Raw genomic sequence first — 65,652 nt, 5'->3', positions numbered from 1 at the left:
AGCATTTTTGTCAGGACTATTTTAAATAGTATAATAGAAAACTCAGATTTAAGATCTGTTTAAAGGTAGCAGCTCTGTTTACATGTGTAAGGTCCAGCGGTCCAGCAGTCTACTTGGTACATACCACTGGGTGGCACTGTTTCGCAGTGTCTCTCTCTCTTTCACACACACACACACACACACACACACACACACACACACAGGCCAGGGAAGAGGGCTTGTACAGTACAGTACAGTACAGTACAGTACAGTACAGTACAGTACAGTACCACTCAGTTCAGACGGGTCTGATTTGTATAAATAGCAGACACCTTGGATAAACTGTCTTAGATTTTTGGAGAATTATTTCAGTTCTTAACAAATGGCAATATAGCATACAGTACCCTCATACTTCCACTGTAGTAATGTTCTATCTGTGGTACTTGAAACCCTTGATGGAGGAACCTTTGAAGGTGGTGTCAGTGAATAATGGCTCTGCTGAAATGGCTACACCACAGAAAAATAAACTTGCCATCTTTGTTTTCCTTGTGTGGTCGACGGTAATTCATTGAATAAAGAGAAATAGTGGGGAATTCTTTTGAGGCGTTTGTTTGATAATTCATTACGTTCTCGCAATGGGGGAAAGTGGCTGCGGAAATTAAAATTTATTGAAATCTATTTGAGTGGTAAAGTTGGCTGTGTTTCTTGGATCTAACCCTCTTTGACTTGAACAGCATGTTTTGGTCAATGAGGAGGTGAACTCCTTTTGTGGGTTTGCTCAGAGGTTAAGATGGTTTAAGTTGGTGGTGGATGGAGCTGCAGCTGGAGTCATTAGTAGAAAAGGTGATGGATTACTATACATCTCCATCTCAATGAATTAGAAATAGAATATTGTGTAAAAGTTCATTTTCTTCCGTAATATAATTCAAAAAGTGAAACCTTCATATTCTCAATTCATTGTGCATAAAGTGAAGTATTTAAAACCTTTCTTTGTTTTAATCTTGATGATTATGGCGTACAGCTCATGAACATCTAAAAATCCTATCTCAAAATACTAGAATATTTTACGAGACCACTAAAAAAAGGATTCTTTTAAACAAGAAATGTCGACAATCTGAAAATATATGAATGTATGCAGTTAATACTTGGTCTGGGCTACTTTTGAACAAATAATTTCATCAATGGGGCGTGGCATGGAGGTGATCAGCCTGTGGCACTGTTGAGGTGTTATGGAAGCACAGACAATACAACCTAGATAGATTCTCTGTGGGGTTCAGGTCAGGCCAGTTGGCTGTTCAGTTAAGCACAGTAATACCATGGTCAGTACACCAGTTACTAGTAGTTGCCAAATCGAGCTGGAAAGGATAATTAGCATCTCCATGAATCTTGTCAACATACTGAAGCACAATGTACTCTAAAAACATGGCACTGTCAGTGGATCAACACCAGCAGATAACATGGCCTAAATCATCACTGTGTTTTGTCAAGTCCAGAGAGTCCAACCCCACAGAGAATCTAGGTTGCATTGTCAAGAGGAAGGTGTGAAACACAAGACTGAACAATGCAAATTAATTTACGGCTGTTATCAAAGGAAACCTTCGGTTCTCTTGCCAATGCTGTTCAACATCTACAGTACATAAATGATCTACCTGACACATCGTCCAGAAAGTATGGCTACGCAGACAACCTTAGAGAAAGGATCCAGAAGGAACTACGCACATCTCCAGAATTCCTGACGAAGACCCGTAAGGGTCGAAACGTTGTATTTAAAAAAAAATCCTGGGAGCAGAGAATCAGTGTGCGAACATCCCTTCCTTTTCATTGTACCCAGACGACCTTGCCATCATGTTGAGTCGTCCAACATGGAAGGCGATGTAAGGCCTGAATGAAGATATGGGCACCAATGCACCATGGTGGCATACCTTCGAAGATAACGTCTACAGCTCAGTGTCGGTAAGACAATCGCAGTGGCATACCACCTTAGCACCAGGGAAGCAAGGAGGGAACTTGAGGTGAGCTTCGACCGTAAACGCCTGGAGGTCCCGCAAGCCCCGAAGTACCTTGGCTTGCGTCTGGATCGGACACTGTCCTTCAGACAACACCTTGAAGAACGCAAGGCCAAGGTGACATCCAGGGTTGCGCTGATCCGCCGCCTCGCTGGAACAATCTGGGGAGCCTCTGCTAAGATACTGCGTGTATCCACCCAAGCCCAAAGTAGCCCAGACCAAGTATTGACTGCATACATTAATATACTTTTCAGATGGTCAACATTTCTCGTTTCAAAAATAATTTTTTTAGTGGTATAAAATATTCTAATATTTTGATATAGGATTTTAAATTTTTCATGAGCTGTACCCATAATCATCAAGCTGATTGAGGGTAGCTACTGGGATGTAAGTTGGGACTTGATCACCCTGGCTGGGTCGCCTGAGTGAGGGGTATGATGTCCGAGAGACCCGAAACCCTGATGTCCTTGGGATACATCACTGAGGATATGTCCCAGGTGCATCCATGCGATTTATTTTGTTATAGTTCTTCTATTTATAGTGACTCATAGAAATAGACTATGTGACATCCGGATGAGCAGTATGGGTTAGCGCCCCAGCAACGTGTCTCTCACGGATGACTGAACACCCTATCTGGGAGATGCAGGCCGCCCGTCTTGAGAAATCTTATTTTGGCCGCTTGTATCCGCAATCTTATTCTTTCAGCCATGCACACTTCATGACCATAGTATGTGAGAGTAGGAACATAATTGATCTTAAAGACACCTGTTGAGGTGTCTTTGTATTGTTTACGATAGTCAGTCAGGTCTGTTTCTGTCTTTTACTATTTTTGGCGGCAGTCACATTAGCGATTTCTCACAGTCAGTTGATTCTCCATATCCATGGAGAACTCTCCATATAGAGTAAAAAATATGAATATTTTTGGAACACAATTCTTATTTGACTCGACATAAGAAGAGTATGAGAATTCAGAATGCGGGGGAAAAACGTGACCCAGGTAGGATGTGTAAATTACGTCATACTTTGGTCGATAGTGACTTGACTTGAATTTATACTTGGTTTTATTACCTGCTATTAAACCTTTTCACTTCAAGTAGTCTTCCCACAGCATGATATGCATTTTTGTAAATTATGGTCCCATTAAAATGGTAAAGCAGGGTATGTTTTCAGGGATTGTGAATGGGTTCTACTGAGTGGTAGTCCCACTCATCTGTTCTCATTTTGGGTTGCCATCTTGTAAAGCGAGAGAAAATCTGAGCTAAAAAAAAAGGATGGCAAAGTTTTCAAATAATTGTAGTGAGTCAAATTGTACAATATTTGCATTAGGGTGTAATGGAGTGGAAGTATTTAGTATTGAAAAAAGTAAATAGGCCTACTCAAGTAAAGTAAAAGTACCTCAAATGTACAGCATTTGAGTAAATAGTAGTTACTTTCCACCACTGGCTGCACACCTGCAGTGTGGACGGCCTGATAGCCTGTTGAGATGAGGTATGACTTGACTGATTGAAAGACTTCCTCTACTTCGCCCCCTCTTGACTGGGCACATAGTGGGTGGATACGGTTTGCGGCAGTCATAACAAGCATTTTTCTAAATGAACTTCATTTGATGACAAGGTTGGACATATTGAATGCCCGTCAGTGTTTCTCAGTCCAAGCCTCAGATGTTGCAATCCAACAAAGACAAAAGTGCCAAATGGCAAGACATAGAAAAGATCGCTGCATGCGTCATCCTGAAACCAGTGTTGGGGTCTTCGTGGAGTCCCCGCTGGTCCGACCTACCGTTATTGGACATGGGAAAGTGCACATGCTTCAGCACACACAGCTTGCTTGAATTGCGTGCTTTAACAAAGATACTTATTGAACTCAAACCAGGCACTGGTCCAGTGTGAGCTATTAAGTTTTCTGTTGCATGAATTTTTTGTCTTAAGAAGGTCTTTTGACTGAAATGTCATGGCCTCTTAACTGAAATGTCACTCTTTTAATGTAAGATAATAAAAGTGTGACGTGCCTGTTTGCATGTGGATTTTAACCACTTAAACCATCTATGCTTAAACCCTATTCATTTAACGGAGTCCCCCCCAAGGGTCCATAGCCCTAGATAATTTTTTCCCTTTCCAAAATCTCCAGAATAGGGATGCTAGGGTGGTTATGGTAACACGTCCTTATGAGCTCAACGTTTTTGGAAGTCTAAAAACTGAAAGTCAGTAAGTGAATTAATTTCCGTTCATGCAGTAACAATGGTGATACTATAGTATATTGTTAAGATTCCTGAATACATGCAATGCATTGTGGCTACAGTGTTGTGAGCTTATGGGTCAATCTTCTGTTCGTTAGATAAACTTTTGGTTACCACTGCGCTCTGACTCCTCTGGTGAGATATCCCCTTTAATTAATAGGTTAGACGAATTATTAGGTTAGACAAAATTGATGGGTCGCACTCAGAATGACAAGATTGAGTTAACTTTTTAATTTCTTTTCCATGTCTTATCGTCAGTTTGCCGTATCGGCTATCCAGCCTTCGTCAATGTGCCGAAGGCTGCGTGACACCGGAGTGCAACTAAGTATAAACCTTTTGCTCTCAGCAGTAGCCTGTCCCACCCATCTGTTCTCATTTTGCCACCTGAGGGTTGCCATCTTGTAGAGCGAGAGAAAATAAGAGCTAAAAGGAAGGTGACAACAGTTTTCCCTTCTAGTTTACCTCCATGCACCACACTGAGTCTGACAAGCTGCTGAAAAATAGGACTGGGTCACATTTCACCCCTCAAAAGAATGTGCAGGGGCTGAGTAACCCTGTGGTCTGTGTTGGCATGTTTGAGCTGGCGCTTCATAATATGTAGTGTGTGCCATCGAAGACCCAGGGCATGAGCACCAAAGAGAACTACCCTAGGGCGTTTCTACTTTGGACTTGCACAAATCAAAGCCAAAACCTAATAGTAGCACCGTAATCAGTCTTCCTCTTCCCCCTAATATTAGCACCCTTTTTTCTCAAGGGTGGCGGTTGGAGCGTGTGGCTCAATATATCCTCTTTGACCTTAGATTCGGTTCTGTGGCTTCATGAAGGCACCTTTGTCATCATCATCAGTCAGCACACTAACACAATGCTTTATTGCCACTGACAGCATGAAAACTTTTCAGAAAATGGGAAAGTCTTCTAACTCTAGCATATCCAATGTATTTATTATTTATTCATAAGCTCTTGTTAATACGTAACAGTACATTGATTAAATATGTGTAAAAGCCACGGACAGACTTAACCACTTTCAAGCTAGGGCAGCCATTTGCATGGGCATATGATTTTCAAAACATTTTCAAACTTTTACAAAAGTGGTGAAAGTAGCCGATCTTCAAGCTCACTACAACATGGCTATTTTCACTACTTTTGTTCATTATTTGAAGAAAACAATAGCATTCGACATTTGTGCTCCTCTGAGTGCAGATCTCCACCAGGCCTGCTCGTTAATGCCCACCCAGGGCTGTGTCAATCATGGGGTGCCGCCGGCAGGACACAGGGAAGCTGCATACAGGGGGTTGTGTGGTCGGAAAACAAATCAATTCTTCCATGGCTTACTTGGGCCTCATTCACACGTATCAAACACCAATCAAGCATACGTTTTTTTGTTTTTTTAGGCCACCACAATGCTTTTCCAATGGGAGTATGAGGCCTTACTGCACGGGAGAGTGTGTTAAGTTTCACGCCAATCAGTACTGTGATTAGCTGTTCACATCTGCAGATGCTCACAACACGACACACGGACGGATGGAGAGACACAGGAGCGAAGACAATCTTCTCCACCTCCCAGCCGTTGCGTTCTAATTGCGAGATAATGAAATATGGAGATAGAAGGCTTCCCGACAGCGACGATCGGATGCATATAGGGCTAAAAGTGCATTTGGTCTGACAAGAATTAGATTGCATAAAACTACATCCTGACCTTATCTTCAGTATAGGCTACTTGCAACATATGGTGATGTCAGCATTGGTGATGTCAGGCCAAAGCAGACATTAAAATGTGGTACAGTCAAATAGAGAGATAAATTGTGTGCCCTATAAGTGCGAAAAGGAACTCTGTCACAATTTGGTCAAAGCACCTGAAATCTTGGGCTGTATTTAGTGTCACCACCACCGTTGTCCCCCTTTGATCTGTGTTTTCTTGATGCACCTGTGCTTAATTAAAGGGCAGAGTATGTCAATTAGACAATAGGTGATCTATGGTCAATCAAGCCACCCAGTAGGCCTATGCATTCACACTGCAAATTAATTAAAACTGATAGGCCAATATTTTTCTGCCACTATTTATGTCGGCGATTTATCATTGGAATATCCTCAGGTTTTTGTGTAGGTACTTTTGGACCTCGGGTCCAGTGGGTTTGATGCTTGGCCAGGGACAATATATTGCCCTTGCCAGCAGTCCAAGCTGTGAACGCTTGTCTGAGAGTTACCGTAAATCCTTCTGCTTGCACCGCTAAGAAGCTCAGAAAGCCGCAGCCCTGCTATTTGCCACCCCTGTGGTCCTTACAGGTAGCCACTGAGACTCCCCAAATTATGATCTCCATGTGTAGGGGAGCAATACGAGAACAGAGCTCAATGGATAAAGAACTACCTGTTGCCCCTTGTTTTCATCAATGGATAAAGACGGGTGCTGTCTGGTCACCCCCGTGCTGATTCATGTGTCCTCCGTGTATTGGATGTGTGGTGATTAATGGGATATTATTGTGGGTTGTTTTCTTCCCTCTGATAAAAAACATTCAGATTTCAAATATTTCCTGTATGAACTTTCCGTTTGTGGCTGTCATTCCAAAGCACAAAGCTTTAAATTCTTGAACTTGTGCATCCCTTGAATTTAAATTGATGTGCGAGTTTGCTTGGTTGATCTATTAAGCTGCAGAAAAGCTGCAACAAAATACTAAAACAGCCCCAATCCCTTAGGGGCACACTTGTAGTTGAGTAGTGCATTGATCACATTATTGTGCAATGTCCCAGGTTAAATTGTGACTGTGTGTGTGTGTGTGTGTGTGTGTGTGTGTGTGTGTGTGTGTGTGTGTGTGTGTGTGTGTGTGTGTGTGTGTGTGTGTGTGTGTGTGTGTGTGTGTGTGTGTGTGTGTGTGTGTGTGTGTGCGTGCGTGTGTGTGTGTGTGTGTGTGTGTTGTGTGTGTGTGCGTGCGTGCGTGCGTTTATACAAATATATACAGTATATAATCTTGATTTGTTTTCACCTCATCCAGAAATAAAATCCTTATCTTATCTTGCAAGGGGATACGTTAATCTTGTAGGGGCTGTTTTTAACAATCACTAGCGATTAACTCTAAGTGGATCACGTCAATGGTGAAGATCAATCCTGTTTAGTTTTCAGCCATGACCTTTCTGGATGCTCAACTCAAGCAATGGTGGGCCGCAAAGCAACAAGTTACTGTAAATTCAATAAACATGATTATGATCTTAATTTAGACATATTTTAGGTATGAAATATTATAAGTCTCAGCAGAGGCCCACCTGGGAGCTGAAGTCCAACACTGCCCCCACCAGGAGTTCCCAGCAGGATTCTGGGATCACACATCAAGGTTTGTCGCTGGCCCTCGACCCCTTCCCCAGGCCTCTGGGGTGGGTGGGGGGGGGGGGCGGAGAGGGTGCAGCGGGGCGGAGGAGACAACACACCGTAGCTGTGTGTGCAACTGCACAGTGAGTCCTTTTGCTCGTTGCCATGCTGTAGTTGACCGCAGGATTGCAGTGTTTACTTAAGAGCCGGTGCATAAGAGAAAGGCGGACCACCGGCAGTCGCCACCCGCCGGGTCCTGGGCAAGACCTGGGGCTCATCTTTGTTGAAAATGGCTCTGGAACCTGCAGCCGCCTCCCACTGGGCTGGCCTATATTTAGCAACAAACTTGAAAAACCTCTTCATTCTTAAAAAGCTGTTTAGGTTTCCATTGAGAAGGCGGTTCAGAGGAGGACGGGTCGTGACTCGTGATGCTGCAGTCCAGTGCCTGTATAGTGATGCTCCACTCAACTGGAGAAGATGCACACGACCCCTATGACGTCCCTGTTCTGTTCAGCAAAGAAATCGCAGATACAAGCTTGCAAGGTGCCATGCATTGTGAGCTTGTAGATCTACAATTTTCGGGCAAAGAGATTTGGTGTAGAGGAAAAAAAGGAGGGGACACAATAGACCCCTGTGGTGAGCAATACATAGTGGTTAACTGAATAGTAACAGCAATGCGGAAGACAGACAAATTGTCTCCCAAAGAGTGCCAGAAATGCTGTTTCTTATTCTTTTTTCTTTCTTTTTATAATGGAAACCTCTAGAAGGAATGCGATTGCTATTTTGATATTTTGGGTTATGAGTGAAATGTCCCTTGATGACACAAGTGTGGATTGTTGGACTTTTGTTGATGTCCTCATATAAATATATGGGGTGTTGTTTTTTGTTTCAAGGCTTAATTGTTTTCACAAGCTAAAGACATGGCCATGTTCCCTTTTGTTACCAACATAAATATGTTGTCCAACAAACCTTTTCAAATAAACACATGCTTTTGACTCCAAGTCATACATTTTTGGAATTACCTCTATAAAGATTAATATGACTAAAGAAAGGCACGTGGAACTTAAACCAAACATAACATCATTAAATTAGATGGAAACAGATTTAAACTTGTTGGTGAAATCTGTCTTTCATTTATGCTGAACAACAAAGCAACAAAGAGGCCAATTTATAAAATTGATAGCATCATGGTTAAAGTGTAATGTCATGCGTAGAAACTTTCCCCAAAAGTGCACTTGGATCTTTAATATTTCACTAAAAACAGGACCCGAGACTGCTCTGTATGTAATCAGTCAAATGTTTCTTTCTTTATGAAGATGTTTTCTTAAGATAGATGATCTGCTGATTCAGTGTTTTTAATATTTATATGATGTTTTACCCCTCCCAGTTACCAAAGTCTGGGGGAGGGCAAGTCCAAGAGAGGACATGCGTATTACATGTTTTCATTTGCCGTTATGTACGCCTGAATTGTGAAACAATCCCTCTTTTCATGCCCATGGTTTCATTCAGTGGGTGGCGAGAGCACCAGTATGATTGGGGATGAGGGAGCCGGGTGATTTTTTCCAAGGTGAGCACCTCATGGGAGATGACTGTTCGCTGCCATTAGTTTAAGTGCAGGAGTGTCAGTTAACCCGACACTGGCAGAAGGAACACTTAATACCAGATGGAAGTAGCTGTCCTTGAAGTCTTAACAAGCCAGCACACAGAGAAACAAGCCTTTATTCAGTGTAGGAGAACGTAGAAAAAATTGATAACTTAGCAAGGTTACCACAAAGTGTATGTTAAATCCCACATAGGAAAGGGAGGGATAAAGGAGATTGAAGGGGGTGGTGGTGAGGGGCGTGGGGGCAAATGTCCAAAGTGGATAAAAACACAGTTTGGATGTTGCTGACTGTAATTTTTTATTGCGTTCAAAATAGGCAGGAATATAAAACAAAGCGGTGGTTGTCACGCTAAAGGTCCTGCTGCTTAAGAGGTGTCAAATTATTGTACCTCAGCTGGATACATCGGCGTTGGAAGCCAGGGGGTGAGAAAAGAGCCAAACCCAGTAGACTTTGGCACATTTGTCCTTTACCGCTGGCACGTATGAGCCACGCTGTGAGGCTTCAGAGCATCGATAGGCCCTTGGCGTTTTACTGCCCAAAATTACGAGTTAATACTACACAATGCTTGACCCTTTTGGGCCAATGTCCGTGTGGACAGTAAACATAAAGGTGACATTTACAGATGAAAGCTCCTAGTCCCCTGCCGATATTGATCTAACTTAATTTTTTTAAAGGTTTGTTTTTGGCTTTTGTGCCTTTATTGATAGTTACAGTGAAGACAGACAGGAAAGAGAGAGAGAGAGAAGGGGGGAGACATGCACCAAAGGTCGTCATGAACGGGACTCACTCAGGCCAGAGCCTCTATGTGGCATGCGCCTGGTGGACCACTAGGCCAGCAGGCGCCCCCTGATCTACCTTTCTGATGAAGATGAGGCCAAGTCCACCCAAGCAGTGAGACTGATCGAGCCAAAGGTTTCAGCTTTCAGGATTGCATAAATAAGATCATTATCAAGTAAAGTGCCTATTCTACTACTAGCAGTTTTTAGGATATGTGTACAACTAATAGAGTCACACACGTTAGAGCAGTGATACTCAACCTCAGGCCCGCGGGCCACATCAGGCCTGCGGGACCATTATGACTGGCCCACCAATGAAAATCTAAAAATAAATCTGGAAAATGAAATAAAAATAAATAAATCTGAATGAAGTTATCTTTAATTACATTATTATAAGTAATAATATTAGAGTTGTACTATTACTCGAACGAAAATAAAAGCTTGGGGGGGGGGGGGGGGAGATGCAATGCAAATGAAAGACATATACTCTGTATCCCTATTCCCTGACATAATTTTATAGCTAAACGGACAGAATTCTATTTTATTTGAATGATGAAACCCAGCTGCCATTAATAGTTGGAAATGGAAATGGAAATTGCGGAAATAGCGGAAATGGAAATTGCGGAAATTGCGGAAATTGTAATTGCGGAAATTGCGGAAATGGAAATTGCGGAAATTGCGGAAATGGTAATTGCGGAAATTGCGGAAATGGTTGAAATGGAAATTGCGGAAATGGAAATTGAGGAAATTGCGGAAATGGAAATTGTGGAAATTGCGGAAATGGTAATTGCGGAAATTGCGTAAATTGCTCTTCACTTATAGCTATCTATTTTCAGGTAGATTGTTTTATTTTACTCAGTCAGCCATATCACTACTCATTTTTTTTCATGAAAAAGGTCATAGCTGGGTAATCTATTTTCAGGCAAATTGTGTTTATTGTATTTTATTTTACTCAGCCATAACAATTTATTTTCTGTTAACCAACTTGCTGGCTGGCAGGCAGGCAGACAGCTACTCATAGACAGGCAGACAGACAGACAGACAGACAGCTACTCATGGAGAATTGGACAGGCAGGCAGTCAGACAGCTACTCATAGACAGGCAGACAGACAGCTACTCATGGAGAATTGGACAGGCAGGCAGACAGCTACTCATGGACAATTGGACAGGCAGGAAGGCAGACAGCTACTCATAGACAGACAGACAGCTACTCATGGACAATTGGACAGGCAGGAAGGCAGACAGCTACTCATAGACAGACAGACAGCTACTCCTAGACAATTGGGCAGGCAGGCAGACAGCTACTCATAGACAGACAGACAGCTACTCATGGACAATTGGACAGGCAGGAAGGCAGACAGCTACTCATAGACAGGCAGACAGACAGCTACTCATGGACAATTAGGCAGGCAGGCAGACAGCTACTCATAGACAGGCAGACAGACAGCTACTCATGGACAATTAGGCAGGCAGGCAGACAGCTACTCAGACAGGCAGACAGACAGCTACTCATGGACAATTGGACAGGCAGGCAGGCAGACAGACAGCTACTCATAGACAGGCAGGCAGACAGCTACTCATAGACAGGCAGACAGTAAGACAGCTACTCATTGACAGACATGTTATGTTATTATGTTATTATAACAGCTACTCATGTTATGTGCAATAATTTGTGCAGTTATGGAAACAGCTCTTTGTGTTTATGCAAGAAAATGTAACACATTTATTTATTTACATATTGTGTGCATGCACATTGTACTTTGATACATTTTGCGAAAATAAAGCAATTGAAAGAGAGAAGTTATCAAGTATCATTAATGTCGTAATTTTATCTACTGGCCCCTGGCCCCTTGCCATTTTTGTAATGTGGCCCACAGGTAAATCTATTTGAGTATCCCTGCGTTAGAGTAATATATAGTCATTATCTCACTGGTGACTGGCCAAACACTTGAAACCGAAAAGGCCTAATTTCCCTCAATTAGGACAGAGGTTTTCAACTGATTGTGAACCATGCAGGGACGACCATGATTAATCATGCATACTGAATATCTCTGCTGTCGGGAAGAAACCACCTGACTCCAAAATGTTCATTTTTCAGGAAATGAAAAATATGCATTTTTCAGGAAATGAAGAAACCCTATATTTTGAAAACAAAGCAATACTGCCCCATCAAAGATGGTGTTGTGACTTAAATTTATACATTGTCAATTACTTCCATGAGAGGGGGAGAGGTGGTGGAGTTACCGGTACTTGCTTTAGCAGACAGTTTGAGGATGGAGTTAAGAGGTTTTGATCGAAGCGCTTTTTACTGCTTTTCATTGGTTCAATATTTTCAATAGCACTGATTTATGCAAAAAAGAAAAGAAAATCAAAATCAAAACCCTCAAAAATGGAGTTAGGTGGTTTCCTCCTGACAGCAATGATATGCTAAATTAAATATCAATCAACTTTATTTGTGTAGACTCAGGGGTCTATTAAAAACAAACACTACATACCCTAAAAACACCAGCTTTTACAATAGCCAGTACAATTCCAATGGCCAGTAGAACGGCTGGGGAAAACGTGAATCCCGGGCTCCCCCAGAGTTAGTGTCGAAGTGTCCTTGTGTCCTTGTGTCCTTGCCCCCAATGTACAGGTTGGTTCCTTGCATTGTTTCCTCCGTCATCGCCGGTGTATGAATGTGTGTGTGAATGGGTGAATGTAATGCACAATCTATGTAAAGCGCTTTGGATTAAAACAAAAAGCACTATATAAATGAACCATTTTCCATACTAGATATTCTAACTCACTTTGAGAACTTTCTTGACATCCAACTTGACGTGTCATTATAGGTCACCAGGCCATTTATTGCACTGCTCTGTGGAAGAAAATAATGAATGAATGAATGAATGAATGAATGAATGAATGAATGAATGAATGACAATGAAACGACTACATTACTAAATGCATGGTCAGGGACCACATCATGCAATACCTTCACAGACCACCAGTGGTTCATGGACCACCTGTTGAAAACCCCTGAATTAGGACATTTCAGAAAATATCTGTGGGATAAAGAAGCCTCTTGTCAGCTCTGATAGATATGATCACCATCCTTTTTTTGGTTTTGTTGTTTAATCAAGTTCTACCTGGATAACATATTTCTGTAGGCCAATCTGGATGTTTCTCCTACCATACAGGTTCCTGCAGATTTACAATGGAAGTTCTGTGCTGAGTTTCGGATAAATTAAGAAAACAAGCCCTGTGGCAAACTTGGGCTTATTATATTAACACATTTTGTTCAACAAGATAATCTCCACAAATCGACACACTTTTTTATGATAGTCGAACCACACAAACTTCAGAATTCATGGTTCATGGGTTCACAAGTGTAATTTATGTCAGAGAACAAGATGTGAAGCTCTCTTAGGCTCTTATGTTAACCACAGACTTTATTTTCCACATTAATCGAAAACCCAATGGAGGGAAAAAGCATTTGGAAATCTGGCGAGGTAACCCAGTGCGAACTTACTTCCGGGTTTTAGGACTACAAACTGTACTGTAGCACTACTGAAATGAATGCAATGAGTTGCTGGCATGTTCATCAATCTGCCACTGTGACAGTGCTGGTGAGTCTCAGTTGATTGTCTGCCTGTCATTGAATACTAGATATTCTACTGCTGAGTGGTGACATGCTTGTACGAGTGGGCTGTGATCTCACAACACAGGCATCCAGGAGGAGAAGCATCACAGGAGGCCTTTGAGAAATCTTTGGCTCTTCCCATACCGGTCCGGTACCAGTGTTCATCCATGCGAACAGAAAAACTGAGCCGAGGCAGGTCTGTTGAGGAGCCTCAGCCAAGTTAAGCACGGAAATATTTCTTTCCTGTTAACTCAAGAGTCTGGCAGTCACCTGCGTGAGGTTACCCTCTCTGTTCATCCAGAGCCACTGGCCATTCGTTAAAGCCTTGTGAAGCACAGACAGCAAGATTATCTGGTGATAAACCATGTATGAGATGTAGCTATTTGTATCAACTTTGGTGGTTTTCAAATCTCCAGTGAGCCAAAGCTCTCAACTGAGATTTTGTCACACGGTATCGTTGTCAGTAAAATAAGAAAATGTTCACTTTGCAGGGTGGTTTTGTTGGCAGAATGAAATTTCCTTAATTGTTACAGTATAGAGTTGCAACAAGTTTCAGAGGGCCCTAAGGTTGGGGAGCCAGCGTGTGTGCTTGGGGACAGTGGATAGATTTCTGTTTCGGGCAGAGGTGGTCATTGTGTTTGGCTCACAGTAGCTTGCTGGCACACACTCTGCTCAGCTATGCACATAGGCTCCATGATTGATCTTTTGAATTACACAGTGCATGAAGGATCTACAGCATTGAAGCTGCAAAGGCAATAGTGTAGCCTATCTTTACTGGTCACTGTGAGTTAGATAATAACATCCAAATTTGAAGAGATGAAGGGTCAACATTTTTTTAAATTGTGTTTTATTTTATTAATGACATGGAAGCACACATATACAGTCTGGAGTTCAGTAAGTCCAGTGTTTTCTGTGTTCAATGGCCAAACAAAACTGTAAAAGCTCAAATCATAATAATGCAAATATATGGAGGAGTACTTAGCAATTATGGCACCAACAGGAACATGGCACGCCAAGTGGGCATCAACAAGGGCCAGAAAGGGAGTCTCACTTTTTTCTTTTTGAGAGAAATGTCTACAGCTAAGTGTGTGTCCTTTAAGTACATCTTGGATGGTCAACAGACGAAAATATACTGTGTGAGCACTGCTAGATGGCTGTTCTGAGGCCAGGACACACAAATTCAGCTCCTGTGAAATGCACGGCACCCGCTGCCCGCATCCTACTATGCTTTCTGGCACAGGAAACTACAGAGTGCCTGATCTTAATTAGTTTAGCAGTAAGGAATAACATCCTTGGAGGATTAGAGATTGTTGTTATAGATTACCGCAGAGAAGATGCTACTTGTTTGTTTTTTTAGCCCTATTTAATACTTAGTTGGATGCCGGTGTAATGCTGCTAGATCGGTTATTTTCATATTATTTTATATAATTTGACACCCATAATGAATGGCATGCCCAAAATAGATTGAACGTGCTTATGTTTTCTTTTATAGTGGTGATAAATATCAACTGCAATCACACAAATAACCTATAATAATGAAAATAAAACTTTTTCTTTTCTCCCCCAAAACAACGTTTTGCAAAACAAGATACAACATTAAAGGATGTCCTGTTAATGCAAAACCATGTATAGGTAACAGGGTCAGCAAATATAGCAGATGCAGGCCAGCTTGGTGACAGCTGTACCAGTAATGATCATACAACATGTTGAAATTTCAGAACTATGATTAATTTGACAAGTATTTATTTTGTTGTGTCAGTGGAATTGGATCACACATTCTCTGGGTGGTAAGGGTTGACTTTTCCTAGCTAGGCTGCTCCTGTGGTTGGCTCAATTGGGATTCTGAAATGTTTAAAATCCAAGATAAACTGGATGAAAGAATCTGTAGTCAACATTTTGCTAAATTATCAAAAATCTTTGGATCTTTGATTTGGAGTTCATTCAAAACCTCTGTTCCCTCATTTCCAGCCATCATATACAACTTTAGTTTAGAAATTGTCAACACACCTTTTGAAATACAGCATACGTACAGTATGTGTATTACAGTTGTACAAATGTACACCATAATTATTTTACACAGGCCTTTAATTATATTTTTAATAATTCCGTTCATAAGTTTATACATTTATAGACCTCTCCTAGTAATAGTAACTAGTCAAATAGATTAATTCAATTTTAACCACTTTCAACCTGTAGTCGTTATTTTGGGCATGCCATTATTGACCTGTTTCCACTGTCCCACTTTAATATTTACAATCTAGTCCCAGCACTTGAGAGCCTGATGGTGCCCCTGATGGGGGTCCCTGGCACAAAATGTTTTCAGATTTATGTCCGTGAAATGTGGGAACCACTGGTTTAAACAACATTAGGAAGCAAGCCCAAATAAGCAACTACTGTACACTTTAAAAACAAGCACGCAAAAACACAACCAGCAACTATATTGTGACTATATAGTGACTTTACAGAAAAACTATTAGCCAAAGTTAGCTTATAATAAGCAGACATGGCAACACTGGCTGAAGGAGACATCTATATTTTATACTATTTCGGATGTGTTAAGTTGCCTATAGATCCATCCCCTTTTATTTCCCTATTGTTCTTCCTGAAACCATCCCCCTGCTTAAATATCAATCAGACCTTGTCGCTTTTGTGACTCTTCTGGCAAGATAGCAGATACAAGACTACAAAGCATTGCATCATTATGACACGCTGTGAGCTTGTAGGTTGGCTATTTTCGTAATTTGTCGTACAACGAAGAGTATAGGGCTTAAGTGGTTAAACGAACTAATTCTGAAAATGTGAATGTTGACGATTAAAGAGTGAGCTTTGATCATTTTTCAGAGGGCATGACTGTTATGCTTAAAGAGGCACTTTCTATGATTCTTGGCCTGTGCCTTATTTTCTGTATAAATTACATACAAAGAAAGCTTAAGAGGTGTTTCTCAAGGGCTCAACATTTTTACGCTTACACTCCACTGGCAAGTCCAGTATGGAAAACCTGAACTATACTTTGAGTCCTGTATTTGGTGTGGTTTGGACTTGAGGTGGGGATCAATTGCTTGGTTTCTGCAGCAGCATCGCAGAAAACCCAAGAGGGAGTTCTGAAGGACAGGTGGGGTGGCATGGCATGCACAGAACCTCAATCCACTGTCCCCAAGGCATGGTCCCTCACCATAGAGTGAAGCCTAATTAAAAAGGCTATAGTTCTGTATTTATTATACTTATAAATCAGCTGTTTTCGTCAAACTACGCAGATAGAACAATTTGATGAATTAGGCTTTAAATACATGTCCTAACTAAGGGCTGAGAACAAACACAGGTAGACAGACTAGTATAGGGAGAGACTGGCATCTCTCTACCTGTCTTTGTCCTGCTTCGCTTAACTGTGGCTAGCTAGGCAATTTTGACCAGCTATGATCCTTCTCCAAGTTGTCAGATCCTTCTCCCAGTTGTCAAAAGAGATGACTGCCAGTGCCAGACCTCTAATAAAACTACCTATGGTTTCACCACAAAGGTTGATAAGGTAGCTGATACTGCCCCCTTCTGCCGCAAAAGCAGAATATTTACAGCCTACATTTTGATCTTTGATTTATTGATTGATTGAATTTATTAACAGTTTGCCAGAAGTAAATTTCAAGTACAACTCAATACAAAGACTGTTAACTGTGAGTGGACGACACCTTAAAGCATTACACTTGTTTACAATAGGGCCCACCATTTTCAATTCATCAAAACATTTAGAGACATACAAATATACACTTCTATATAGCCAAAAACAGGAAATCATATAGGCCTAGAGGTAAAAAAAACAACCATATATAGTGAGGGGGGAAAGGGGTGCTATGGGTGGGTGATTCAGATTTTACGGGCCAGTTTCGAATTGCAGCCGTTCATAGCTGCCCTTTGAGAGCAGTTCTTAAGGAGTCAAGTGATTTGCATGTCTTAATGACTGTTGGTAGGGCGTTCCACATTTTGGTGGTATAGGAGCTAAATTAATTTAGTCCCTTGTTCGTGCCGAATCTGGGTAGCACATGGTTTGTTGAACTCCCTTTGGTGGTGTGGACTTCGTTGACATTAAGGAAGTATTTAGACAGGTACATGGGTATCTTTGTGGTGTATCGAATGTCATCAAGCCATTCCAGCCTGTCAAAGTGGGCAGGGGTGAGGTGGGTTTGGGGAGTGAGGCCTGACCAGTTTGTTTTGGGAAGTCTGGAGCCTTCTGCACTTGAAAGTGTTCCGTTCACCTCCATCTGTTCTGTTCTCTCCACTCCAGGTAGGATTGCATCCAGCTCTTCGACTTCAATATTAAATTATGCTATTAAATATATTATTATATAATGCAAAATACGGATTTTCTTCTTTTTTATTAGCCTTCTTTTTTTTCAATTACAAAAAAAAATCCATGTAAGCCTATTTATTAAGTGAGACCAGTGCCTAGGGGCAGGAATGGATTACTGTGGTTACTGGTTTCTTTGTGGCTCGCTGGTTTCGGCTGCCTAATTTATGCTTCATCGTACGGCGGTGCGGCGCGCGAAATACAGCCGATCTGCAAGCTCATCACGCGTCGCGGGCACGACCCGCGGTGAGGTTGTAGATTGGCTGTTTCCGGCGCGACCGCCATCGCACGACGGCGTATAGCTCGGGCTTGCGTACATTCATAGCAAACCAATCAGACCAGAGTTTATTGGCGTCGCGTGTCCAATAGAAATCCTGATTCTTGTTGTGGCCTGATGCGACCGCAGACAGAGTAGCAAGTGGGCCGGTTTGTAGCTAAGCTAATTCAACCGTGATTTTTTTATATATCGAGTTGGTTTTAAAACCGTACACATTTTCACTTGCAGCATACACGTGTGTCTTATTGATTTTCCCCGTTAATCCGGAGTCAAATTAGACGCGAACTGGGCTTTATTTTATTTTTTAATTAAATGTTAGCTGTTTTGCTAGCTACATCGCACGAGCGCGCGCCAGTTCCGTTTGACAACAGCGGTCACGTTCCTCTGTGTTGTTGTTTGTAAGGGAGAGTTGCAGCTCGTTTTCAGCTGAACCGTTAAAAAAACACAACCAGACAGACAGAAAGGAAACAACATGTCCGTGTTTCTCGAAGATCCGTCGGTCCTCACGAAAGAAAAGCTCAAGAACGAGCTCACGGCGAACAATGTGCCGCTTCCCACCGGTGAGCACAAGAAGGAAGTGTACGTTCAGCTCTACCTGAAGAAGCTGACCGTGTTGAACAACAAGAAGAGCAGCATCCCTCCTACAGACACCTTCTCCAGTGATGATGACGAACTGCCCACCCCTGTTGTCTCCAACAGAAGCCGTGCTTCAGGCAGAGTAAGTTTCTGTTTTCATGTCTAAATATCTGCGTGGATCTATGGCTTTATATGCGTTAATAACACAAGCACAACAAAGACACACCGGAAAACCATAGAGCCGGTGTGCTCACTGTGATGCAGTTAAGCTTGATTGCTCATTGACCTTGACTGATCATAGAATATAAATCATATTTTATTATTAATGAACCCAAGTTCAATTTATTGTCACAGATATACAGGTGTAAACGTGTGTACATTTTTATTTTGTGCAAGCTAGTAGAAGATGCCCACAAATTGCAGTTGCATAAAGTACACAAATGTCAAATATATTATATATCTAAACAAATAATAGCAGAGATGTTATCTTCTGTCTTCTCTGGACAATAAAGTTGTATTCTACTCCACTATATTCTGGCTCCATGTTGTGATTTGATTGTGAGTACTCATAGCAGACATTAACATGTATTGCAGTAGTTTAGCAAAGCCATTGTTTTGTGGCACACAACTATCAACTAATATATTAAAATTTTAAAATGCTCTACTGCAAAAGCAAACAACATAGTGATTCATAATTGGCTATAGTTAACCATTTCAACGCTAAGGTCCCTATTTTGGGCATGTCCTTAGTATGTTGTCAAGGTATTTGTCGTGGGGTGAAATTTATCTATAGGGCTTAATTGTTTTTTTGTGATATAAATACTTAAGAAGCACTCACAATAAATAATAATAATAATTACTCTACAGAAAGCTACTAGAAAGACAGACAAGCCACGCACAGAAGAAATAGAAGTGGCCGGACTCACTGATGAAGGCTTAAAAGAACAGCTGGAAAAACATGGTGTGGAGGCTGGACCCATCGTGGGTAAGATCATTGGAGCAGGCTCCCTGTGGTTGATAAAACCTTCAAAAATATTTGAAATTTGTTCTTTTACCACTACTTGACCACCATATGCGATATATATGCCCTCCTTTCAGCCTCCACACGTAAGGTGTATGAGAAGAAGCTGCAGAAGGTTTTGGATCAACCTCCATCAGAAGCCCCCAGTGCACTTGAGACCACCACAGAGACCACCGCAGACAGTAACCAGAACGGCAACACCAATTCTGACCATTACAGTGACAAGGAAGAAGGTAAGATCACATTCTGAACATTGATTCAGGCTGCTGGGTCCGAAATGGAAATTAAATACTGCATGGTGCACTTAAAGGGATACTTTAACTTAAAACCCATTGTTCTGATGTGAAGACATTTTGTGTGCCAATATATGACTTATGTCTTCCGTGTATTTCTTCGCAAAATGTTGAGCCACAACACACTGATCAGTGATCACATCCTTATTGCTGTACGGATGTCTGTCCCTGACTAAGTGTGACACAAGGCGTAACTTTGACAATAGTATATACTTTGAAAATACATTGCTCTATGTGGATTCGTTATAGTCAGTGTTGGAGCAAGGGCACTCTACATTCCTCTTGGTGTAATTCTTATTTCTCAGTTCACAACTTCCTGTCTGAGAGGCACTGGCTTTCATATGGAGTAGTTCCCCCAAGACATGGCTTTATTTCTATCGTTTACCTACCTGCTGATGTCTTTCATTTTTTGTTTGTAAAACAGTGAAGAATCAAAAAATAAAGAAAAACTTGATGAATGGTTAATCCATGTGTAGAGACACAAAGTAACATGGAAATGATATAAAAATGTGTCTATGAAGTCCAAAACACGGATCATATTATCATTTAGATTCTCTTCAAAGTCATTTATTGGGTGAACTACACATTTGAATTCTTTCTGCGCCATCCCCGAACATTTTCGGACCCCCCCCCCCCCCCGGCTAGGGTACAGCATCAGCCAACTACGAACATGTTCGTACCCCCGTATAGTGGAGACAGTCATTTTTACCTTTTAACGTTAATCCGGTTGCTATGCAACGTCTCCGTCCCCACCAGCTATGGGTTCTTTACATCCAGCCCTTCGAGCGCTGTCCATGGTAATCCGTTGTTCGGATTTAATTTGTGACTTTGTCTCACATCACTCCTGACGTATAACCGATTCTGGCGAGAGGTAAAGAGGTGCGCTCATGCTACTGATGAATCATCACATCAACCTCCCTGCTAACCCGGAAATTATACGGAGGCTTGTAGAATGGGAGTCTATGGCTGGCACAGCTTGGTTGTGCTTATGCTACCAACTAACGGGCAATAAATTAGTTTTAGCAATGTCATGTTTGGATTATTTCTCACTTCTTGGTTTTCATCCATTATTTTATTTTTTTCAGATGAGACTCCTGCACCTGAACCAGAGACTGTTCCTGTTGTGGAGAAGCCTGTACAAAGCAGAGGGAAAACTCCTGTCACCCTCAGGACCAGTAGTAGACGTCAAAATAAGGTTAGATACATTCTGACAATACTAAACGTAGCTTAAATCTTGTTTAAGGCCCATTTTGGCTGCTTACTTAGTTTAATCCTCGCTTAAGGTCCATTTATGTTGCTTTAAGTGTCAGACGATGGGTCACACTACTGTTTACAGCAGCTGTGACTGCCAGTAATTGTTTACATTTTGATTTACTCTTTTATTGTTGGAGAAATCACCCTGTAATTTCTGCTCATTGCCCAGTTAGCCTACTGAAAGAGTCCAATTGACTTTACAGAAGGCCAAAAATAAGTAGTACTAGTAGAGATTATGATCAAAATGTGTTAAGACAAACGGCACTTTTTTGTTAAATTTGGGAATAAAACCAAATCCTCTGTCTCTAGTCCCATACTGAATTGCATCTTCTTTTTTTTTATTAAATGTTTTGCATCGCATTGTATTGCACCGAATCGCATCGCATCATATCACATTGGGTACAACTAAATTGTTATCACATCACATCGGGAACAGCGGCGAATCGTATCGGGCAGGGATTCAATGTATCGCTAATGTATCGTATCCCAGGCAATGTATCAAGATGCGTATCGAATCGGCCTCAGTAGTGGAGATTCACATGCTTAACTAGGAACTGAATATGGTCTTGCACGTTACACAAAGGAGCTTACTTCTTCTTCCCAATCAATGTGATTACGCCTCATTTGATAAAACGTCTGCAACTGCGACATCCGGCGATTCATGCAAAGAATAAATTAGCATTTAGGTACATATGTTTTATTATAGCAAGACACTCTCTTACATTTTTTCCTAAAATATTAACAGGCAGTGGAGGAGACCCCAAAGAAGGCTGGGGAGAGTGTTGTTGAAGATATCCTTGCCAACGAAATTAGCACACCAACAGGCATCAGGTAACTTTTTAAATGGGACTCACTGATGATAGTTATTTATATGTCATTATTTTAAAGTGACTACAGCATGATTCAATTTTGTACTGCGTGATACTTTTTGCATTGATTTAGCTGTGACATCTTCCCATGTGTGTCATCTTCTTCCGTGAGCAGTGCCAGCTGCAGGAGGCCAATACGAGGGGCAGCCGGGCGACCACTGAAACCAAGCGAGTATTGGCTGGACGAGTCCCTCCTGAAGCGCAGTGTCTGCACAGAGAGCCACTCCTTTTCGGAGTCTGTCTCCCGTGTCTACAGCAGTACAGCCCCTCCCAGCAAGGCACCAGTTCGACAGGGCGTTCTGTCTATGCTACTCAGGCTGCTGCTCACGGTTGTAGTCGCAGGTTCACTCTTCTACGCCTATGAAAATGTGAGTGCTGAGCACGTTGATGCTCTCAAGAGCCTCCTGGAGAATGTGCTCACCCCCCTCCAGGGAGTGGTTGACAGTACAGCCACCTACCTTGGCATCAGTGGCAACGGTGTCGCACAGGGCACTGACAAGTAAGGACCCCCGTCTACCCAGCCTGCGCCACACCCTGCCATCTGCCACAATAGACCTTAACCTAAACAGCAATGTGCGATCGCCTATTCTTTTTATACATTGGTTGAATCAAGGACACAATTTCAGTTGGGTCACATTGTAGACCCCCAACACCCACTTGCTCCACTTTTCTTCCCACAACAAGAGGGAGGTCTGTTCTAATAGCAGCTTCTGTCCTGTGGCAGTCCAAGACTAAGACTAGTTTTTGTATTTTCAATCTGTGTGACTTGTTTTGTGTCCTTTTTTGTGAATTTATATTCTTCTATGTAGATGTCAGTGCAGAATAAAGAGGACAGTTATCCATGCATGGTTGTAGTTATTGGTGGATATAGTTTTTAAAGGTGCCAGGTGTTTTCTGACGGTGAAGTGCCTGGACACTGTCAGCACTTAGTGCCCCGGCCCTCCCATTCCGAAGCACAATGAAATTCTACTACTAAACGACGTCTTTAAGTCTACACTGTAGTCATATAGAGCTAGATAGTGTCTCATTTATTTTTTATGATGCTCAGGTCAATTCCTCTCTAAACTAATGTGATCCGTACTGGGAGGAGACACCTGGTGAAATAAGGTTGCATCACTGTATGAGGAAAATCAGCCAAGCTTGTTGCTGAGGTAAAAAAAGAATACATTAAAAAAGATTTTTACTCAGTTGCTAGTAGTCACTGTTGTGCTCAATAAAATAAATGAAGTTTCTTATGCCTGCTGGGATAAGCATACGCTATAACAGCTGGCTTGCATTGAATAAACTGCTGCGGAATTTATATATATTTTTTGCTGTGTTTAAGATTTGTGATCCTTCAGTCTCCTATAGGACTGGCTGTTAAAGTGCACCCACATAGCCCTGCACACTTACTGCGTTTATATTGAATCATGATTTATAATGTAGACCCATGAAGGACATAGTGTAAAATCCTCATGTTAATTTAATTCAGTGTACAAATGTAACCCAATGGACTATTTCAGGTCAATTTGGTTAAATGTTTGTACTCAAGAGTTACACATGGCTGAATTAACACATTATTTTACTGTGTGACTGAAACTCCACTGATCTATTCTAATGATCTTTTTTTATTTTATTATTATTCATTAGTATTTCTGCCTGAAAATTACAGTGTTTAAATTCTAGGCTACTGTGAATGGGGCAGTGGCATTGATGTGGAACATTTTAGTTTCTGACCATTTGGTATTTTTCTAATGTGACATGTTGAACTTTTTATAGCACATCCTAAAGCTGCAATCGATAATGTTATTTGCGACTACATTATTTTGGACAAAATGCATGGCTGAGTATGCTAATACAATACGAGTAAGACGCGCAAACGCGGGAAGCGAACGCAGCTCGTACATATTTGGGTTTTGGACGTATAGCTGCTTTGGGAACTCCTTATATGGTGCCCCTTTTGTGCCCATATATGGAGCTGAGTGGACCTGGCCCCTTTTGTGCCCATATATGGAGCTGAGTGATTGCTGATGCAACACACTCCATATTTGGATAGCGGGACAGACACACGGACAGACAGACATGATCTGCTAGGTCTCATAGTAAGTGCTCACTGCATTCGCAATAACTAGCACATGATCTGCAGTAGTTATAGTCTACATGCTCTTTTATTGCCACAAGTTTATCCTGTGGTCAAGTAGATGTTTATTATTACATCTTATGGGTATGCCTAGAGTAAAATATGTTTGTTACAGTTCCTCAGACAAGCGGTATAAACTAAAAAGTCAAATTGCAGTTTTACCTCTGCTCAAACGAGCTTGGTGGTTGCAGACCACCGTTATCGATTGCAGCTTTATGTATAATGTAAAAGCAATACGAAAATATACAAGTGTATTGTAATTTAAAAAAACATTGTTTACTTAAAACAATTGGTTTTTATCAGGCAGCTCTCTAAAGGACAGAAATGGTGGATTATGTGGGTAAGGATTTTGAATCTGTTTTTATTTATAATGTATATGTGACGTGTATCATGAAATAAATTTGTTTTTTTTGCCAAATGTCTTGCTACTGTGTCTTAAATCTAACATACTCATTGAAGCTTTGTAAAAAAAAAATAATAATAATAAACCAAAATAATAAAGGGAAGATTTAAATATCAGTGCACTGGATCCAGACTGGTAAAATGTGGGTCCTGACTTAAATAATTTGAGAGTCAATTAAAGGAAATATTGGATCCTACATGAAGATATAAAATATGTATGCATATGATCTGACTGACCAGCAGGACATGGAAATGTATACAGGAAGGAATAATGTTTATCTCCAACCAGGGCATTGCTGAAAATATCCTGGCATTCATATTTTATATACTTAATTGACACGTGCATTTTGAAGATTTCAATTTTTATATTTTTTTACTTTTAAGATTGAAAATTGAAATCACGCCTTTCTCTATTTTTGTGTCTGTGACGTATTTGATTAGTTTTCGACAGTATTTTAGGCGTGTAACTCCGCGGTAGTTCTGACGGGCGGGGTTTAGGCACTGGAGGCACTGGAGGCTTGTGGAAAAGTGGAAAAGTGGAGAAAGGCAGCGTGCGAGGCAATAACGCGAAACGAGACAACTTTCGTAGGCTCGTCTAGACCGGATCCTTGCAGTCGGACTCGGACGTCACTCACTCTTTTTTTAGCCAGGCGGAGGCCCACACTAGCGGCAGCGCCATATTGTTACAGCAAAGTCTTAAGAGTAAGTATGTATATATACCAATCTAAGTACAGATAGTGACATTATTTATGCTAGACCGGAATGAAAGCGTCGTTTCTGTTGAATAAGTTACCCGACTGTTTTTAAATATTTGAGAATAGTAGCCTACTACTACTAGTGTTGCCTCGGGGTAGTAACTACGCAGGCTTCCAGAGAAACGTGCTTGGCAAGCACATAGACATATATCTATGGGGCAAGCAGTGCTGGCAGTTAAAGCTGCAATGCACAACTTTTTACTGCATGGCCTACTCAGGATTCGAACCCAAGTCTCTGCCGCATTGCCGGTCAGGCAAGATGCATTATTACTAGCTGCACTTAGGTAGCACTATTTAACAACCAGTAATTGTCCTACCGACACCGCATACACGACACGCATATTATTTACATACTAGATACTACCGTATATATTGGACACAATATTTTCTTGGTAGAAATTTTGCAACTAGCTTGACTACATTTCCCAGTAGCTTGTGGGTAGACTCACGAATGAGTAAAAAACTCGAAATGGGGGTTATTTCTCACTCACTCATACAGGTAGGCTACAATTAGCCTAAAATTTAGACTCGTAGATGTATTTATCGATTCTGTCAGAATGTCAGAATCTATAAATACATCTACGAGAGTAAATTTTAGGCTAGGCTAATGAGCAACGAAATGTTGGTGGGCTAACATAACTAGCTATAACAAGGATTTAAATTATGCCGGATGTGCTGTAATAAAAAACTACCGGTAAGTATAAGAAGATGGAAGATAAAGTTAAAAGGCATTATGTACTGAAATAACATAGCTTTTTGTAGATTTGGGAGTAGTTTGACCAAATGAGTCTGCTACATTTTCAGTGGCACGTACGTAGGCCTACACATAAAACGGATGAGTGCATTTTGTTCATTGAAGTACCGGTATTTATTAACAGTTTGCAGAATTACAGTAAATGTCAAGCACAACTCGATACAACAACTGTTAACTGTGGACGATACTAAAGCATTACACTTGTTTACAATAGGGTCCACCATTTTCAATTCATCTGAACATTAGAGACGTACAAATATACACTAAAAAACAGGAAATCATGAAAGGAAGTAAAAAGAGAAATGCAAATACAGTGAGGGGAAAAAGGGGTGGGTGGGGGATTCTGATTTTACGGGGACCAGTTTCGAATTGCAGCTGTCTGTAGGTGCCCTTTGAGAGTCAAGGAATTCACATGCATGTCTTAATGACATGTGGGTGTGGACTTCATTGACATTAAGGAAGTATTTAGACGGGTACATGAATATCTTGGTGGTGTAGCAAATCTAGTTGACCAGACACCCATTGCAAGATGCTGTACTCTGTCGTCAACCCAAAGCCATTTCAGCCTGTCAAAGTGGGCAGGGGTGAGTTGGATTTGGGGAGTGAGGCCAAGTAGTAGCCTGACCAGTTTTGGGAAGTCTGGAGCCTTGTTTTAAGGGCCTTTTGAGGTGCTGTGGTACCAAGAAGTGCATGCATAGTCGAAGAAACCTTGTACGAGGGCTCCTGTTAGGGTCTTCAAGGTGTTTTTTTCGACCAGTGAGGAGATCCTGTATAGGACTCTTGTTCTTTGGTTGACTTTTTTGATAACGTTGGTGGCCATTTTATAGGAACAGGAACAAGTTGCAGTCACACCGAAGGAGATGGAATCCTCCCTAAATTTCAGTTTTTACACAACATAATGTTTTATTCAATCACTCAATGTCCTCAGCTACACCAACACCACTAGGTACAAAATACCTAAGCTACAAGAGTAACTAGGCTAGTAGCTTAGCTAGTTCCTTTTCTTTAATAAAGAGAATAGTATCTTAGCAAGCCCATTTCCCAACACTGTTGGGTTATTATTAGCGTTGCTTCAACAAGCCAGTGCTGTTGTAGATGCTGGAGGGAACCTTTAGTCGATCTTTAGTTTACCTTTAGTTGATCTTCTTAACACTTTCTTACACAATCTCCTTTTGTACTACAGCTTATCCAGCCCAGGACACCATGTATCCGACTGCGCTGTTGCACCGTGCCCGGGCCAACCCATTCAGTGCCCCACAGTTCACACTACAAAAAGTCCATGAGCTAGAAGAACCAAGCCGCACTGTACCTGGCGGAGGACGGAGGCTGGCAGCTGCTGCAGTGGCCGGTAATAATTATCTCCTTATCCTGTCAAAAGTGGACGACGTCAGCAGCAGAGTGGTGTCATGTGAAGCTGGTGTCGATGTTCTTTTAACCTTTGATTTAGCATTTCAGCAGGAAGAGATTGGTGTCCTGAAGCCTAATCTGACAGATTGATTCCCCCATCCCACACTATTTTTCAGTTAGAAAGAGATGGTTGTGACTTTGTATCCGGTATGTGTACCACAAACTGCAGTAGCTGGGATTCAGGTGACAGGTCTGTGACCTAAAGCCGAGGTGGCATGAATATCTTTGTTTTTGATTGCAATTTGACCTCGCCATACTAGTGACTTGGATTACATTTAAAAGCTACTGATATTCTTAACCCATTACGGTGATACCGCTAACGTCATGGATGGATAATAAAACGTAATATGTGAGATAACCATAATGTTTTCTTTTGAGAGAGAGAGGTATGCCTAACACAACAACCCCATCAATTAGCCTCTATTCCATTAATTACCATTCCATATTCATTTCTACACCTGATCAGTGGTACACTTTGCATGAACTGGGTATTTATTATTAATCTGATACAATTAAACTTCAGGTTTCATGCTTAACAAGATTGTGATGAGTATTGTTGGTTACATAATACATCCCAGGTATACAAGTGTGAAGTCATTGATATACCGGTAGTTTAACCTCTGCAAAATGGGGGTGAAAAAAGCAGGAAAACTCTGAAATTATGCACACAGGAGGGGCTCTGGGCGTGAGTATGTGTTGAATTTGCTTGCTGCGATTTCATGTCATTGATATAGTTTAACCTCTGCAAAATGGGGTGATAAAAGCGGAAAGATTATGCACACCTTAATTGAAACTATTTCAGAGAAAACATGCTCCTTAGATCCACCTCTGGGGGGACATCCTGTGCTGCTGCTGTTGCAGCAGCACGGAGACCCCCAGCAGCTTTCTAGGCTGTACAGTTGGAGGTGCTTGAGTCATTGGCATGTGAGAACAGTCCACCTGCTCCTCAGACCACAGAGCTGCACTGGCCCTTCACTGGACCACAACCAGTGTAGACAGTCTGGGGAGCGGACATCATTTAAACTTTATTTTCAATTATGGTGATACCCCTAACATCATGGCTGGATAATAAAACGTAATATGTGAGTTAAACTTATGTTTTTCTTTTGAGAGCGAGGTATGCCTAACACAACAACCCCATCAATTAGCCTCTTCCATTAATTACCATTCCATATTCATTTCTACACCTGATCAGTGGTATACTTTGCATGAACTGGGTATTTCATTTGTTAAAATTAAACTTCAGGTTTCATGCTTAACAACATTGTGATGAGTAATGCAGGCTAACGGATTCAATATTGTATCGTTGGTTACATAATACATCCTAGGTATACAAGTGTAAAGTTCATTGCGAACGCAGTGATTGCGGACGCAGTGAGCACTTACTATGAGACCTAGCAGATCATGTCTGTGCGTGTGTCTGTGTCGTCCCCCCCTTTGTGCCCATATATGGAGCTGAGTGATTTGTTTGTGACACACTCCATATTTGGACGTATAGCTGCTTTGGGGACTCCTTATATGGTTATGGCTAAGTTAAAAACTTAACTTACAAAAAAATAACTTAAAAATAACTCTTAAAAAACCCCAAATATGTACGAGCTGCGTTCGCTTCCCGCGTTTGCGTGTCTTACTGGTAATAGTATAAACCACTAGTAAGACACCCTGAGGGCAAGAAGCGACCTCACCCTAAATGGCGAGGTCTCATGCACGCATCCGCCTGTCAAAAGGGAGACATTGAAGAGGAAGGACGGGTGGGGTAGGATCAACATATGGAATGTCAGAACATTCAACTCCATATATAGAGATCTAAGTGTTTGAGGTCGGATGTAGAGTTGCTGGCCTGCTCCATATATGTGGATCTAGGTGATGATCCAGTCTATGTATGGCCATCCAGGGTTTGATGAGGTCAGTGGTGTCGTGATCTACATATATGTAGACGTGATGACACGAGGTGTGATGTCACAAACAAGGCGTGATGGACTGATAACCATATATGGAGGTGTGATACGAGTCATACGACTGACGGACATGTTTTGCAAGTTTTCATAGTAATCTGTGACCTATAGTCGCAATAACTAAAATATAATGTGTGAGTTGCCTTTGTTAGGTGCTGCTGAGTGCATGGGACTTCTTAAAAATATACAGTATGTGTCTGTATGTACATTTATAATGTGTACGCACATTTATCTGTATGTGTACTGTATGTATAGTACATGTATCTGTACTGTAAAATGACAGCATGGTGTTTGTGTTCACTACAGACTCTGATGTGAGCTGTGACTTTGGTTCTGCTAAATACTATGCCTTTTGCGGCTTCGGGGGCATTCTCAGCTGCGGAATCACACATACAGCAGTTGTACCCCTTGATCTGGTCAAGTGCCGACTGCAGGTCTGTATTTTAGCTCTTCGTTGCATGTTTTTTGTTTGAAGATGATATATTAAAACAGCTTGTGTATTTCAAATAAAGGGATACACAACTTGCATAATTCCTGGGTAGGCCTGTTCACTGCCCACCTGTTTAGCGTGTGTGTGTGTATGTATAATATATATATATATATATGTATAATATATATATATATATAAAAAATCTGCATGCAATGTGGTAAATGGATGGTGTCTTGTTAGCCCACGTATTACTGAAATGAACACCATCACTAATTTGCATGAAGTGCTGAATCAAATGGATGTATTTTGTCTTTGTGGCATTTTCATACCTCAATCATAAGCACTCGTGTCGCATCATCCTATATTTATTTTGTCTTAGGTTGACCCTGAGAAGTACCAGAACATCTTCAAAGGGTTCAGAATTACAGTGAAAGAGGATGGTGTCCGTGGGCTGGCAAAGGGCTGGGCTCCCACCTTCATTGGATACTCCATGCAGGGCCTCTGCAAGTTTGGCTTTTATGAGGTCTTTAAGCAAGTCTACAGTGACCTTCTGGGAGAGGTAAGCATTGCTCATTGTTGATTTTAACCTAAATAATAATCGTACAATGGTAATACTCACTGAAAATAGTGAGTGATGCGATCATACAACTGTAAAGTTATTTAGGCTTCAGGGCACGATCTGTGTAGATGATAACTCATTGAGTTGCAAAATATTTTACTCTATCTTGCTGCTTATTAGAGCCTTTTCCCTTCAAAAACATTTTTAAATTGATTAAAGGACCTATCCAGTAGGATCTAGTGAAAGAGGCCTACTGGGGGGCTTCTATACGGTGTGTCATAGGCTCAATATGTCAGTTTGACACATTCAGTAGATCTCGTGATCTTTTGTGCCCAGATGTAATTTATTGGGGTCTAGGACTATAGTAAATAATAAAAAAATTAATCGCTATAAAACTTTGTAAAAAAATACATATTTAGCCCCAATGCCCCCTGTAACCAAACAGGAAAATGCCTACCTGTGGAGGACATCTGTCTACCTGGCTGCGTCTGCCAGTGCAGAGTTCTTTGCGGACATTGCCCTGTCCCCCATGGAGGCATGTAAAGTGCGCATCCAGACCAAGCCTGGTTACGCTAACAACCTGCGAGAGTGTGCACCCAAGATGCACGCTGAGGAGGGGCTCTGGGCGTGAGTATTGTGTTGAATTTGCTTGCTGCGATTTCACGTCATTGATATAGTTTAACCTCTGCAAAATGGGGGTGATAAAAGCGGAAAACTCTGAAATTATGCACACCTTAATTGAAACGATTTCAGAGAAAACATGCTCCTTAGATCCACCTCTGGGGGGACATCCTGTGCTGCTGCTGTTGCAGCAGCACAGAGACCCCCAGCAGCTTTCTAGGCTGTACAGTTGGAGGTGCTTGAGTCATTGGCATGTGAGAACAGTCCACCTGCTCCTCAGACCACAGAGCTGCACTGGCCCTTCACTGGACCACAACCAGTGTAGACAGTCTGGGGAGCGGACATCATTTATACTTTATAACTGTCGATTCAAGTGAAATTGTAATTTTTTTTTCATTCAAATCATTCTGTTCAGTTTTATCCACTTGAACTATAGTGTCCCTCCCTGGGCATGTCATAATAGGTGAACATTCTGCATGAATGGCAGTAGCCGGGATCTACTATTTCCAGTGCAGAGATTTTGTGTAGTGAAACCACTCCCCCTGCTGGACAACATTTACGTTCTGCCAGCAGGGAGAGTCTGGGAACTCAGGCAGAGATGATGTACTCCGGTCCAATTCTGGCCGGAGCGATATGCAGCTGTATGAGGCCGCTAGAGGCGGGATCAACGTGAGACTGATGACATATTGAAGCGCTGCCACAGCGCAAATGTAAACAAGACTACAACTCAAAATTATTATAGAGATATCAAATGTTTGTCCCGCTGCTTCCGGGTTCATCGTTTCTGCCTGAGAGATCCCAGATGCAGGCAGGAGGAGAGAACTGGTGAACTCAATACTGCCGTCAGGTTAGGAAGGAGGGTCATGTGGAGAGACCCGGTCAACAAAGTATACAGGATTCAAGTGTCTACGTTTCATCTTTCTGCAGGTTCTACAAAGGTGTGGTCCCGTTGTGGTGTAGGCAGATTCCATACACGATGATGAAGTTTGCCTGCTTTGAGAGGACCGTGGAGGTGCTCTATAAATACGCTGTGCCCAAGCCTCGCAGCGAGTGCACCAAGTCGGAGCAGCTAGTGGTGACCTTCGTGGCTGGTTACATCGGTGAGTTAGACATCGACAGTACCGCAGCTTGTTAAAGCTACAGTTCAGTCCATACGTCATCCTCTCTCGATGGAGAGGGGTGATTGCAACGATGTCCGAACTGCTATCAATTTGGCTCTAGTGTCCAATCAAGTGCCCTATCTGCTTCAAATAATTATTGATATTGTCAACCAGTAAGTTTCCTGCTCGACACCAGGGTCTACAACTGTAAATGGAGGGAGACCACCTCCAACCACTGCAGACTTTTAGTTTTATTCAATTGTATAAACGTACTCGACCATACATATTAGTTAAAAATCATCAGCTTAAAATAATTCCTGGGTTGTAGTATGGAAAATACATCTGTGTAATGTGATCTCTTTTTATAGAACCAGAAATAGGAAAGCATTTATTTATATGAAAGCATTGGTTATTTAGTCTGAAAAAACGATCTCTCATTCTAATCTGTATTATCTCTCAACACCTTAATTGAAACTATTTCAGAGAAAACATGCTCCTTAGATCCACCTCTGGGGGGACATCCTGTGCTGCTGCTGTTGCAGCAGCACGGAGACCCCCAGCAGCTTTCTAGGCTGTACAGTTGGAGGTGCTTGAGTCATTGGCATGTGAGAACAGTCCACCTGCTCCTCAGACCACAGAGCTGCACTGGCCCTTCACTGGACCACAACCAGTGTAGACAGTCTGGGGAGCGGACATCATTTAAACTTTATTTTAAAAGGGGGGGGGGGGGGGGGGACTAAAATTAGTCCTGTGTTCAGTTGTAGTCTGGAAAATACAGCTGTAATGTGATTTATTTTTTATAGAACCAGAAATATGAAAGCATTGTATATTTAGTCTCTCATTCTAATCTGAAATATAAAAATATACAATCAGATTGTGAATCCCACAATTAAGGCTTTCCCCCCTCTTTTTAATGCATTAACGTTTTATGGGCTAGCTGCTAGCATACCAGGTTCTGTTCAGAAACGTTCTATGTCGTCCTGAAGCTTTATCAGGATTGTATGCTAAGCTTATTCCTGACTGACCCGTGTTTCCTCTCTGCACCCCAATGCAGCCGGCGTGTTCTGTGCTATCGTGTCGCATCCCGCTGACTCTGTGGTGTCTGTGCTCAACAAGGAGAGTGGCAGCACAGCTGTCCAGGTGCTCAAGAAGCTGGGACCCATGGGTGAGTAAGAGTGGTCCTCTGTGAGCCTGACATCTCACGCAATGGCTTGCCAAAAAACACCAGAATGAAACACGTTCCTTAGATCCACCTCTGGGGGGTGCTCCTGGGCTGCTGCTGATCTCTGTCCCAGAGTGTTGCAGCAGCTCGGAGACCCCCAGCAGCTTTCTAGGCTGTACAGTTGGAGGTGCTTGAGTCATTGGCGTGTGAGAACAGTCCACCTGCTCCTCAGACCACAGATCTGCACTGGCCCTTCACTGGACCACAACCAGTGTAGACAGTCTGGGGAGCGGACAGATATTAGCAGCTCAGCCAAAAAATATTGCATGTTGTTATTTTGTGCATGTCTGGAAATCAATTTGATCAATCCTTAGCTATTTAACTTATGGATGTATGGCTAAGTATGAAGAAATATTAAAAATGTCATAGTTTCAAATGTTATACAGTAGTATAATAGTTGCATGAATAATCCTCATCTACAGTATATGACCTAGCTTGCATTTTTACACCCCCCATGATGCATCATCTCAGACCCGATTCTCAATAGTATCCTTTTCTGTTTTACTGTATTTGTACCACCTGATGACTGGCTGAATGTAAACCCTTGTCCGTTATGTCCCCCATCCCAGGTGTGTGGAAGGGTCTGGTGGCTCGTATCATAATGATCGGCACCCTGACCGCCCTTCAGTGGTTCATCTACGATTCTGTTAAAGTGTACTTCCGTCTGCCTCGCCCCCCTCCCCCGGAGATGCCAGAATCCCTGAAGAAGAAGCTGGGACTGACGGAATAACACGAGCAGCCTTAAAACCCCCGCACAAAATTAGCCTTAACACCCCAGCCTTGTACCCAGCACTGCAGTGCACGAGTCTTCTGCCTGTTACAGCCTCAAGCTGTCCGGAAGCCCACCTGCACTGGGCTTCTTGTCAGACTTGTGAAAACATTTAAACGAGGAACCCCGGTTTCCCCTCTTTGGAGGTCTATAAAAGTGAACTGTAGACCAGCAGGTGTTGCCACCGGATTGTAGGTCAATGTTGAAATAAAAGAGAATTTATGAACAAAACTGTGTGGTCTTTTGCAGTGACATTAAAGTTTTCTCTTTCTCCACAAGGGAACGAGTGAGCATTGTGCTACCTGAGGTGTCATGAGTGACAGATTTGAGTCCTTGTAGGGGATGAAATGGCTTAGTCAATTCAATCCAGTCGTCAGTAGCAGCCAGACAAGCATAGCCGGCTAAGAGAGGACCTGATACAGCACACCAAGGGTAAGATTCACTATACAGTTAGTGAAAGGGAAAGGACAATATTTAGAACAGAAATGTGACAATGTTGTTATATTTGTATTGGAAATTCTTAGACCCTCGCAAGATAACTTCAGTGTGATGTGATCTATAGATATGTTATCGTCGCTGTTGGGCAGAAACCTTGTATAGCCATTATTTAAAAATCTTTTTTTTTATTGTTAATCTTAAACGCCTTAGACATGTTGTTTTCTTTTCTTTAATTTATTGCCGTTCCATATATACAAGAAATGATTCAATAGCAACAACAGTGTCTACTGTATATCCTTGCCATCTTTAGTCGCATTATCCATGCAGGGATAATCAGAAGATAGCCTCTTATCTGCCATACTTCCTGTATGGTGTGAGTACCAACTCTGCCACCAGCTGGTACTAAGAAGAAACTGATACAAATTATAATTTATCCCCAGCTCTATTAGAGCACTAAACAAGTGGCTAGGGTTGCACCAGCTGTTCTTACTTTAGTTGAAGTGTAAAGTTTATACTTGGGGCTTGGTAACTGCTAGTTAATTTGTGAGTATCTAGCTACTGCATTAGGTTTGACCATACTGTATGCTCTTACACAAGACTGAGTTACTACTAGGTAGCCTAAGATGTAGAAGGCAGAATAAGTCTTCCTTGATTGGTTCAATGAGGCATAAGCAGCCTTTAAATTGTGGCTGCAAAAAGTGTTTGCGTTAATACATACATGGGGTATCGTGTTTTAACCATGTGTGATGCACAGTGATATTTAGTAGGGGTGCACGATTATGAAATTATGACCGATTTCCGATTATTTGTCATATCTGCCAATACCGATTCTGACTGATTCCCATTTTATACAGAGGACCACAATTGAAACAAGCCTAGGCCCTAGGGGCTTGGCCCAAAGCCTGTTAAAGTATTCAATAATACACAAATTAATATTTTTTTTAATTCTTTTTGCTGGTAAAAAAAACGATTAAATCTGTATTTTGAGACCATACCGATATGGCCAATTCCGATTATGCTACCGATTAATAGTGCATCATAATTAGTAGTGCACAAGTTGTAACTAAGTACCCACTATGTTCTAAGTTCTAATGTACCCTTGCTTGTGCACCAAACACTAGCCACCATTTATTGTCTACTCCGTATTGAGTAACGCATGATATTGAATGGTTCTGTGTATTATGTGATATTGTTTATGTACTGTTTACTGTAAAGTTTGGAGCTGTGAAAGAAACTAACGGGTTTGATTGCAGGACAGACAACAGCCAAGGTTTTCGGGCCAAAAGATCTATTTTATTTCCTGATGCTGCCATGCCTTGTGTATAATATAATACCCACAAGGAAATGTGTAAAACAAAACCGAGTCATCACAGAGGCTGTCCTTGTCTGAATGCTTGTGTGGATGACTGATTTATCCTATGTGCAATGTGCATTGATTAATGCAGGTGTGTAGTCAGTCACACCGAGCTCTATTTAAGTTGGACTCAGACAAAGTGTGAGTCTAACAGCCAAGTCGGCCATTCTACTCCTTTGAGACATTTATCTTGTTTCATAAATCCCTTCACCTACATACTGTACATATAGTGTCACAAGATATTAGAGAGAGACACGTTGATTAGGCTAGCAGATGGCGACTGTGTTAAGGGATTACTGTTAACTCCTAACAGTCTGCAGGCAGTCCGTCAAGGTTGCTGTCCAATTAGGGTGTCCCTCCATTAGGGCAGGAAGGGTAACGGAGAAGATGAGCATAACCCTGTGTGCATCACGCAACACACCAGTCTGGGCTGAGTCACATGCGCTCTGTGCACAGCAGCTGATGGACTGTATTGCACTGCTAACAGTGAGCCTGTGAGGCTTTGCGGATGCTGTGTTTACTGACCTCTGCCAACGCACCTTAGGTCTCCTTTTAGCTTACCATGCTGATTATATTTTGGTATATATACCTTGCAGCTCGGAGCTTCACTCAACAATGCAAGTATACCATGTTTGTTGTTTGTTGTGAGGCATAGCTCTCTCTTTTTGGGGTGAACTCTGCAGGAGGGTAAAGTCTGAGACGAGCCTGTTTTCTTGTATAAATAATGGATTCCTATGTCAGAAAGGAGTCACTCACAGCTCCATTAGTGTTAAATTAATCAAATGTCAACTTTAATCTCTAATCCCTAGAAATGCGTCTGTCCTCCAGAGAGCTACAGGAGAAGGCTACAAGCCTATGTCCTGAATGCAGTATTTATGAACTTTTATAAAGTAGAGAGTAGCACAGCATGTCCCGGCTGTGTTTGTGTGACATCCAACACTTGTCTGAGGACTTGTCTGGCACCGACATTTTGTCTTTTATCTCTCCCTCTGTGGCTGCCACCCTTTGCTCACTCACTGTCCTCTCACTCTAGCACTGAAAATGGCCTCAATTCTGCAGCAGCTGCTCACCCCACTGTTCAGTGGTGAAGTTGAACCCCCCAGGAACAAGGTGACAGTGGTGGGGGTTGGCCAGGTGGGCATGGCCTGTGCTGTCAGCATCCTGCTCAGGGTAAGAGTCCCCACTATTAGCCTCCCTAGTGTCACAGGAAGGGCACCAGGTAAAATCTGGTGTGTCTAACTCAAATTGTAGTCAGTTTTTATATGCCGGATATTACTGTGTCATTTCCAGGCTGACAACAGATTACCTTGTCTGAGGGTCTGTCTGAGTATTATGCTGCCAAGGTTCAAGGTTCAAGGTCTTTATTAGTGTCCCAGAAGGGCAATTAGGTTTACAGCAAGAGTAGTGGTTTAAAACATACAAACAATACAGGACAACAACAGACATGAGACACCATAGCATAAACAGGTCTGGGCGCATCTAGTGCAAGTATAGTCAAAGATAAATTTAAAAAAAAAGGCTACATTCAGAAAAAGTGCTTGTTTCAACATCGTCATCATCGGCAACATATCAATTATCAACATCATTCTCCAATGCCACTCTCTCCTTGTTGGTGTGGTTAGAATGGCAGGTACACACTCACCTCGTTATGTTGTAGTTCAACACAACTTAATTTAGATTAATGTGGTAGTAAGTTGTAATAGTACTGCTCTGTGAAATGTGCAGTAATAATCATGAATATAGAGGGTATGGGCGTGACATCATACCTAGATGTAATGCGGGAACGCCTACTGAGTGGCCTTGACAGCCCATACATCCAAACACGAAAGTCCTATCTAATTGCATTAAACAATGTTAGACAACATTAAACTCACTTTGCCACTCACTTTATGCAAGTGCATACCCTCTATAGAGGTTAGGTAGGTGCAGCTTTGTTCATTTATCCCAAAGCCTCATTGCCACACTGCAGAAACAATAATGATTTGAACTTCATTGTGTAGGTATTCTGGTAAAAGGACATCAGTGAGCTGTGAAGTGTTCTGTCCTTTTTACCTCTATAATTGTGTCCATAGGGAGATTATAATGTGATGTGATTGAGCCCAGTATTTACATTTAAGATGTCCTGTGGTGTGTATGCAGGAACTGGCGGATGAGCTGGCCCTGGTAGATGTGATGGAAGACAAACTGAAAGGAGAGATGATGGACCTGCAGCATGGAAGCCTCTTCTTGAAGACCCCCACGATCGTTGCAGACAAAGGCAAGTTTATAACTGTTAAAGGGACACTTCACCCTTTTTGCAAAAAAATATATGTTAATGACGTTTAGAAGCTTTAGATCACTTTCCTGGGGGTATTTATGTGTGTAATATGTGGTTTTAGATATTTTAGATTGTAGCAGTGAGCCTGTTGTCTCTGATGTCATGGACACTGGTCTCACTACCTTCCTGGACTACAATTCCCATAATTCTTTGGTGCACTGCTCATCCTTGTGGATAGGGGGGAGAGCTGTCTTACTGAGACAACATGTAGTCCAGGAAGGAAGTGAGCCCAGTGTCCATGACATCAGAGACAACAGGCTCACTGCTACAATCTAAAATATCTAAAACCACATATTACACACATAAAGACCCCCAGGAAAGTGTTCTAAAGCTTCTAAATGTCATTACCATATATTTTTTTGCAAAAAGGGTGAAGTGTCCCTTTAACATAAGAAAAGAGGCCGCAAAGCTCGTAGTCACGATGCTATAAACGTTTTAATAAACCAACGTTTCGGCAAGCAGGTTGCCTTGGTCAGGGTATGGTATATATACGTTTATAACTGTTAACACACTCAACAAAGATCAAGATGGCCCAGTATAACTGATTATACTTCATCATGTGGCCATTTCGCTTGGTCTTCTACTGAAAACTGAAACTTGTATTGGTGCTTGAATCCTGTCAGTAAAATAGCTGCATGGTTCAGCTAAATTCCTGCACAATAGACTTGAACAAAAGTCTGACATGTAACCTATGATCAGTGGACAACTGTATACCCTCCTCGTGTATTCCTTCCCACTCCTTCGTCTCCATACATCTGTCACCTCCTAGATAACCTTGCAGCACCAGTTCAACTCCACTTTCTCTCCTCTCTTCAGACTACTCTGTTACAGCTAACTCCCGCATCGTGGTGGTGACAGCTGGAGCCCGTCAGCAGGAGGGAGAGAGCCGACTCAACCTGGTCCAGAGGAACGTTAACATCTTTAAACACATCATCCCCCAAATAGTCACACACAGCCCTAACTGCATCATCATTGTGGTGTCCAACCCAGGTACCGTTGATGTATCATGTAACCTTTATTTAACCGGGGAAAAGCCATTTGATCCCTTTTTCAAGGCAGACCTGGCCAAGAAAGGTAGCAAAAAGTAAAAGTTACATTGACACAAATTATGACAAAACTTTGTAATTAAAATGATAAAATATCTTAAAATGAAACAGCCTATTGGAAACATCTACACTCCTCCTTAAAAACATTCCCCAATCAGGGTCTTGAAATCCTAAGGGATGCAGATAATACAGCTCACGTTCTTTCCCACCCCGCAGTTGATATTCTCACCTATGTCGCCTGGAAGCTGAGTGGTCTCCCAAAGCACCGCATCATTGGCAGCGGCACCAATCTGGACTCAGCCCGCTTCCGCTTCCTGATGGCTGACAAACTGGGCATCCACTCCAGTAGCTTCAATGGCTGGATCCTGGGAGAGCACGGAGACACCAGCGGTAAGACCACACTAGACTAACATTATCGTAACAAAAGATTAAACTTGATATTTTATATCTGTGGACTGGAGAATGAACTACATTGAATGCCTCAACTCCTACGTTCCAAGTGCTTGTCAGGGTGGTCCTCAGTTCAAATAAGATTATTTCGGGGGGTTGCGGCCTGAACATGTTGAGAACCACTGGGATAATGCACAATGATTTGAAGTGTTGATGAGGTAGAGGTTCCTGTGTGTTTCAGTGCCTGTGTGGAGCGGAGCCAATGTAGCCGGAGTCAGCCTGCAGACATTGAACCCTGACATCGGCACTGACCTTGACACTGAGAACTGGAAGGAGACACACAAAATGGTGGTGGACAGGTTGGGAAATATTCACTAAAGCCTAATTTTATACTTCATTGCACCTAGGATTGTGTAAAAGTGTCCAAAAGAATTTCAGCCATTATAATTGTTCATATAACATATTATCAAACCATTCCTATGTATGAAGACAATGTGTTTAATTAATCATAAAGCTATGCACATTACATTACATACATTACTTTGGTATGAATCAGTGATTCTCAAAGTGCGGTCCGGAGACCCAAGGGTCCTTGAGGTAGTTCCAGTGGGTCCCCAAGTGATAGTTAGGATCCAAATGGACCCTTATATAGCCTGGTCTGTAGGCGTAACTCTGACGGTGTACAAATGGAACCAAGATTGGCTCAATTTGTACAGTTATTAATGCATACCAAACTTGGAGTCCATGAAGTTAAAATGATTGAGATGGTGTATAGTCAAGACTTGTTTGCAATCTGTTTACTTCAGTGCCTATGAGGTCATCAAACTGAAAGGCTATACCAACTGGGCCATTGGACTGAGTGTGGCTGACCTGACAGAGAGCCTGATGAGGAACATGAACCGGATCCATCCTGTCTCATGCATGGTCCAGGTGAGCACTCCCCCAAACACACACACACACACACACATACACACACACACACACACACACACACACACACACACACACACAAACACACACACACACACTGGGGTGCGTAACCTTTTGAAAAGCAGTACTTAAAGTCGCTCACCAAGATCAAGTCATCTTCTGTGAGCGACACATATAGATAATATAATTGTGATTGTGAGGTTAGCTATTGGTGCTTTCACAAAATATTCACACAATGCGATATTTACGGCATGGCTCTATAGGAGGCAGAGCCATTTAAAATAGGGTCTGTGAGACTGTGGGCTGTATTTTGCGTGTCTTAAGTACCAGGTCTTATTACCTAACTTGAGTAAACTAAAGACCTGGAGGCGTGATCAATGCCATTTGGCTATTCTGAGTGGCCAAAGAGCATTGATCACGCCTCCAGGTCTTTAGTTTACTCAAGTTAGGTAATAAGACCTGGTACTTAAGACACGCAAAATACAGCCCTGTGTGTCTCTTGAGTAACTTACGCAAACTATTTGTGACCGCTGATCAGTCGCAAACCACCAAATGTTTGCGCACACTGCCAGTAGGCCACATTATAATTGAATATTGTAAGTCAATAGGGCTCTGTTTTGTCTGAAGCCTTACCCACATTTGGAGTCATATGTCATAGATACGTCATAGCTGAGTGGTGTCATAGATGACTTGTCATAGGCTGGACACATGAGAAACAAGCCTTTTGCACAGGGAAGACCAAACTATGGTCAAATGTGTAGCAGAAAAAATATCCCGAACATTGTCTTAACCCATTTAAGCCTGACGTCGTTTTCCACCCTAAAACATGATCAGCATAAAAGTGTACAGTATTTGTTAAAATGTTGTTTTTATGTGGGCACCCCCACCAGTTCATTAAGTATGCCTGATCCACCTGAACTTAAACCGCACCCACAGCTGTGTTAGGGGAGGGGCTGATAATGTGATGTCCTCTCTCCTTTCTTAGTGCCCTAAATAAACATTAAAAGTCCATAGACTTGGTTGTACTCTGTTTAAAGTGCTCTAAACAAACAAAAAAGTCCATAGACATGGCTGCCAGATGTTGGAAGGGCTAGCACCCTCAAAGATCTGAGATTCTTTATTGGGAATAGCCTGGACACATGAAGTGTGAGATCTACATTGGAGCTATTCTGTGTTCCCATGTGGATCCCGCGATCCACATGATTCAATGTTTGGTAATCATCAGTAATGCCTCCATTACTGGGTAAAGGCAAATAATAGAACGGCTAGAACAGGTAAGGTGAGTCAGAACATGTCATCACTTTACTAAAAGGCAGCCTTTGAAACCTGGAAAAGACCACAGTTATGCTATATCATGATTTTAAAAATCCCAAGCGATCTAATATTGATATATTTGCCCAGCCCTATTTTGCGTATGGGTAGCAATAGTCAGTGGGTCAAAAACGCCTGGGTTTCCGAGGCTAGTGGATCTCGAGCTGTTTATTTTCACCAACAGGGAATGCATGGGATTGAAGATGAAGTGTATCTGAGTTTGCCCTGCGTGCTGAACAGCAATGGTGTGTCCAGCGTTGTCAACGTGACTCTGACAGAGGACGAGGTGTCCCAACTGCAGGAGAGCGCCGCCACATTGTGGGGCATCCAAAAGGAACTGACGGATGTTTAACTGAACAGTAGGGGGAAACATACCTACTAGGCCAGTCAATCTAGGATTTGACCCAAAATAAATTGCAATAGTAATCATTCAAGGTTTTTTTTATGATCCTTAGGGTCATCCAAATAACTTTAAAATGTGATTATTATAATACATTTTGGATCTTGGTAAATTCAGGGGTGAACGTTAGGGTACCATTGAAAACCTATATAAGGCAGAAAATTCTAAATTGAATTATGCTTTAAGTAGCATCTGACATGTCAAACTAGGGGTTTTTCATGATTCTGAATCAATTGCAAGCATTAGTTTTGCACGAAAAACACTCCTTGGGCTAAAAACGGCCATAGCAGTCTTCACAAATGTGATGAGGTGGCTATGGCCGTTTTTAGCCTGACATTTTTGCCTCATATAGGTTTTCAATGGTACCGCAACATTCAACACCTGAATCTACCATGATTACAATGTATATACGTAATAATCAATTTTTTATATTATTTGGATGACCCTAAGGATCATAAAGAATCTTGAACAACTATACAAATATTGCAATTTCTTTTGGGTCACGTCCCTTTTTAGCTTCTATTGACTGGCCTATACTGTATACCTAACCTACTTTGCAGAAGGCACAACATAGCATACAGCTTGCACCTTGTCTGTCTATCCACCACCCTTGATCAGTGCCGGTTCTAGGCCTTTTGAGGCCCTAGGCAACATATTATACAGAGCCCAAAATGTTTATAAACAAATCACAAATGTTTATAAACAAATCACAAATGTTTATAAACAAATCACAAATGTTTATAAACAAATCACAAATGTTTATAAACAAATACCAAAATGTTTATAAACAAATCACAAATCCCTTGGTCCTACCCCCCCGACCATGAGACTTACTACAGGTAAACTGGTAGTGGTCCTACCCCCCCCATGAGACTTACAAATCCCAAATGTTTATAAACAAATCCCAAATGTTTGTAAACAAATCCCAAATGTTTATAAACAAATCCCAAAATGTTTATAAATAAATCACAAATGTTTATAAACAAATCACAAATGTTTATAAACAAATACCAAAATGTTTATAAACAAATCCCAAATCCCTTGGTCCTACCCCCCCGACCAATTTGATTCATGTATGTGGGTTGTTAATCCAATAAATCTTAGGTAGGTTTCAAAATGTCTAAAGACTTAAGTCTTAAAAAGACAAAAGAGTGGCCCCGAGTATGGCTTCTTCAGGGTAATACCCTGAATAGCCAGTTGTATCTGCCGAAACTTGGTTCCTACTCTGCATCCTAATAAATAATCGGCATTTTGGCTATCAGTGTGTGCGGCCACTCTTTTGTCTTTTTAAGACTTAACTCTTTAGATGTTTCTGCCGTGAGCTGGCACCACTACTAAGACTGGTGTGCGTTTAGCATCCTCCTGCACAGGTTTCAAAATGTGAAATGAATGTATTTGATAAATAAATGTGTTGGCACTTGAATAGGTTACATGCTGTTTAATTGTTCATTGCTATTAAATGAATGTGTAGTCCAGCCATGTTTCGAATAAAAGGGTTTTGGTGCTCTAGTTTGATTCCGAGGAAGACCTTTGTCGAAACATCAGTAACTTCTGCAATAAGTGAGTAAGTAGCAATAAACGTGCAAAACCAAGGACTCTGGTGTCTTACTTTGGATAGTCTACCGGTATTATAAGTTGAAAGTTCCCAGTTAAGGTTTTTGATCACAACTTGTCTGTTTGTATCTTCAGTGGTTGAAGTCAACTTATACATTATGACCTTAGTTTGACTCAAATAAGGCTGGAGGCAGCCATTCCAAATTGAAATGATTTGTGCATGGATAGTATCTAGTACCTACTATCACTGATCGCATTCACATGATTGATGGCTCATTGGACTCAGACATCTTTGAAGAATACGGATATGCCAGCTAAACCCTGCCCATGTATCAGATTTTTCTGATTGGTAGTCTGGTTTAGTGCAATCTCGTAACTCATTAGCGATGTGAGTCAACAGTCTGTCTCAAGAGACAAGGTTTATTATAATCTGTGCATGTTACATACCCAGGAATTAAAGTTTTCACTACTAAAGAAAGGAGCCCCACCATGCTAGTATATTATATCATTCTATACCAGTAGGGGTGGAAAACATTCATGGAAAGGGCCACTATATTTCCAAACTTATTCCAGAAGGCCACATTGCATATTGTTGCTGTCAGGCAGAAACTTGTCTCCATATTTGAATCTTTTTTGTAAATAATGCCCAATTGTCCTGTCACACACAAAAGTAGCAATCTTGAATTGGAATGTTGTTTGAAATTACATGCCCAGAATAGGAACACCAAGGTCAATGACCAAAATATAAGCACACCAGGGTTAATGTTAAGAAAAGTATGAAATGCTCGACTGAGACAGAAATTAAAAATCAAACTTTTATTTCAAGTATGTATTTACAAAAGTTACATCCATTAAAATGTCTCTCTGACAAAGTTCATGTTTAAATAAAGTAGAGTTGTAGTGAGACCAATCAGAGAGGTCTGCTGTGTATCTCCACAGCAGCTCATTTTGATCTTGATCACGTGGAGCAGAAACTGGTTCATGTAACAGCTGTACAAAATTTCAGTAACACTCCATTTCCAGTTGAGGAAACAAAAACGTTTGTCAAGAAGAAAAAACGTTTTATCAGGCTCCCGGTTGCTCTCATCGAGTTGTCCAAGTATCCAGTGGTTGGTCCCAACATGTCTGTTTTTAATCAGTGGATAAACGAGTAGGGGATGATGAAAGAATGGAAGCAGACTTTGGGCCTAAAAAGATAAATCGCAGTGATAATGATAAAACAATTTCCTTTTAACAAAGGAAACTTCATGATGTCAGTCAAATGTCCAAAGGAATACTTTCCACCCATGATGTAAGAAAAGGGCCTGGATTCACAGTCTTGACCTTTACTATTGGCTTTGGCTGGTAAGGGCCAAAGTCAGTTGTAGGCGATTTGTGCCTCCTGCAGCTACAGCTCATGGTTATACCATGTTGTTGCTCTCGCCAACTTTGTCTACCAACTGAAAGGTAATAAGAATGATGACAATTAAACACAAACTGCAATTTCCACAATATATACAGTAAGTATAGTGCTTCTGTCAACCACTTTGACTGTACTTAAAAAGTGCTACACAAATAAAGAATATTATTATATTTTAGCATTAGCTTGTCACATGCACTGATGAGACAACCGTGATGGATGCAGTTTTAATGCAATACAATGATATGCATTCATCCTCATTTTGTTTGACTCTTATCTTCAAGAATCAAGAGGGGTGTACCGTGTACAGGTATAAGTAGCGACATGTTGGAGTAACAAGGTCTACAAAACTGTGCAAAAGCATAACAATATCCAACTGAGATAATAAGAATACTGGACCTGTAATGAAAAATTATAAAATATTATTAAAAAGTTTAAGAATAGGTTAAGTCACACCAACTCTTAAAATCCTCTTAACAGCAATGTGGATGTGCAATGGGGAATGCACAGAATTGGGAGAGTTATAATAGAATTCACACACACGTTTCAGGTTCAAATTAGCTGTCAAACCAATAAAACAGGGCTATGGGAAAATGAACAGGAAACGTGTATGGTATGCCCTCTAACCTTTGGGAAACCTTGAGACTACAGTTATGCAACCTAATCAAGACACCACCACCTTTAATAGAGGAGAGCTTTTAGGATCGCAAGTACAGTGGATTCTAAATCATAACAATCGTTATACTTACACTGCTGATCCCTGGTAAGTTGAGCAAGGACCCCAGTACAGGCACCCGCCTGATGAAACCGATAGCCACTGGGAAGAATCCCCTGTTGAGGGAAAGAAGGTGAGGTCAAAATGTCACAGGATGTACTAGGCTAATACTGAAACAGCACTCATTTCAATCATTTGCAACTGAGCTGACCTAAATAAGAGGAAGAACCCATAGATTTCCAGGACCACTCCAATGATGGGCCAGCCGATGAGGACCACAATCACTCCTCCCAGGAAGAAGCCTGTGGCTTTGGCTTTGTGTCTCTGGAAGAAGAATCTAAAGGTCCGCTCCAGTCCAATGACAAACGACAGGCCTGCGACAAAGAGGATCTACATACATACGGTATACACAGAATAAGTTGTGAAGCATCTAGCCCCAATACGTTCCCTCAGTCCCTACGCAGAATGAGCGTAGGGACTGAGGGAACGTATTGGGTCTATATGACACATCATGATATGCGTTTCCAAATTGACACTGGATAAAACACAAATAGGAGATGGGCATACAGTAAAGTGATCTGTTCAAAGAAAGTGAAACGAAGACAAGATGCACACAAACAAACAGATAATCATATTTACGCAGTCGTAATAATCAGATCACGAACAGACTTACATTTCCAATGGCCAGGAGAGCTGTGTCAAAAAACAGCATCATCCCAAAGAAGAGGAAAAACACCCCGAAACCCGTCAATCCCATACCGATTTCTGTAGATTGAAATAAGTTTTAGAACAAACAAGTCACAACACAAAGCTTAGCTACTACAAGTGCATTAACCCTACAGTGACCCACCACCACCAGAACACTGTCCTAATTCATTCATTCATGCTAAAGTTAGCACGCCTAATAGCAAATCAGAACTTCCATAAAATGCGTCTTACTTTGTGAATCCGTAAGAGAAATCATTTTGACTGCGGGCAATTGGCAAATCACTAGAAGACTGTTTAAATAAAAAATAAATATTTGTTGAACTAGCACACAAAACTACTATCTGCCGATGATTATCGCAGCCAGAAACTGGGCTGGCGCCACGTCTTCCGGATCCACGCACGCACGTCGCATTCACGCATTTGAACATCTTCGTGAATCGCAACTGCGCAGATTTTGCGCAGATATAGTGTTTATCTCGGGTATGTTATGTAGCCTACTGGGTGTGTATTATTGTTGTTGTTCTCGCAAGTTTTCTCATCCAAATGCAACTCAATTAATGGTTTCGTGATGTGTTGAAAATAACAAGCTATTTCAGATGTCAAAACAAACCGGATTTGGGGTGATGTATGGACTACAACTCCCATGTTCCTCAACGAGGAAGAAGAGACTGTCTGCCTCTCGTCGCCGCATAACAAGATCCATACTCACCATAACTCTATGTACAAGATACGTACACACAAAAAGCAGAGTTTGTTGAGACTAGAGGAGCTTTTGTGAAAACGTCCGGGGTTCTGTTCGCCAGAATGTAATTGATCAGGGATCCACTTCAAGGCGTAAAACATATTCATTTTGAATTTCAAATCATGTCTCCTGTTTTTGCAATTATTCTGGTCTTTGTTGGATGTTGTAGCAACGTGGTGTTTCTGGAGTTTCTTGTAAGGTCAGTGATATTTTTTTTACTATATTTGACCACTTAAGCTAAATATTTGTGTCTGTTGCATTTGCTGAATACGAAATCTAATGACAACATATTAACAAGTCTTTTTTTGACGAGGCAAGAATTTGTCATTAACTTGTGATATCATCACTTGCTTACTTTTTAACCCACACCTTTTTTCTTTTCTAGTATACATTTTGTTAACATTAACAACTACACTGGCTTCTACATTTGTATAAATTTGTGTACACACACACACACACACACACACACACACACACACACACACACACCGTATTAATTTACATGACATGCTCCTGCAGAGAACATCCAGGATGTGGGAACATTGTGACATTCGCTCAATTTGCATTCATTGCATTGGAGGGGTTCATCTTTGAGACAAACTTTGGGAGGAAGAAACCAGATATCCCTATAAGGTATGACTGTGACATCTCACTGATTCTGTTTGAGAATCCTGTCATCATGGAGAAGATTGAACATGGACACTAAATGCTTCTTGAATCTCTTATTTTCCAGGAACTATGTGATTATGGTGACCATGTTCTTCACAGTCAGCGTGGTCAATAACTATGCGCTCAATTTCAACATATCTATGCCACTGCACATGATCTTCAGATCTGTAAGTACTGTTCTTGTGATTTCAAATCATCTGTTGTCATTCTGACAGCTCCTCTACTAGACAGAAATAGACACCTTTATTGTGCCAACTTGGAGAACATGATGACATGTGAGTGATGACTGAGATAGGTAGTAGAGTAGGTGAGATAGGATATATAAAACATGATGATGTGTTAGATGTGGTACAAACTCTGCTTAGGCACAGCATACCGTTTCCTGTCCTGATAAGTAGAAGAGCATGACAAAAACACATCAATTTGATGACACTGTTTAATGAGTAAGAACAATGTATTTACTGATACTGGTCTGGGATGTGTTTCAAGCCTCATGCATTTCCAACTGTATATTTGATTTTCATCTCAAATATCTACCACCAATACGTGGGCCTAATCTCTCTTCTACTAATGTCTTGTGTTCCTGTCTTCACAGGGGTCATTAATAGCTAACATGGTCCTGGGTATAATCATTCTTAAGAAAAGGTACCCATCTACCTATAACTTAACTTGTCAAGCTGGTCATAACTTGCCTTAAAGCTATAATCCTGAAGTTGCATGTCACTCCCGATGTCCAAAGTACAATAAAGTTAGTGTTGCATCTAGTGTCCAATCCAGTGTGCCGTCTACTACTGCTTCAAATACCTTTTTTTGACATTGTCAAATCAGCAGGTATCATAACACCTAGTCCAACCTAACACCAGAGTCCAAATGTCTACCCCCCAGTCTGTCTGTCTCAAACAGGTGCTTAATGCTATTAAGATGCAAAAATTTAGTTATAAAGACAAAACTTCAGGATTGTAGCTTCATACTTACTTACTGCATTTGTTTTCCTGTAGTAGTAACACTATCATAGTGCCAGTAGATCCTATTTCCTAAGCTCATCATTGCTCAGAATGGTCTTTTTTTTATCTTGCAGTTATTCAGCGAGTAAATACTTGTCCATAGTTCTCATTTCTGTTGGAATCTTCATATGCACCATTATGTCTGCTAAACAAGTGGTAAGTCACTCACTGATTGTGTGCCATTTTCATGTAATGCAAATTATGCAATAACACAACATACATTGTAACATACACCATACATACAACAAAAGTGATATGCTCTATTCCATGTTTTAGTGATTTGACATTTTGTTTCTATAGAATGTGGCAAATGAAGCTTCAGAGGAGGAAGGTGTCTATGTGTTCATGCACTGGCTGTTAGGTAAGTTATGGGCTCAATAAGTCTATGAGCAGACCACGTTTCACTTGGATACACTGCTTAGGATGTACTTTAACATTACTTTACGATCGGTTCACACTCTATAACATACAACGAATTAGACCGTTCCTCACCCAGGAATCAGCCCATCTCCTAATCCAGACAACAGTCTTGTCAAAACTTGACTATTGTAACTCCCTCCTTACTGGCCTACCGGCATGTGCACTTAAGCCTCTCCAACTGATCCAAAATGCCGCAGCTCGCTTGGTCTTCAACCAGCCAAAATTCTCACATGTCTCCCCCCTTCTCCGCTCCCTGCACTGGCTCCTGGTCGCTGCCCACACAGAATACAAAACTCTGATGCTGGCATTCAAAGCAACCTAAGGTATGGCTCCCCCATATATTGCAAGCATGATTGAACCCTACCCTACAAACCCTCCCGCTCACTCAGATCAGCCAACGCAGGAAAGCTGGAAGTACCCTCACTAAAAATGCCGGGACAACGCTTCAAACGTCCCAAACTGTTCTCCCTTCTGGCCCCAAAACTGTGGAATGCACTTCCCGTTGCAATCAGAACTGCAGCATCACTCCCAATCTTCCGCCGTAGTCTGAAAACCCTCCTTTTCAGACTCCATCATGGCCCATAGCACTTGCCCTACCTCCTTAGATAGCACTTTAGACTTAGATAGCATTTGAAACAGACTTATAGCATGTCATGTAGACAGAACAATAATTGCATTGTATGTAGTCATAGCACTTCATAGTACATATGTATAGCATAGTATAGTATATATACATAGTTTATATGTATAGTGTCATTATATAGATATGTTCTAGTTACGTTCTTAACTTACGCATGTTTCATGATAAATGCATTATATATATGTGATGTATTCCCATGCTTTTTTGTTTGTTCTTAATGTAAATCGCTCTGCATTAAGAGCGTCTGCTAAATGCCTAAATTGTAATTCATATTACTCAATGTATTCCATATTCCCCTAGGTATAGCCATGCTGACCTTTGCTCTGCTCATGTCTGCAAGAATGGGAATTTTCCAGGAGACATTATACAAGCAATATGGCAAATACCCCAGGGAGGCCCTCTTCTACAATGTGAGTCACCTTTTAAAACATGCAGTTTGACACTAATTCAGCCTCAATCAGGGCGATTCTTATGTGATAAGGCGTTGTTAAATCTAATAAATAACTTGTTGCTTAACCAAGTATGTAGAGATTTCTTATTGAACAAAGTAATGTGAAAGGTTATGTATCACATAGTTTTCATACTGAGTTGAGCTATCCTATTCCACTTCTCTTCACAGCACTTCATGCCTCTGCCTGGGTTCCTGCTTTTGGCCACAGACATTTACAACCACGGCATGTACTTCAGCCAGAGCAGTAAGATATAAGTGTGTGTGTGTGTGTGTGTGTGTGTGTGTGTGTGTGTGTGTGTGTGTGTGTGTGTGTGTGTGTGTGTGTGTGTGTGTGTGGGTGACAGCTCCTAACTCTGCATGCAGAAGTGGGTGGCAGTTTTTCAACCTAAACTAACTTGTTTTAGATGTATTAACATCTAAAACACACACACCCGTGGTAACTGCCATCGTTAATCTAGACTGATGAGGGCAATGCTTGGAAAGCTGCTCCTAACAATGTGTTATTGCCAGTGTTGATGTTTATAATATACAGTACATGTATTGTATACAGTACAGTGCACAAACGGGAAAGACAGGGGAGAGCTAGGGAGGATGATACAAAGCAGTGATGCACAGTTTACCATGGTTGTTTGGGATGACTATAAAAGGCTCATCAATATGCAGATTATCTGAGGTGTCATAATCTTCCTATGGGGATTTAAGCAGTTATGAGTACATGTAATGACCTTCATCCCTGATTCATAGAGCCCAGTGAGTAAATCCAGTTGGCACCTCGTTAAATTGGTAGTTTTTTTTCCAAAATGTCGAAAAACAAAGAATAACTGTATCACCTTGGAAAATGGTCCGAAATATGATTTTAACATCCACAGTACATCATTATCAAACCTAAATATACTCTCCAACTTATTGTTTATCTCCAAATGACTCGCCATCACTGGTTTTGTAGCATTTGTAGAAATATTGGGCCTTAACTGTAATTTAAGTTGTAAAAAAGGTCCATATATGGGCATTCCCAGACCTGTTGTTTCAGCGCGAGGTCTACTACTGGTAGTACCAGTATTTCTGGTAGAGTATGAAGGTTTTTTCTTTTACTCTGTCTCTAGCCAGAGATGCTTGGTTTCATACTTAAATGCATGTTTTCTCTCACAGCTCCTGTGCAGGTTCCTGTGATAGGCCTGACCATGCCGGTACTGTGGCTGTACCTACTGATGAACATGCTTACACAGTATCCTTAAACGAACAAAAACTGTTTTTTTCCCTGGCTGTAGTTTCATCATTAACACTTCACTCTACTATATAGTATATGGTTTGTTTTTCATTCTTTTTTCCATTTCCATTTTTGTTTTACTTCTATCTAGGTGCTGTCTTTGTCAAATTGTTAGCTAAATGCCTAGTATAGAGCAGTAGTTTTTGGGCTCGGCACAAGGCACCCCTAAGTGTTTGAAAACAAAAAAAACTTCCTTGGCTGCAAATCAGGCATATTGGTGTGGGAATGCTAGCAGTAACACTCCAGCGATATTGGTAAATTCCAAATATTATCAAAGTATTTCACAGCACCCCATGACTTTGACAAACCATGGCCCTAGAGTGTTATGTAATATAAAAGCAACACTCTAATTGTCATCCTGGTGCCCCGCCGTGTGTGTGTGTGTGTGTGTGCGTGCGCGGCCAATCAACATGGAAGCGAACTCCTCAAGATAACTGGAAGTATTTCTCAAGATGTACTTTTTTTGAATTCCAGTTGTCTTACTGTAGCAGACCTTAACCCATGTCCTCAGGTATGTGTGCATTCGTGCCGTGTTCGTCCTGACAACAGAGTGTACCTCACTAACGGTGACCCTGGTGGTGACCCTAAGGAAGTTCCTCAGCCTCATCATCTCCATCCTGTACTTCAAAAACCCCTTCACTGCCTGGCACTGGGTGGGCACAGCCGTGGTCTTCCTGGGCACGTTGATCTACACAGAGGTCTGGACCAATGTCCAAACAGCCCTGCGTGGACCAGACATAAAAGAGAAAAAGGGACAGTGACCTGCAGAATGTGCATTGCATCGTGGAGAGTGCCTCTGCACCGATGTGTTCGTCATGGACTGTGATGTTGCACACAGTAAAACCCTAAGGATCTTACACTTTGGATTACCGGTACTCTATAATTGCATTACGCACAGTTTTATTTGGGGTATTGATGTTGTTTTGTATGAGTGATGTTTACGGTGTTGCTCCCATGCATTATGAAGTGTGTGCCATAGTAATGGATGTAAGAAAATCCTACTGTTTAATATTCAGATATTAGCTTACCTCATCAGAACCTCCAACTGCACACTGTGAGAAAGCTGTTCATTTGTCAGTTTTATGTTTGGTTGGTTATTTATTTAAATCTTTTTTTTTTCTCTTTCTAATGTGAAAGGAGTTTGTGACATGTTCGATGTAATACAAGTTTCAATGGGAATAGGCTTGACACAGTATACTATATGGTGTTATTGACATGGCCATGCATATTGTAAACACTTTGCATTTAATGTCAGTGTTATATTATCATTGATATTATTACAGACTGGCTTGACATACAGAGGGATAATTATTTAGATCGATTCAGTCTTAATTTGTTTGTATTAGTTTAGTGTACTGTATTAGTTATGTTTAGTTGCTTATAAATTATCGTTGTATTGTCTCAGGATTTTGGACCAATTTGTATGATCAGGAGGAGCCTAGTAAATACTGTAAATGACTAAACAATTTCAATCAACCCTGAATAAAATGAATTGGTAGGCCTACTGTAGTGTAAATTACATGTGCATGCTGAACCAGCAGGAATATAACTAAATAATAATATAGCTGCACCACATGAAAACTGGCACTCTAGGGAGATACAACAAAAAACTAAAATCAGAATATTCAACTCCAATGTTAAATCCGTCCTGCTCTATGGGGCAGAGACTTGGAGAATTAGACCACAATAAGCAAAGTGCAAACCTTCATAAACAAATGTCTGAGGAGAATCCTGAGAATTCACTGGCCGGACAAAATAAGCAACAAAGATCTCTGGATGAAAACGAAACAACTCCCTGCAACAGAAGAAATTGGACAAAGAAGATGGAGATGGATCGGGCACACACTGCGCAAACCAGTATCAAACACCACCAGACAGGCGCTGACTTGGAACCCTCAGGGAAAGAGAAACAGAGGCCGGCCCAAAAACAGCTGGCGGCGGGACCTCCAGGCAGACACCAAGAGGCTGGGATGCACCTGGTCGCAGATAGAGACGAATGCCAGTGACCGAGAACTCTGGAGGATCCTTGTCGACGGCCTATACCCCGGTAGGGGTGTCAGGCGTAAGTAAGTAAGTACCACATGAAAACTCTAGGATTACAGCCAGGTCATGCCCAGTCTCTTTCTCCCATTGACTAAAACGTGTTCAATAGATTCAGTAGCAAGGTTTCTATTGCATATCTCCATTCTGCCCAAGCTTTCTTTTTGTTTATCCATACTGGTCCACATAAACTGTAGTATCTCTACTCTGCCCTTTTAAGTTTTCGGTTATTGCATATACATTACACACTTAACTAATCTACCATTAACCAAAATAATTATAAGAAACACAAGCAAGGCTTTTTTACTTAGAACCTTCGCTTTAGAATAATGGCAATGGCAATTCAACAGTAGCTTAAAACATAGGCTACTTTATGCAAAATGTATTTTTTTTCTATTTTCACCATTAGCCTTTACTTTACTACTTGACTTATCCCTTTTAGCTATTTTCAAATTTGACCAAGGGCTGTCTGAGCCTAATCATGGTGGTCTTTTGAAGATGCTCTAACGTCTGTTAATAATGATCAAAAAATAGGAATTTTAAAATTCCAAATAGGTAGCACATCCAAAAATGTAATAAATGGCGGACAAAGTAGCCTACTCACATTTCCATTTCTTTATTGGCACACACCAAAAAGGAACGTAAACAATAATTATATTTTACTTATAACTTAAATACTGACAAAATACAATTAAGGCACTTGCTCAGAAAGGTAAAATGTGAGTAGAATTGGAGGAGACAGTGGGACATTAGTGTAGCGCCACCTATGGGCTAAATTGCACCATGTGTCTGCGAACAGAAGTGGTTCCTTATATTACAGAAGTGCTTCCTTATATTACAATAGTTACAAAAGACACACCGACTTTGAATGGCCCAAATACGACCGAAAAAGAATGATAACAATAGGAATGTATTTGATTTTGAGCAATAACAATGGAACTACTGAACATTATTACAAGGCTACCTACCTAAAGGAACACAATGTTCATTACGTCACGACTTTCTTAATGTGACCAATTAAGAGAGGTCTTGTTCAGTCCCTTCTTTCTCTCACCCAATGAAGGTGATTCTTATTGGTTTCTGGAGTGGGAAGGGCACTTTCTGCATGCAGGCAGCAGGCTGCAGGCATTTGGGACTGGCTGGCGTGTTACTTTGCCTTGCTGTGTGGACGTTAGTGTGTAAAACGAATCAAAACCAAAAGGACAACAATATATATTTTCTTACATACAGTTGTGACATTTGGGGTTTGAAATGGGGGGTAACAGCCCAAGCCACATGCCTTACGAAGACGATGATAAAGGCGGCGAAGTTACTTTTGTGAAGGGCATTAAGGTGAGTGCACTGAGAAACTATTGGATCTATAAAATATTATAATTCATACACATCCTAATGGCTGCAAAATAGGCTAATCAATTCGTTCGTTATTTTACAAATATTACTGTATGTTTTGATATAATTGTGTCTTTGCTAAACAGTACAAGCAATTGTAGCCTATTCAGCGTCGTTTCAGATAAATAAGGCAAATCTTAAATCCAGGGTAATCAGATCTGCCCAATTTCTTCTTGAATGTGGTAGTTTCTGCCAACGGCATAACGTGAAGAACTGTATGAGATTGAGTACTGCTCATGGGAGGCTCTCTTATATAGCTAAATATAGAGACCAAAGTGCATGTGTGCAGGGGGTGGGCTTGTTGACACTTGACACAAGAATGAAAACTTCTATTACATGTTACACCTAATTTTAAAGGTGCAGTAACTTATATAGGCTATATAAAATAATTCTTAATGCAGCTCTATTCCATAGAGCCATGTATGACTTATTTCTCTTGGATGGAGTTGGTATCCAGATAACTGACTGACCTGAAAATGTATTTTCTCGTTTCTCTGTTTACTAAAGAGCTGTGGAAATGTGGAGGCCACAAGGGGGCGTGGACTCCACATCTCTCCAGCTCTTTAGTAAACAGAAAATCCACTTTCAGGTTGGGATACCAATTTAACTGCAATGAGGAGAGAGACCTCTTATAGAATACATGGTTAAACACATGAAAATGGAAGCCAGGGATGAAAAAACGGAACTGGAAGCTGATAAATTATATTTGACATTATTTAACATCTGAAAATGTATTTTCTGTTTGCTAAAGAGCTGGAGAGATGGGGAGACCCTAGCCCAGTCTGTGACCTCTGCTGCTATCTCCGGGACTTGGTCACCTATCGTTAAGTTTTGGTTGAGGCAAAACAGTCAAACCTGGAGGCACGTTCCTGATTGGAAACGCAACTCTATATTAAAGGAGCATGCACTTTCCCAATCAGGAACGTGCCAACATTACTAATTAACCTCAAGTTGGCAAAAAGAATAAGTAAGACATTAAAAAGGAAAAAGGTTGTTTTAACCATGGATTCTTTTTTTTTCAGACCATTGGAACTACAGACATCTGTAGGATGATGCTGGTGAAAGTTGCAATCTTTACATTTTTTATAAGATACTTGCCAGCAAGGTGACACTTCCCATAGACAGCCCATTCATCCAAACATAAAAGTCCTATCTAATTATATTAAACAACGTCCACTCACAGTTAACAGTCTTTGTATTGAGTTGTGCTTGAAATGTACCGTAATTCTGCGACAACATTGCAGTTGTAGGGAAAGCTTGAATTATCCTCTTTCAATCTGTAAAGTGTTTGTTTCATAAAAATCCACCGTAGACATTTTATGAGCTACTTCCTGTAAAGTGTTGGAGTTTGGAAGCGCTCGTTGAATATCACTCAACAGCCCATGCGTACCACCTGTTTTGAATGTGCACATAGTGCAGCAGGCAGCAGGAGGTTGCTTTACTGATAACGAGCGCTTCCATACTCTGATCATCTGCAAGGAACTTCTTGACAGGAAGTAGCTCATAACATGTCTATGGTGGATTTTTATTAAACAAAGGTAATTCAAGCTTTCCCTACAGCTGCAATGTTGGAGATTTTGACACTGTTTAATATAATTAGAGAGGACTTTTCTGTTTGGATGAATGGGCTGTCTTTGGGAAGGTGGAAAGCAGAGGTGGAGGTCACAGATGAGGCAAGAGAGACCCCTCAATGCTTCAACTGTTTAATAATACACTTTTTTGAGGGGCGCATGGCTTTTGAAGATTACATCACATAATGGCAGCCACGTCTATGGTATTTTTGAGGGGCGCTAGACGCTAGTCCCTCCTATATCCAGCTTTTGGTGTCTGTCCACAAACTTTGTCCTACATAAACATTAAATTCCAATGAATGGAGAATTTTACGTCATAGTGTCTGAGCAAATAGACATAGTGTCTATTTTACGTCATGATTAGAGATGTTTTCCATGATCGGAAAAGTATCCTCTGTATATCGACCCTTTTTGGCCTATCGGGTCATATCGGTATCGGCGAATATGCTAGTCTAACCACCGATCCGACACAGGGGTAAGGGGTTGACACTATGGGCTGTATTTTGCGTGTCTTAAGTACCAGGTCTTATTACCTAACTTGAGTAAACTAAAGACCTGGAGGCGTGATCAATGCCATTTGGCTATTCTGAGTGGCCAAAGAGCATTGATCACGCCTCCAGGTCTTTAGTTTACTCAAGTTAGGTAATAAGACCTGGTACTTAAGACACGCAAAATACAGCCCTATGGCAGGTAAATAAAATGTTGGGGCATGTGGAGTTTGCTTTCGAGTTGCCCAAACAGCAAGTGCACCTTTGAGTGAGGAGTCTGCTATTAACAACACCAGATAAAATAAGTAATTTTCTTTTTTTATTATTATAAATATTATTCTCTGGTATCTGTATTCGGTACCGGCTAACACAGAAATTGTGGTATCGGGATCGGATCGGGAACGAAAAAAGTGTATCGGGACATCCCTAGTCATGATGATGTATGATGATAAGAGCGCCCCTCACTTCACACGGGTGTGATTTTTAATGTTTGTTTAGAGCACCGTAAATCGTTTGCCAGGGCACTAAAGGATGACGTAAGACGTCATATTGTTTTTTTTTTTACCAGAAAAGATCATTTACACAGCACCTTTTAATGCTTTGAATAAATATGCCCTGTTTGAACAAATATGCCCTGATACTGATCTAAAGACTTTTCATTTCCACAGCTGTCGGATAGAGTTGTCAACCGCATGAAACAGCCTTCAACTGTTGGGAAACCTCAACCATCTGGAACTGCATCTGAACCAGAACCACTCATAATTACTACCCCCAATGTTGAACACTCACTGTCACTTCTGGAACACCCTCCTGCTTTCTTCACCCCACCTTCCTCTACACCTGTACCTTCTTCTCAACCTCTACAACTTGCTCCCCCTCCACCTGTTAAGTTTCATTCCCCTCCACCTTCTTCGGTGGAATCCACAGTTCTCCCTTCACCTGTAGAGCCAAGTTCACCACCTCTCGCAGAACCCGTTGTCACAGCCACACCCCCTCCTCCATCTGTTGAGCCTGAAGCTCCATCCAAACCTCCTGAAGTTGAAACGATTGTCCCACTTCTGGACTCTGTCTATATGGCTCCACCTGTGCCTGTTGAAAGAAAGGAGGAGCCCACAGCTCCTCCTCCCCCTGTAGAGGAGCCCATTGTTTGCCTGCCTTGTCTGGCTCAGCAACCCACACCTCTTCAACCAATACTACAACCGCATGTAGAGCCAGAAGTCCTGCTGGCTGTTCCCCCAGCAGTGGAGCCTGTAGTTACTTCATGCCCTGTTCAACCCATTGTATTGCCCCCACCTGCTGAGTCAATAGTCCTGGCTCCACCTTCAGAGTCTGAAGTTGTACCCACAGTGGTTGATCCTGTGGTCCTCTCCCCAGCCACTGAGCCACCTATCGAACCAATTATTTTTGGTAGTATCTCAACAGTGGAGCCTGTTACTTCATGCCATGTTGAACCCATTGTGTTGCCCCCACCTGCTGAGTCAATAGTCACGACTCCTCCACCTTCAGAGCTTGAAGGTCTACCCCCTGTGATTGAGTCTGTTGTCCTCTCCCCAGCCACTGAGCCAGCTATTACACCAATTACCATTGGTTTAGCCTCAACCGGGGAGTCCGAAGTTAATTCGGCACCAGTTGAACCCATTGTGTTTCCCCCACTGGCTGAGTCAAAAGTCCTGGCTCCACCACATTCAGAGCCTGAAGTTGTACCCACAGTGGTTGTTCCTGTGGTCATCTCTCCAGACACTGAGCCGGCTATTGAACCAATTATCTTTGGTTTAACCTCAACCGGGGAGTCTGAAGTTAAATCAGCACCAGTTGAACCCATTGTGTTGCCCCCACTGGCTGAGTCAATAGTCCTGGTTCTGGATGAGCCTGTGGTTCTCTCCGCAGCCACTGAGTCTGCTATTGAAGCAATTATCTATGGTAGTCCCTCAACAAAGGAGCCTGTAGTTACATTAGCACCTGTTGAAACCATTGTGTTGCCCCCACCTGCTGAATCAATAGTCCCGACTCCTCCACCTTCAGAGCTTGAAGTTCTACCCCCTGTGAGTGAGCCTGTTGTCCTCTCCCCAGCCACTGACCCAGCTATTAAACCAATTACCAGGGAGTCCGAAGTAAAATCAGCACTAATTGAACTCATTGTGTTGCCCCCACCTGCTGAGTCAATAGTCCTGGCTCCACCTTCAGAGCCTGAATTGTTACCCACATCTCCAGAGCCGGTCGTTTTAGCTACACCTGTAGATCCTATAGTTCTAGCCGTTCCTGTTGAAATTGATCAAACTGCTTCCACTGCACCTGCTGTCACAGCGCCCTCTGTTGAATGTGCTGAAATGGTTGCACCAGTTGAAGCTAAAATCCTTCCAACCCCTTCACCTGTGCAAACGGGTCTATCTACCCCTGGTGAGTCTGTTACACTTCCCACCACATATTCTGAGCTTAGAAGCGAAATACCTCAAATTACTCCAGTTGAGGTAGCTACCATTGAGCCTGTAGTTACCTCTACACCAGTCGAGACTGTTTCGGATGAGCCTGTAGATCTACATCCACCAGTCGTTGAGACTGTTTCTGCTAAGCCAATCACTCTACATACACCAGTCGTTGTAACTGTTTCTGTTAAGCCTGTAGGTCTACCTACACCAGTCACAGAGACTGTTTCTGCTAAGCCAGTCGCTCTACCTACACCAGTCGCAGAGACTGTTTCTGCTAAGTCTATAGCTCTACCTACACCAGTCCTAGAGAGTGTTTCTGCTAAGCCTGTAGCTCTACCTACACCAGTCGTTGAGACTGTTTCTGCTAAGCCAGTCGCTCTACCTACACCAGTCGTTGAGACTGTTTCTGCTAAGCCAGTCGCTCTACCTACACCAGTCGTTGAGACTGTTTCTGCTAAGCCAGTCGCTCTACCTACACCAGTCGTTGAGACGGTTTCAGCTAAGCAAGTCGCTCTACCTACACCAGTCGTTGAGACTTTTTCTGCTAAGCCAGTCGCTCTACCTACACCAGTCCTAGAGACTGTTTCTGCTAAACCTGTAGCTCTACCTACACCAGTCGTTGAGACTGTTTCTGCTAAGCCAGTCGCTCTACCTACACCAGTCGTTGAGACTGTTTCTGCTAAACCAGTCGCTCTACCTACACCAGTCCTAGAGACTGTTTCTGCTAAGCCAATCGCTCTACCTACACCAGTCGCCGAGACTGTTTCTACTGAGCCAGTCGCTCTACCTTCTCCAGGTGAGACTATTTCTACTGAGTCTATGGCTCTTGCTACGCCAGTTGAGACTATTTCCGTTGAGTCAGTAGCTCTACCTAGTCCACCTGAGACTCTTTCTGTTGAGCCAGTAGTTCTACCTAGTCGAGTTGAGACCATTTATGCTGAGCTAGTAGCTTTACTCTCTGCAGTTAAGACTATTTCTGTTGAGCCTGTAGCACCTACAGAAGTTGAGACTATTTCTGTTGAGCCTGTAGCACCTACACCAGTTAAGACTATTTCTGTTGAGCCTGTAGCACCTACACCAGTTGAGACTATTTCTATTGAGCCTGTAGCTGTCCCTATATCAGTTGAGAGTACTCCAGTTGAGCTTACCACTCCATTTCACACCATAGATCCATTTTGTCCTGCTGAATCATTGTCCTGCCCCTCTACTCCACTCACAGAGCCTGTGTCTGTTGTACCTGTACCACTTCCTGTTCTTCCACCTGTAGAGCATGCATCACCACCATCACCTCCCCTTGCTTCCACACCTGCACGAGAGCACATTACCGAAGAGCCGTTTGTGCTGCTGCCTCCACCCTGTCACTCCATGGAAGTGGCCATTCTATCCACTTATCCACCTGTTACGGAGCCCTCTGAGGAGCCAATATTCACCCCTCCAAATCCGCCAGCTTTGGAGCCTATTGTGATCCTCCCTCCCCCTGTCTTTGATGAAGAAGTTCCTGTCATGATGAGCCCACCACCCCCACCTGCACCAGGTAAGAACACATTTATTCTTCTTTTCAAAATACTTTTATTGAAACATTTTCAATGACGGAAATCTCAGAGGCAGGTAAATAAGTAAAATACAATGTTGTATACCCTCCCAGACAAAAAACACCCCATTTTCTCCCCTTCCAATTTGATTCTTATTTTCCCCCCAGCCTCTCTACGAGTAGGCCTACTCAATCTCTGCTAACCCCCACAATAAGTCATTGGGAGGGTGAAGATAGCCTCGAGTCTCCTCCGATACCCGGGCCGTCAAGCCACCATCTTCTTTTCACGTGACAGTGAAGGGTCTCACTAGGGGGCGTTAACGCATGTGGAGGTACCCGCTAGTGCTAGTCCCAGTCCCAGTCCCAGTCCCCCCCCCCCCCCCTCCCCGAACAGGTGCCCTAAGAACACATTTCTTTCATTTCCAAGATGTGCATGCCAGGTAACAGACATGCAGAATAGATTAACCACTTAGTTGACTGTTTTATTTTTGGTCCCCTCTTTTTTTTCCCCTACACCAAATCTCGTCTTCGAAAATAGATCTATAGCTCACACCGCGTTGTGGCATGTTTTGAGCTTGTAAAACAGATATTCTTAGTGAATGTTGGCCTATTTATGACATGCCTAAAATAGGGAAGCTAGAGTTCATGTGATTAAGAGGCTATGAGAAGATTGTTAGACATTTACACAAACAGATCTTTATTGACATGATGTGTGGTGCCATCTTCTGCTGCAGTGGATGAAGCCACGCTGAGGAGGAATATCGAAGAGGAGCTGCAGAATGGTCTGGAGCTGGAGATCAGCCAAAAGAAGCAGGAGCTTATGAAAGAGTAAGCATCTTATTATTCTAATTAGAAGGACTCATGTCATATCTGTGTCTTCATGTGCCTCTGTGTTTGCATTTTGTGTGCAGGTTAGAGGAGATGAAGGCCCTGGCCTTAGCTCATGCAAAAGCAGAAGCCAAGGCCCTGGTTGAGGAGGAGGTAAAGAAGACGCTGGCTGAGGAGAAGGCAGTATACATGGAGAACCTGAAAGAATCCCTCATGACGGAGCACATGAACACAGAGGACGCGAGACTCATGGCCCAGCTATATGTAAGAACAACAAGCATGGCAATGATGGTTATTTATCAATTTACTACTATTACTATACTCTAGTCTAGTATTATTACTATAGTAGCCTATTATGCTGTTACTGTTATTACCCTGTGATAACTAAAATTATTTAATTTATAATTAAAATCATGCGTATGGCTGTATTTTATATTACTTGGTTTTACTATTGACTGGTAGGTCCAAAGGCTATCACATTGTAGAGTGCCATTGTTCATGTAGGCTGCATAGAGTGCATAGACTGTTGCTGATGTATTTTATGTTTCTGATGATGTTTCTTGCATGTTAAATCGGCTTGAGTTTCTTCTTTGAGTTTGGCTCTGTATATTTGACTGTTACTTCTAATCAGCTTGGCTTCTCTACGCAGTTTACTGGACTGACCGGATATTAGTCAGTTAAGGGCTGCTTTCTGCCCCAGTGCTTGCACGTTTTCTGACAGAGTGTTGTGGTTTAGAATTTCTCATAATCCAACTGTAAACACAGAATTCTCTCCATGTCTTACTGCACCTCCCCTGTCTTGTCTTCTGGCCTTGTTTCAGTGGTTGGAGCTGAAGGTAAGATACGAGAACTCCTAGATGCATGGCTTTCTTTTTCACTTTGTTTCATCTTTCCAGGCAATTCCACTGTACACTAAAAAAGAACACTGTAACCCACCTGTTTTTCTTGCCGCATGTTATCTCATCTTGTCAGTCATTACTATGTATTGGTTGTTAGAGCTACATTATGCGGATGTCATCATCATCATGGCTGTCATTGTCCTGAATTTCCCCATGGGGAACAATAAAGGTCTATCTCATCTGTCTCATTGACATTTACAGATGTAGGTAACAGTGTGGTGTTGTATTTCCTCCTTCAGGCCCATAAGCTGGATGAGAAAGAGAAAGAATTGGCAAAACAGGCTGCCTTCTTTAAGGACCATGTGGCTAAACTTGAAGCAAAGGTATCCCAATTTCATCATGGTGTATATTGACACGTCACTTTCCTATACAGTATATTCCTTGAATCACTTGAACCGTCAGACTTCGCTATTCTATTCGTTTTGTTGTTGATATTCTGATATGCTTTTGTTTGACACAGAGTGCTCAGTTTTATAAAGTTACAGCTGAGAGCTTCCAGAAGGGCAAAGAGGACGCACATGGCCGTTTTGCGTGAGTTTGAATGCCATTCCCAACGTACACTCTTCAAAAAAGTCTGATTGCAGCATGGTATTTTACAGCATTAACACCACCATTATGTTTAATGTTTCTCCTCCCAGGCGGTACAACATCACTCCAGTATGTGGTGACCTGCAGAGTCAGATCTTGAAATGCTTTAAGGAGAATGCAGGCCACACCCTGTCCTGCTCCGGGATTGCCTCTGCCTACATGCAGTGTGTGGACAACGCCAAAAAAGTAGGACTAAATACCATTATGCCTAATCTAGTGGCTGTGTCACTGTCCACAGAAAGTGTTTTATGGCTGGAGAAGTGCTTGCATCTATCATTTATTGACGCTGACAACATTAAAATCTGTCAACCGCTGCGGTGCTTGGATGTTTCATCATCTGCGTTATTGGCACAGATAACCTATAGCTGAAACGACGGGAAACATAGACTTGTTGTCATAGTTGTGTTAACTATTCAATGTAATGTCCCAAATAACCGGGTTGTCCGACACCTCCAGAAGTATCAAATGTGACATTGTTGAGTGGTACTCCCAGAGCTCTGAAACACTATGCTCGGCGCTGGGAAGAGGAGCGCTCCGGCAGGTCTTTACCATTGAAAATGCATGACAGAAAGGCGCTAGCAGGTAGCAGGTAGCAGCTCCAATAACACTTTCTGTGGACAGAGCCCCTTATACTCAGCACACCGAAAGGAACAGATCTTTTATAAATCAGGCATGCCACATTATGCTTTCTGTACTATTTACTACAATACATCTACTGTTTAACATCTTTTAATCCTGCCCTTTACTTCTCCCAGAAGACGAGCACTGGAGGCTAATATGATCATCTGTGGACAACTGCCTTAATACCTCGCTGATGCCATTACTGCAGTCCAACACCAAAGGAAAGGAGACGGGCGGCATTCACCAAACACACTTAAAGATTAACTAACAGTCCAAACCAGAGACAAAAGCCCACAGGTACCAGAGAGGGAATTGCAACAGCGTCTACCTCATAATTTTACAGAAATCTGGACGACCGGCATTAGAAGTGAGCCTGATTTATGCTTCAGAGTCGTGCCGTCACTCGCCGAATTACATTTTGTCAACGAACCATATAGCATAATCATCACATGACCGTGTCGCTTGCCAGAAATAACTGAGTCTTCAGTGGTAATTATACCACGTCTTTTCGGCAAGCGACAATGTTGTACAAAATAGGCTTAACTTGGGCTTTAGACTGCCGTGTTTGATATAGTGACCATGTTTTGTTCTTGGGACTGGTTCATAATAGACAAATTGACACTATGCTACAGCTATAATGAAAGATGGATCATTCCTTTTGCTCACGTACATCTGTTTTCCAACAATGCAAAACAAGACATTTACAGTATTTTATTTCCATGTTCAACTGTAGGATTTCAGCTGGGGTAGTAGTGTGACAATTGTATGCACTGAGATGTGGTGTAATAGATTGGTATGCACCATTGCCTTAATGCTATTAACATATCTTGACAAATCAGAAAATAAGAAAAGAAATCCACTGTATAAAGAATTGTGGGATTTAAAGCACGTGCATAATGCTAGTGTATTCTGAATAAGTAAAGTGAGGCACTTTAATGTGACGTTTTAAAGTAAAATTATGATGTTCTCAATAAATGTTGCAAAAACATGACATTTCACTGCTTTGTGGATACTGCCCTCTTGTGGATTTTGAGCAAATGATGATTAATAAGAAAGATATTGTTTGTGTGACTTGTGTCATCAAACAATTATGCTGCTAGGAAATGAAGAGCAATAACTGCGCGCTGCAAAGAATGCATTATGTAGCCAGCCAGTTTAGCAAAATTGGTAATTTATTAGTTGTTTCTGGTTCCTAGGACAAAGAGTAGCCTATGGCCCTGTTGTTGAAATTCTACCAAGACCGTACTTTACCAGGCATTCACTATTTGGATGTAAA

The 65,652-nt window shown here is 41.7% G+C and overlaps 6 protein-coding genes across 12 annotated transcripts; 5 read left to right on the top strand and 1 right to left on the bottom strand.

Moving 5' to 3' along the window:
* The first annotated feature begins 18,162 nt into the window (after positions 1-18,162).
* On the top strand, positions 18,163-23,451 carry tmpob (thymopoietin b). Its single transcript, XM_080761796.1, has 6 exons — positions 18,163-18,852; positions 19,578-19,695; positions 19,809-19,964; positions 21,110-21,219; positions 22,024-22,109; positions 22,263-23,451. The coding sequence occupies exons 1-6, from the start codon at positions 18,607-18,609 to the stop codon at positions 22,648-22,650; spliced, it is 1,104 nt and encodes a 367-aa protein (XP_080617922.1). The 5' UTR covers positions 18,163-18,606; the 3' UTR covers positions 22,651-23,451.
* Positions 23,452-25,194: 1,743 nt separating this feature from the next.
* On the top strand, positions 25,195-34,471 carry slc25a3b (solute carrier family 25 member 3b). Of its 3 annotated transcripts, none has more exons than XM_080761741.1 (8): positions 25,195-25,370; positions 27,361-27,525; positions 29,846-29,973; positions 30,349-30,528; positions 30,974-31,155; positions 32,077-32,249; positions 33,304-33,414; positions 34,041-34,471. In XM_080761741.1, the coding sequence occupies exons 2-8, from the start codon at positions 27,381-27,383 to the stop codon at positions 34,199-34,201; spliced, it is 1,080 nt and encodes a 359-aa protein (XP_080617867.1). In that variant the 5' UTR covers positions 25,195-25,370; positions 27,361-27,380; the 3' UTR covers positions 34,202-34,471. The 3 variants fall into 3 exon arrangements, with proteins under 3 accessions (XP_080617867.1, XP_080617869.1, XP_080617868.1); XM_080761743.1 differs by lacking the exon at positions 25,195-25,370 and adding an exon at positions 25,655-25,672; XM_080761742.1 differs by lacking the exon at positions 25,195-25,370 and adding an exon at positions 25,808-26,117.
* Positions 34,472-34,548: 77 nt separating this feature from the next.
* Positions 34,549-42,471, top strand: ldhbb (lactate dehydrogenase Bb). Of its 2 annotated transcripts, XM_080761744.1 has the most exons (8): positions 34,549-34,672; positions 37,066-37,202; positions 38,172-38,289; positions 39,166-39,339; positions 39,612-39,785; positions 40,027-40,144; positions 40,592-40,715; positions 42,211-42,471. In XM_080761744.1, the coding sequence occupies exons 2-8, from the start codon at positions 37,074-37,076 to the stop codon at positions 42,376-42,378; spliced, it is 1,005 nt and encodes a 334-aa protein (XP_080617870.1). In that variant the 5' UTR covers positions 34,549-34,672; positions 37,066-37,073; the 3' UTR covers positions 42,379-42,471. The 2 variants fall into 2 exon arrangements, with proteins under 2 accessions (XP_080617870.1, XP_080617871.1); XM_080761745.1 differs by lacking the exon at positions 34,549-34,672 and having other exon boundaries at positions 37,057-37,202.
* Positions 42,472-44,781: 2,310 nt separating this feature from the next.
* On the bottom strand, positions 44,782-47,187 carry golt1bb (golgi transport 1Bb). The gene is made up of 5 exons (XM_080761280.1): positions 47,034-47,187; positions 46,768-46,859; positions 46,306-46,484; positions 46,129-46,210; positions 44,782-45,419 (listed from the first exon to the last, which is right to left on the bottom strand). Exons 1-5 carry the CDS (start codon positions 47,056-47,058, stop codon positions 45,381-45,383), a joined length of 417 nt encoding a protein of 138 aa, XP_080617406.1. The 5' UTR covers positions 47,059-47,187; the 3' UTR covers positions 44,782-45,380.
* Positions 47,188-47,375: 188 nt separating this feature from the next.
* Positions 47,376-53,499, top strand: slc35b4 (solute carrier family 35 member B4). Its single transcript, XM_080761521.1, has 10 exons — positions 47,376-47,743; positions 48,064-48,177; positions 48,278-48,380; positions 48,809-48,858; positions 49,292-49,373; positions 49,518-49,578; positions 50,578-50,687; positions 50,897-50,972; positions 51,878-51,953; positions 52,507-53,499. The coding sequence occupies exons 1-10, from the start codon at positions 47,667-47,669 to the stop codon at positions 52,754-52,756; spliced, it is 999 nt and encodes a 332-aa protein (XP_080617647.1). The 5' UTR covers positions 47,376-47,666; the 3' UTR covers positions 52,757-53,499.
* A 1,656-nt stretch (positions 53,500-55,155) lies between these two features.
* LOC308313676 (uncharacterized protein) lies at positions 55,156-65,367 on the top strand. 4 transcript variants are annotated; one of them, XM_080760943.1, is made up of 10 exons: positions 55,156-55,367; positions 58,152-59,880; positions 60,106-60,705; positions 61,129-61,443; positions 62,175-62,268; positions 62,352-62,532; positions 63,407-63,490; positions 63,628-63,698; positions 63,806-63,941; positions 64,511-65,367. In XM_080760943.1, exons 1-10 carry the CDS (start codon positions 55,287-55,289, stop codon positions 64,529-64,531), a joined length of 3,312 nt encoding a protein of 1,103 aa, XP_080617069.1. In that variant the 5' UTR covers positions 55,156-55,286; the 3' UTR covers positions 64,532-65,367. The 4 variants fall into 4 exon arrangements, with proteins under 4 accessions (XP_080617069.1, XP_080617070.1, XP_080617068.1 ...); XM_080760944.1 differs by lacking the exon at positions 60,106-60,705 and having other exon boundaries at positions 61,177-61,443; XM_080760942.1 differs by having other exon boundaries at positions 58,152-60,705; positions 61,177-61,443.
* The last annotated feature ends 285 nt before the right edge of the window (positions 65,368-65,652 follow it).

This window comes from Protomyctophum bolini, assembly GCF_963924005.1.
Source record: "Protomyctophum bolini genome assembly, chromosome: 4".
Taxonomy (NCBI): Eukaryota; Metazoa; Chordata; class Actinopteri; order Myctophiformes; family Myctophidae; genus Protomyctophum; species Protomyctophum bolini.
Note: the sequence above shows the minus strand (reverse complement) of the source record. Positions and strands in the feature narration are given on the sequence as shown.

Coding starts and splice junctions, on each gene's coding strand:
- ldhbb (XM_080761744.1), top strand. CDS start 37,074: ATGGCCTCAATTCTGCAGCAGCTGCTCACCCCACTGTTCAGTGGTGAA. Junction 37,203..38,171: donor CTGTCAGCATCCTGCTCAGG/GTAAGAGTCCCC, acceptor GTGTGTATGCAG/GAACTGGCGGATGAGCTGGC. Junction 39,786..40,026: donor AGAGCACGGAGACACCAGCG/GTAAGACCACAC, acceptor TGTGTGTTTCAG/TGCCTGTGTGGAGCGGAGCC.
- LOC308313676 (XM_080760941.1), top strand. CDS start 55,287: ATGGGGGGTAACAGCCCAAGCCACATGCCTTACGAAGACGATGATAAA. Junction 60,706..61,128: donor AGTCGCTCTACCTTCTCCAG/GTGAGACTATTT, acceptor CTCCACTCACAG/AGCCTGTGTCTGTTGTACCT. Junction 62,533..63,406: donor GACTCATGGCCCAGCTATAT/GTAAGAACAACA, acceptor TTCCTCCTTCAG/GCCCATAAGCTGGATGAGAA.
- slc35b4 (XM_080761521.1), top strand. CDS start 47,667: ATGTCTCCTGTTTTTGCAATTATTCTGGTCTTTGTTGGATGTTGTAGC. Junction 48,381..48,808: donor TGCACATGATCTTCAGATCT/GTAAGTACTGTT, acceptor CTGTCTTCACAG/GGGTCATTAATAGCTAACAT. Junction 51,954..52,506: donor CTGATGAACATGCTTACACA/GTATCCTTAAAC, acceptor CCATGTCCTCAG/GTATGTGTGCATTCGTGCCG.
- golt1bb (XM_080761280.1), bottom strand. CDS start 47,058: ATGATTTCTCTTACGGATTCACAAA. Junction 46,485..46,767: donor CTCTCCTGGCCATTGGAAAT/GTAAGTCTGTTC, acceptor GTATGTATGTAG/ATCCTCTTTGTCGCAGGCCT. Junction 46,211..46,305: donor GGGTTCTTCCTCTTATTTAG/GTCAGCTCAGTT, acceptor TTCCCTCAACAG/GGGATTCTTCCCAGTGGCTA.
- slc25a3b (XM_080761741.1), top strand. CDS start 27,381: ATGTATCCGACTGCGCTGTTGCACCGTGCCCGGGCCAACCCATTCAGT. Junction 29,974..30,348: donor TGGTCAAGTGCCGACTGCAG/GTCTGTATTTTA, acceptor ATTTTGTCTTAG/GTTGACCCTGAGAAGTACCA. Junction 30,529..30,973: donor ACAGTGACCTTCTGGGAGAG/GTAAGCATTGCT, acceptor GTAACCAAACAG/GAAAATGCCTACCTGTGGAG.
- tmpob (XM_080761796.1), top strand. CDS start 18,607: ATGTCCGTGTTTCTCGAAGATCCGTCGGTCCTCACGAAAGAAAAGCTC. Junction 21,220..22,023: donor GTAGTAGACGTCAAAATAAG/GTTAGATACATT, acceptor AAATATTAACAG/GCAGTGGAGGAGACCCCAAA. Junction 22,110..22,262: donor AGCACACCAACAGGCATCAG/GTAACTTTTTAA, acceptor TTCCGTGAGCAG/TGCCAGCTGCAGGAGGCCAA.